The 72089-nt window shown below is 39.2% G+C and overlaps 4 protein-coding genes across 4 annotated transcripts; 3 read left to right on the top strand and 1 right to left on the bottom strand. All coding sequences in view use genetic code 12, as the record gives it.

Moving 5' to 3' along the window:
* Positions 1–640: 640 nt before the first annotated feature.
* On the top strand, positions 641–4138 carry DASC09_042030 (C2HC-type zinc finger protein; the record flags this gene model as incomplete). The annotated part of the gene is made up of 1 exon (XM_064997802.1): positions 641–4138. One exon carries the CDS (start codon positions 641–643, stop codon positions 4136–4138), a length of 3498 nt encoding a protein of 1165 aa, XP_064853874.1.
* A 21027-nt stretch (positions 4139–25165) lies between these two features.
* DASC09_042020 (uncharacterized protein) lies at positions 25166–26667 on the top strand (the record flags this gene model as incomplete). The annotated part of the gene is made up of 2 exons (XM_064997801.1): positions 25166–26606; positions 26654–26667. The coding sequence occupies 2 exons, from the start codon at positions 25166–25168 to the stop codon at positions 26665–26667; spliced, it is 1455 nt and encodes a 484-aa protein (XP_064853873.1).
* DASC09_042010 (uncharacterized protein) lies at positions 26572–59680 on the bottom strand (the record flags this gene model as incomplete). Its single annotated transcript, XM_064997800.1, has 2 exons — positions 26572–26673; positions 57968–59680. The coding sequence occupies 2 exons, from the start codon at positions 59678–59680 to the stop codon at positions 26572–26574; spliced, it is 1815 nt and encodes a 604-aa protein (XP_064853872.1).
* A 7385-nt stretch (positions 59681–67065) lies between these two features.
* On the top strand, positions 67066–68993 carry DASC09_042000 (uncharacterized protein; the record flags this gene model as incomplete). The annotated part of the gene is made up of 2 exons (XM_064997799.1): positions 67066–68932; positions 68980–68993. The coding sequence occupies 2 exons, from the start codon at positions 67066–67068 to the stop codon at positions 68991–68993; spliced, it is 1881 nt and encodes a 626-aa protein (XP_064853871.1).
* Between the last annotated feature and the right edge of the window lie 3096 nt (positions 68994–72089).

Below are 72089 nucleotides of genomic sequence, written 5' to 3'. Positions count from 1 at the left end.
GAGTTTTCCAGGATAGATGGATGTTTTTGTTGAAATGTAGCTCTAAGTACAGTGCAAGCTCCAATAGTTTGATTTTGTCTATCACTTAACTTAAGGGTACTTTATGTGATTTTGTTCACTATGGTGGAGCAATGTTTTTCCGACAAGAAAAACGCCGGACACCTATGTACGATAATTACTGCTTCTGGTGAAAGTGCGCTCTGGTTACACTTTTCCGAGATCCTACAATCAAGGGGTCTGTAGGTCATATACTAGGAACCAGATCATTAGATCTCTACTAATAAATATTATAGTCGTTGCTATCAAGATTATATTTACAACCATTATTAGTTTAAGGTTGCTAGGTGTCGTGCTGTTTGTCCTTACTACTGTCCTTATATTTAACTTTATTATCTAAAGTGTTTGTCATTATACGTGAGTGCGTTTGTTTCGTCTTTATATATTAAAGTACTTTGTAGACCTGTAGAATACTAACAGATTTACAGTCCGAGTGCTTTGATATTCCAACTTACTAACTGCTTACTGTCCTTTATATCTAAAGATAAAGGAGAACAAATAGAGAAATAAATTTGCCTTATTTTGCCTTTGAAATCTATACCGAGTATTTTGGAATATTATAGGTCTTCATAAGTACAATAAAATGTCGGGTGTTACGTTTAGCTTTGGAAGTGCTGCTTGGGATGTTACCGAGTCTAGCATTAAGCTTTTTAACGAGTCCCTTAAGGGAGCGAAAGAAACGAAGGTGCAAGGGGGTTTGGAGTTTCCATTAGTACTTGAGTACATGAAAACTGCGTTTGCGACCTTGAGTTTGGAGAATCCAACTTTTATCGCTGACCAATTCTTTGAGGCCGATAGCTCTAATCAAGCCCCATACTTTTTGGGAGTCTTGATTCAAGCTGCCTTAAGGGTGAAGTTAGATGAAAAGCTCTTCAAACGGGTTATGCACAAGCAACCCAACGGGGTGCTTGCGTGGTATGCTTTCGCCAAGAAGTACAAGCTGATTGATTATGAGTCTCAAGTCCAGGTCTTGCATAACTTTGGTTATGCCCTTACCAAAGGTAATAGCGAATTAATGGAGAGAGCTACTACCGCGTTTGCGTATTACTTTGACGTCCCGAAGAAGTTGATTCCGCTTGCCGCATGTGCCATCATGGATGATGGTACTAGGCAAAAGTTCTTCGATAAAACTGGATACAATGATCCAGAAGCCGGTTTTGAAAACTTATCTTTTGACGAAGTGGCCGGATTTTTCGAAGAAATGAGTCAAAAGTATAGTCGCATTGAAGAAGAGAACCTGATGGAACTCGCCCAAAATGTGGTGCACCAACGTGGGTCCAGTGGGAGAAAGAACTGGACTTGCTGGAACTGTGGTAAGAAGGGACATATCGCTAGGGATTGTCCTAACCACAAGCCAGGGCTCTCTAAGTTTTACGAGAGAAAACCGGATGCTAGAGCGTTCTATCTGCAAACGGTGTTTGATGCTGAAGAGAACCACTCTTCAGAGGAGGCTTGGTTGGTTGAAACCAAGCCTGGTCCTGGAACTGGTATATCCAGTGTTAAACCTAACTATGGTCGCAAGAAAGCGTTTTCTACTGTAGGTGCGTGTAAAACAGATGCCGCAGTGAGATTTACGTTGGATAGTGGGTCCACCTGTCATCTTGCAAATATGAAGATAAAGTTGGCCAATGTCCGTCGCGATGATACCAAGGTGTTAGGTGTCAACGGTTTAAGTACCGTGAAACAACAAGGTGATTTGTTGTCTCAAAAATTGTCCGTTAACGGTATCAAGTTAATGGATGGCTTGCCACGGAATCTACTTTCAATCCCGAAGATTGTGGATAGTGGATTCGACGTGTTGCTTAGCAAGCATAATGGTTCTATTGCCAACCGTAAAAATGGTAATGTTGTTTTGAACTTTCCAAGAGTTGGACCGTTCTGGGAATTGAGCGTTAAAGCTGATTCCGCCGAAGAGATGGCCTTTAATGTCGAAAGTTACGAGGGCTTAAAGGCTATCAAAGAAGTGCATGAAAGTAATAATCATGCGAAGTTGAGAACCATGAAAGAGTTATTGAAAGGCCATGGTGTTTTAGAAGCTGATATTAAGTATGTTTTGACCAGTTGTGAAACGTGTATGTCCAAAGTCACCAAGCCGGGCGGTAAACCAGCTGTGCGAAAGTACAACGTTGGTGAGATGATTCAGGCTGATGTTATAGGTCCGATAAACAAAGCTTATGCCCTTATTGTGTCAGACAGAGCCTCTAAGTTTGTTGCTCACAGGGTGCTTAAATCAAGAGCTGAAGTGTCAGCCAAGACCATTGAGTGTTTAGGAATGTTTCATAATTTCCTTAAACAAGCTGATTCAAACAAAAACATTGTCATGTTCCGTGCAGACAATGAGTTTGATACCAATACAATTAAGAACTGGTTGGATGGTAGCCCATCGAGTGGTAGAAATTTCATTGATTTCGAACCGACAGCCCCACATTCGTCTCATCAGAATGGTGGAGCTGAGCGATTGAATGGCATTTTACAAGAAAAAATGTTTTCTATTCTTAAGGCTTCGGGCGTAGACATTTCGTATTGGAACTTTGCCCTTAGCCATGCGGTGTTTGTCCACAATTATCTACCATTAAATGGCGGGAGGTCCCCCTATGAGTTGCTCAAAGAACAGAAAAAGGAATTCCAAGTCAAAGCTCCTTTTGGATGTCGTGTCTTTATCAAAGATTATCACAGACAAAGCAAGTTTGATCCTATCCAAGAAGAAGCTGGTGTGTTTTTGGGATATAGCAAAACAACTAAAATAGTTTTTGCACTCTTAAAAGATGGTAGAGTGGTTAGATCCAGTGCTTTCCGTTTTATGCCATTAGTCTATCCTTTGAAGAATGGTCAGGCCGCGCTCGGCGGTGCTGGTAGTGGTAGTGGTGGTGGCATGTTTGTTGGCGGAGGAGGTGGCCGCGTTGGCGGTGTTAGTGGTGCTTCAGGAGGTGTACATGTTCCTGATCGTGATATGTCAGTTGACTCTATTGCTGCTTTTGATGAAAACCTTGAAAATGTTACTCAAGATAGTTCATTTTCAGGGGGGGATGAGTCCTCTGTTGAAGAAGAAGACCAAGCTGAGCCTTTTGATGTTGATATGAGTGATGCTACTGCTTCAAAATCCGATGGTCAAACTACTCCTGAACAGGTTGGTGCTAAACAAGCTTCTCCAGATCCAGTCTTCCCAGACCCAATGCCTAGAAGTGAATCATCAGGCGATGATGGTAATGGGCTGTCCAGTGGTAACGATGCTGGTATCTCTTCAAGCTCTAATTATCCTTCCAACTATTATGGAAGTGAGGCAAGTGATACTGATGATAGCCAAGCTAAACGGTTTTCCACGTTTGGACACAAAATGTTCAACAATGCTCAAGATAGTGAAATTGAGAGGTTGTTTCCGTCTGCTACTACTGTAATGTCAATCACTGAGGTGTTGGTCAGACCAAACAATGTAACCCAAGTCATTGTTAAACCCGTCCCTAGTGATCTTCCAGTCAAATCTACTAGAGTTCCTGACGAGAAAACTAGAGGAACTAAACGGGTAGCTCACAGTGAAAGTGAGTCTGATACCACAACTGGTATGTTGTTAGAAAGCAAACCAGTAAAGAAGATGATTGCCGGTCCAGAGGGAAGGCTAGTTGTTAAAAAGCATCAAGCTGTGAAAGATCTTGTCCCATATGGTGGAGCCGGTAAAGGCGTTCAAAGAGTTGCTGATTATACTGTGCCTAGAGATAATCAGACAAACAAGTGGATGGAAAATGATCCAACTATTGTTTATCAAAAGAATCCTTCAGTGATGTTTAATGGCCGAATGTTGGTTGGACCAGAACCACGGCCACTAATAACAGATGGCAAAGATGTTGCTAGCACTTCAGAGGAAGTGGAACAGCCACTGTTACTAACTACAAAGGATGGTGAAATCTCCTTACTAGCTGAAGAAGTGTATCTTGCCGTTGAAAGAACCAAGTATGAAATCCCAAACAATTACAGCCAAGTTTTAGCTAGTGAGCAGAAAGTGAAATGGCTAATTGCTATTTTAAATGAGCTCACTGCCTTAAAAATCAACAAAGTATACGAAGAGGTTGATGTTGAAGTTTTGTAACCCTAGTTACAGTAGTCATTACCAATAACAAATACTATCAAATTATCCTTGTTATTATTCTTATTCTTCTTAACTAACTAACTATTTAAATAACAAAATATAAACTCAAACTATGGGGAGAGGCCCCATATTTATAATAAGACCAATATATATGATTTGTAATCATACATCCATCTAGAACATTCTAGATGATTAATCATATGCACAATGACTAATTATTAGGCTGAGTCATAATCACATGCAGATTATATATTGCTCAGCCATGGTAAATAAACCGTCTTATCCGAGACTCGAACCCAGGATCTATTCAACACATTGATACCCGTGTTAACCGTTGAGCCATCTGTACAAAACCCAATATATGACTTTGGATTGTCAACTCAACAGTTGATTATATCGAAGGCATGAAGACTGTAAATTCCAGATGGGTTTTCAGTGTTAAAGCCAAAGCCAGTGAAGAAGTATTCAAAGCTCGTTTGGTGTGTAAAGGTTTTTCACAAGAAAGGGGAGTGAACTACTTAGATTACTGGGCCCCGGTTGCTAGTTTCGACACTGTTAGATTTGTGTTGTCGATTGCTGCCGCAAAGAATTGGTCCATGGTACAGCTAGATGCAACAACTGCTTTCTTAAATGGTGATATTGACTACTCAATATATGTTAAGCCTCCAGCTGGAACTGAGACCCCAGCTGGTAAAGTGTGGAAACTCAGGAAGAGTTTGTATGGTCTCAAACAAAGTCCAGCCATCTGGTTCGATAAGTTGGCTGGCGTGCTAAAGTCTGCGGACTTGAAGGTGTCCAATATTGATCCATGTCTTTTCTATGACAAAGGGATCATGGTGTTGGTGTATGTTGATGATATGTTGGTGTTTGGTGAAAACGAGAAGAAGGTGAAGGAGATTAAGGAGGTATTGTGTTCAAAGTTCAAGATGAAAGAACTTGACGGAAAGATGTTCTTGGGTGTGACAATCCAGAGAGACGATGCTACTGGTACGATGAAAATCAGTATGAAAGATTTCATTGAGAAGGTTGAAAAGGAGTTGAACATCCAGAAATTAACTCCAATGAGAGCTCCTATGGTTAAAGGGTATAACCCACACGATGTTGCTAGTCCTTTCTTAGATGAGGAAGAACAATCAAAGTATAGAAGTCTCATTGGTACACTCCTCTATATTGTTAACACAGTAAGAGTTGATATTTGCTTTCCTGTTAACATGTTAAGTCAGTTCATGTCTGCCCCAAGAAAGACCCATCTTCACGCTGCTCAAAAGGTTTTCCAATACTTGATGTTCACTAAGGATCAAGGTGTTGTGTATGGGCCTAATGCTCCCCTTAATATTGAGTATCAAGACTTTAGGTTAATAGATAGAACCAAAGAGAATAAACCAGTTATAACCCAAGATTATCCTAAAGAGACGGGTTACCGTATCACTGCCATTAGTGATTCAGATTATGCCACTGATAAAGAGGATAGAAAGTCCCAGTGAGGTCATTGCGTCTTTATCAACAATCAATTGGTGTCCTGGAGCTCTCGCAAACAAAAGAGCGTCGCTTTGAGTACTGCTGAAGCTGAATATGTTGCTCTCTCAGAAGCTGCCAGATCCTCCATCTACTTTAGAAATCTCTTGAATGAAGTTGGTCTAAACTGTGCTTATGTCAATTTGGTTGGTGATAACTCAAGTTCCTTAACCCTCAGTGCCCATAAAGCAATTCACCAGAAGACCAAGCATATCGATATTAGAGCTCACTTTATCAGGTCATTGGTACATGATAAAGTGATTAAGTTGAATTGGATTTCAACAAAGCAGAACATTGCTGATTTCTTGACAAAGGCTGTTGATACCACTACGTTCAAAGCCTTGTCTAGCTATGTTCTTTACTAACCTATTTGAGCTTGAGGAGGTATGTTGAAATGTAGCTCTAAGTACAGTGCAAGCTCCAATAGTTTGATTTTGTCTATCACTTAACTTAAGGGTACTTTATGTGATTTTGTTCACTATGGTGGAGCAATGTTTTTCCGACAAGAAGAACGCCGGACACCTATGTACGATAATTACTGCTTCTGGTGAAAGTGCGCTCTGGTGACACTTTTCCGAGATCCTACAATCAAGGGGTCTGTAGGTCATATACTAGGAACCAGATCATTAGATCTCTACTAATAAATATTATAGTCGTTGCTATCAAGATTATATTTACAGCCATTATTGGTTTAAGGTTGCTAGGTGTCGTGCTGTTTGTCCTTACTACTGTCCTTACTACTGTCCTTATATTTAACTTTATTATCTAAAGTGTTTGTCATTATACGTGAGTGCGTTTGTTTCGTCTTTATATATTAAAGTACTTTGTAGACCTGTAGAATTCTAACAGTTTTGAGAAGGGGGAAGCTGAATGAGGTGAGGTAGTAATAGGGGTAGGAACAGAGGTAGGGACAGAAGCAGGGACAGAAGCAGGGACAGAAGATTTTTTTTTTTTTTTTTTTTAAAGACAAAATTCAATATATTAATTAATTATATAACTATATATCTCATAAACTACCTAATGTAGTTTGAAAATTAAAGTGTTAAGGGAAAACCATTAATGGTGAAAAACCCTATTATTGAGAAAAAATGTTTTTATGCGTTTTTAAGGTTTTTAATTTTTGTTGTTTTTTGTTTTTTTTTGATTTTATTTTCTTGTTTTTCCCCACCTATTTTTTCTTCTCCGCTTAAAAGATATTGCTTTCAAGCAAGAAGATCATTGAATCAACGGCCATGTGACAATTGAAATGCCTTTTGGATTTCAATCTTGATAATTTTCGTTGGAAACCTAGATATCTATCGATCGTTCTGGTTTCGTTCATGTTGGTGGCAGGGGTAATGATTGTTTGCCAGGTTAATGGGATATTCAAGTCAATTTTTTTCCAAAGTTTCTGGGCCAATGGACATTCAATAAGATGGTGCTTCATGATTTCAAATTGGATTTCCTTTGGGGCATATTGGGGTTCATCATATCTGGTTAATTTTTTGCTGCAATAGTCACAATGATTATTTACGTAATTGTGATTTTCAATGCCCAAATGAAAGATGTGAATATTTTGATATTTCCCCGGGAAATGTTGGTTGAATTTTTTGAGGTTATGCCAAAAGTTATCAACTTGTTTCTGATTCACCCCAGTAATATCCAAGAGTGTTTTTGACATCTTGTTCACATCTTGTTTTTCCCGTTGTTTTTTACTTCCTTTAGTATGGTCAAAATCCTTAATTCTAATTGGAATGTGTTGTTGATATTTTTCAGGAATCCCTTTTTCAATTGAATTTTTCAAATCTTCAATTCCAATCTTCATTGGCTTCAACCTGATTGTACGTTTCTTTATACCAAGAACTTTTCTGAAATCCCAGTACGCTGTCCTTTCAGCATCTGAGAATGTGCTGCTATTCATAACTTCTAAGGAAATTGAATCATTGGTATTCTCAATGTCATCCGCTAGTTCAAGTAATACCACCCACCAATAATGAGTTTTGATATAATCTTCCTTTGGTGATTTTGTTGGTGATGTTTTTTGAATGATGTTGTTGATACTTGATTGAATTTTGAAACGTAATATCTGGTTATATTTAGTGTGACTATCCAAAAACAAATCCTGGAAAATTTTGGCTCTTCGGTGTTGGAGTTGAGACTTTAAATCAATCATTGAGAAACCGCCTTTGTTGTTGTGTGTCTTGAGTGTATCCAAAGAAATAGGTGTATCTTGCTTGACCAATAACTTAATCGATGTGTCAATTTGATTCAACTGATTGGGTAACAAAGGTTGGTGTAGTTCTTTTGTAATAGAACTTGGATGCAATATATGTGTTGAATGCTTCTATTTTTGATTGAATCAGCAAGCTGGTCATGTTTGATAACTTGTACTTGATATAGAGGTCACGCTGCAATGTTTCCGGCCAAAATGTCACTGATGGCCCAATAGTTATCCCCAAATATGTCAATTGAAAGTTTTCATCAGCAATCTCAAATGGGAATGGTGTCAAAAATGGATGAGTATCAGTTGGTATGATTAGTTGGGATTTCTTTTCATTGAGTTTGCTGCCACTGAATTTTTCAAATAATCTAATACATTTCATTGTTTTGGAATAATCTCTTTTATCTTTGAGGAAAACTGTGATATCATCAGCAAAAACAAGATAATGTTGACTGCTATATGCTTCAGGTATCAAATCTCCTTGGTAACTATGGCCTCTGGTATTCTGTTTGATAGATCGTAGTAAAGGTTCTACTGCTAATGCAAATAATGAAGGGGAAAACGGATTACCTTGGAGGGTACCATTTTTTAAATTGAATAATGGGCCGGTCATGTTGTTGATGTATAAGGATCCCGTTGTCTGCTTGAGGATGTTGATGATTAACTTGGTTAATTTTTTTCCAAAATTTAAATGGGACAATAGTTGTTCCATATATTCGTGAGATATCCTATCGAACGCTTTCTCCAAATCCACAATTAGTATCAGCTTTTGTGGATTTGGTATTATATGCGTTTTATCTTTTGGATGAATTAGACTATCTAACATTTCTCTGAAAATGGTGATGTTGGAGAACGATGACCGGCCTGGAATAAAACCAGCTTGATCTTCCCCTATGATATCTTTTTTTAAATCAGGACTCAACTCAGCCATGATCCGATAATATAACAACAATGCGTCTCGGTTTCGTGGTCTAGTTGGTTATGGCATCTGCTTAACACGCAGAACGTCCCCAGTTCGATCCTGGGCGAAATCATTTTTTGATTTTTGAATCTCAAGCTGCTGGAAAGGTGTTTCAGTGATTTCATTTTTCATTCATACCAACCACCGGAAAATTTAATACAGTGTTTTCAATTTTTATTCGTACCAACCACCGGAAATGTTCATACCAGTGGCAAAAAATAATTAATACCGACCCCCGGTATTTTCCGTACCACCGCAGCGGGATTTATTCAGACCATCTAAGAAAAATAGTTCATACTATTGCACTTTAATTATTCATACCAACAGAATACAAAATTCATACTAAATGCATAAAATTCTTATGCTTTCATTAATATTTTATCTTTGATATTATTAAACATGTTATAGGGGACCCGCACACCCAATAAAGCCCCTTTGCAATACTCATTTACCATTTCAAAGGCTCATAACCAAATTTTTGAGTGGTTTCGTCCTTCCTTAAAATTTTAAATTTTTCATCAATTTGTTTTTGAGCTTTGTTTTTGTCTTTATGTAATTTTTTTTATAGTTTTTACTTTTTTTTTTTTTTGGTTTGTTTTCTGTATTTTGTTTTCTGTATTTTGTTTTCTGTATTTTGTTTTCTGTATTTTGTTTTCTAATTTTTTTTCTTCATCTTTGGTATTTGTTTTCAAAAGAGCTGCTGTTGTAAACAGAGATCAATATGTCTAGAAGCATGTCTGCAGAATCCCTTGTAATTATCAAGGGAAATATTTTCTGTGGCTTCTTTCACCCTTGGAGTTAATTGCTCCTTCTTGCTCAAGTTTGATCTTTTGACTTTACTCTTACATACTGACCAGAATTCTTCTATAGCATTCAACCCTGGAGAATAAGGAGGTAAAAACACAAGTTCCAAGCCACTCAGTGCCACTAGTAACTGAAGATCACGTCGTTTATGAATGGCAGCATTATCAAGGATCAAATATTTCATACCTTTGAGCTCCTCGTTATTTTCTATTTGCTGGATCACTGACTTTACAAAACTGTAGAAGTGATTAGCTGTAGTACCTTTACTCACTTTGTCAATGGTCGTTTCTGAATCAAGTTTTCTCTTCTTATTGGATGTAGCCACTGGAGTTCTGACCTTTAATTCAATACAACCTTTGACAGAAATTGCCCCAATGAACGAAATATTAAGCCCTCTGGTTACGGGAACAGTAAGAACTGCTTTTTCACCCACAGCAGACCATCCATACTCACGCCGCATACTGATATTGAAACCTGCTTCGTCGATGAAAATACAGTTTTGACTAAAGTCGAGCTTGTCTTTATACTTCTCTGCCCACTCGAGTCTCTGTTTCTTCAATTCCTCCAGACTTCTTCTCAAAGCCCATTTAGAAATACGTTTGAGACTTAGCTTACAGACCTTGGTTACAAAGTTATAGATTGTTGTAGCCTTGGCTCTTACATTGGTGAAGGCTTTCTTGAGTCTCTCCAACATAAAATCGAGAGTCACTGTAGCATCTTCCTTATGTTCACCAGTAAGAAGGGGCTTACGACCTCTTTTCTTTGTTGGCTCCGAGATACCATTTAATTCATTAACAAGTATTTTGTTCCAATTTCTTTTCCATGTGTAAGCAGTTTGCAAAGGTATATCTTCTAATTTTGCAGCCTTGTAAGCTGTCACACCTTCTTCCATGACCAATTGCCAAAATCTTTGTTTGACAGCTTGATTATAATACCGGTACGAACTGTTAGAATTCTACAGGTCTACAAAGTACTTTAATATATAAAGACGAAACAAACGCACTCACGTATAATGACAAACACTTTAGATAATAAAGTTAAATATAAGGACAGTAGTAAGGACAGTAGTAAGGACAGTAGTAAGGACAGTAGTAAGGACAAACAGCACGACACCTAGCAACCTTAAACCAATAATGGCTGTAAATATAATCTTGATAGCAACGACTATAATATTTATTAGTAGAGATCTAATGATCTGGTTCCTAGTATATGACCTACAGACCCCTTGATTGTAGGATCTCGGAAAAGTGTCACCAGAGCGCACTTTCACCAGAAGCGGTAATTATTGTACATAGGTGTCCGGCGTTTTTCTTGTCGGAAAAACATTGCTCCACCATAGTGCACAAAATCACATAAAGTACCCTTAAGTTAAGTGATAGACAAAATCAAACTATTGGAGCTTGCACTGTACTTAGAGCTACATTTCAACACGAACCTCTATATCTTCGTTCTTTCATTTCAATTTCCATCTCGGCATCTTCTTCTTCTTCGAAAATAGGATCAATTTCCATGATATCCATGATACCTGGTTTTTCAAAATGCTTATAGTCACTGTAACTAAAGCAAGCTTCAACTGGTGCTATTTCAGACTCTAAAGTCATTTCACTGGGTTCAGCATAGAATCTATTACCTAGGCCATCAACATACCCATCAGTTAGTAGCTTGGCTTTCAAGTCCATACTTAGTTTTGATGGTAAAATCTTATGCTTTTTTTGTAAGTAATCTGGTGATCATATAAAGACCGAATTGAATGTCAAAAGTGGGAATTCATCATCTTAAATGGAGAACAGCTCCTACCATACATTCGTTCCCATTTCTTGAAAACCGTAATCACGTGATATTATTGATTTAATTTTAGATATCCGGTTTCAAAGAAAGTAGCACAGAATTATGGAAAAAATGAGTATAATTTGATTAAACTGAGTAGCCTAGAGGCTTATAGAGTCATTCACATGAAAAAATAGGAATTAATATGAATTTTATAAACTGTTGGTATGAATAATTAAAGTGCAATAGTATGAACTATTTTTCTTAGACGGTCTGAATAAATCCCGCTGCGATGGTACGAAAAATACCGGGGGTCGGTATGAATTATTTTTTGCCACTGGTATGAACATTTCCGGTGGTTGGTACGAATAAAAAATGAAAACACTGTACTTCTTTAATCTTACCACTGTTGCATCTGATGACGCTCAAAAACGGGCGATTTATAGTACGATCAGCACAACTGGAAAAATGGTGATAAAAAATTCAAAATTTAATAAAGTTGTATTTTTTTTCTTCAAAAAGTAAAGCGTGTACTCAGGTTCGAACTAAGGACCAACAGATTTGCAATCTGCTGCGCTACCACTGCGCCACACACGCAATGCTGTTATTTGTTGTAGTATGGTATGAGCTATTGGTTATAGGCAACGATACACGTGCTCATAACCATAAGCTCATAACCATTAGTATATAATTATAGTCGTCGATTATGAAAAGTTTTCAATATATATGATCTCTGGTTCTTCAGAGAGTAATACTAAATCAATCCTAACCCGTGACTAACTACATCTAGTATAGTCGCATCGTAATATAACAATTGGTAGCACCACTAGGTTTTTAGTTTTACAGACTCCACTGATTATAAACTTCTGTTGTCGTTTAATAGCATAGCTTGGTTATCCTAGTGTATGACTGTATTTGGTTTAAGCCCTAGCTCAGACGAAGAAGATAATTATTCAGGCGAAGAAAACGAGATGAGTATGCCGGGTGGACCGTTGGACGATTCTAATCGTCTGTTGCTCATGGAGCTCGTTGAAATGCTTCACGGTAAAGAGAAGGCCGGTCGCGTGTTAGACCCTATGGAGGTCAAGTTTAACGGAAAGCCGTTTAGTACAGGGATGCTTGCCCGCACTCCCATGGCATTGCATGACTTCTTCCAGTATGCAGAACACCAGATGCCACTTAATTGGAATGACAAGTATAAGATGAGTTTTATCGTGAGAAACGTGGCTCAAGATACTTTTAGAAGTTTTTCTTCTTTTTCTGACTCCTTGCCGTCAGATATCTCTTATAGAGCCTTTAAGGCTTAAGTGCTTGCGCACTTCTCTAGAGTTGATATGGTTGACATTTTGGAAAGAACATTGTGGACAATTGTGCAAAAAGGAAAGGCGCTTCTGTCCCACGTTGCTGAGTTTCAAGCGAATGTTGTGTACATTCCAGATTGGTCAGAATGTTGAGTTGGCAATCCAAAGTTATGTGGTTAGTAATTGTTCATGGAACCTTCTAGAGCTCATGGAACCTTCTAGAACTCATGGAACCTTCTAGAACTTATGGAACCTTCTAGAACTTATGGAGCCTTCTAGAACCCATTGAGATTAATATAAATATGGGCCATGCCCCCCATAGTCTGAGTTTGTCCTTTATATAATTTAGATAGTTAACAAGTAAAACAAGTATAACAAGGGAATAAATATTATTGAATATTATTGTTATCAATGTCTTTTGTAACTAGAGTTACAAAACTACAACACTATCATATTTTTTTCTGTATTCATTAATTTGTAAATTACTTTTTGACCAAATATTAATAATCTGTTATAATCGAATGGTTTCTTCTAGAGATACTTGTATGGTGATGTATTCCTCCCTTTATTATTGTGCATTATATTATGAAGAAAACAAGAATAAAATAATGCAAATGGAATAATCATTCTTTTTATATCTTCTGATCAATTATAGTTTAATAATATTTTTCTTCTCCTATTCAATAATTCACCATTATAGCGTTCAACTATACTATTATCAATTGATTGATAAGAATTTGTGAGAGTATGTGTTGTTCCTTTCAGTTCATAAAAAGTGCTCAATTTTTCACTAACAAATTCAAGAGCTCGATGTTGAGTTGACAATCCAAAGTCATATATTGGGTTTTTGTACAGATGGCTCAACGGTTAACACGGGTATCAATGTGTTGAATAGATCCCCGGTTCGAGTCTCGGATAAGACGGTTTATTTACTATGACTGAGTGATATATAATCTGCATGTGATTATGACTCAGCCTAATAATTAGTCATTGTGCATATGATTAATCATCTAGAATGTTCTAGATGGATGTATGATTACAAATCATACATATTGATCTTATTATAAATATGGGGCCTCTCCCCATAGTTTGAGTTTATATTTTGTTATTTAAATAGTTAGTTAAGAAGAATAAGAATAATAACAAGGATAGTTTGATAGTATTTGTTATTGGTAATGACTACTGTAACTAGGGTTACAAAACTCCAACAGATTCTTGTTCATAAGATCTTTTAACCAAATTCCATATGCTTTGGTAAAATATAATTTCTTCCTAGAATTATATATATTCATCACATAATTTATTTCTATCATCATAAATTGCCTTTTTGGAACTAAGTCTCTCTCCTTCTCATCACCAATGCTTCCTATAATGAGATGTTTCAACTTCAATAGATAGTTCAATCCTACTACAGATTAACCTAGACTATAGGATCATACGATCCTCAAATAATAAACTACCTTCCATGATAAGTGGAAGCTCCATTGATATCCCTGTTAGGCAATATTCTACAAATAGGAGTATCATATCCTGCTAGGATCCATCATACATCTTTCAACATAACGTTGTCTGGTCTAACATATCACGCCATTCGTCAATGGGTAAGTGAGCAATATATTAGTAATCCGTCGCTGACTAAGAGAACCAACATATCACAGGTATGGTTGTGCCAAAAATAACACTCGTGTTTCACAAGGAAGCTTTCAGAAATAATAGTGACCTCTAGAACAAAAATTGATATTATTGGACGAGTTGGGAATTGAACCCAAGACCTCTCCCATGCTAAGGGAGCGCGCTACCAACTGCGCCACACGCCCATTTTTATTCAAAATGCCCTCACTCAGATTTGAACTGAGGATCGCTACATTACTAGTGTAGCGCCTTACCAACTTGGCCATAAGGGCTGACATAAAATGTGTTATATTATTGGATCATGGTTGGGTTGAGTCCTGGTTACCAACTTATTTTGTCTTTAAAAAAAAAAAACGGTATGGTACCATACGAAACCATGATCTGCATTACCTCATCAAGGTATTACCTTATGTCCCACAGCTTATCTCTTATCCTTGTCGTACCTCCTTATGTTTTAGTCTTTTATTCCGAGAACGGGTCCAACACCCCATTATTAGTTTCAATCATTTTATTTATTTAAGGATTCAACATTCCTCTTATTTTCACCTTTATTTAGTTTAGAAAAAGGATCATCTTTGTGATCACCTAATTTGAATCTTCTTGGTCGAGAACAATCATCGACAAGAAAAACTCCTTTTGATTTCGGTGAAACTCCGGGGGGATGCGATGACCTGGTATGCGAAGTTTTTAGCCACGGCTGATGAAAAGTCAACCGATTCCGATCTCAGTGACATGCTCACCAGTTTCAGAGCCTACTTTTTACCTGCAAACTTCCAGCAGATGCTTCTCAATCAACTCGCAGAATTGTCCCAAACCACGTCCGTCAACGCCTACAATCGGAGCTTCGACCGTTTGGTCAATCAATTAGACAGCCCAAACCCCGCCCATCTCTTGGCCACCTACGTACAGGGGCTCAAGAGAGACATGAGAATTCATGTTGTCGCTAAGGAGCCCCGCGGTTTTATGGAGGCTCAACGTTATGCTGATATCCTCGATATGGCTTCGTTCGGCGCGCCCTTGGCGATGAAGGTTTTTGCTGGTACTCGGACCCAACCATCATACCGATCAAGCATGAGGGAGACCCCTCCGAAGAGGACCCGTATCAACGCATTGCCTCAATCCCAAGGACCTAGGGGTCCAAGGGGCCCAAGAAGGGTTTTGCGCTGCTACTTATGTCAGGAGGAAGGACACATGGTCCATCAGTGCTCAAAACTTCGTGATGCTCAAGCCGCTATTAAATCCGCAGACTTAAGGGACGAAGAACCTTTCCAAGATATTGCCATGGTTGAAGGGCCAAAAAATTGGTAAGCCGACACAACCCAGAGCCCGTTGTGTTGGCTAGTATTACCACTACTGCTGACCCTCTCAACCTACCACTCATTACTATGAATGTTAAGGTAGGTTCAATCAATGTAACCGCCCTATTAGACTGTGGTGCAACTGCTAATTACATTAAAAAGAGCACCATGGAAAAGTTGGGACTACAAGAAATTCCGTTAAAAAGAAGTCGTCGAGTGTTTGACGCCTTTGGAAAGCCACATGAACGGTTGGCTTATTGGTCCAATGTTGACATGTGTATATCACGCAATACATGTCAGATCGATTACAACTTCAGAGGGTTCGTCACCCAGAACGTAGACCAGGAAGTCATTTTAGGGCTCCCTTTTTTCATACAATTTTATCAGGAATTGTTACCATTGTTTCAAGAAATTAAAGAGAACAAAAATCAAACCAATAACCTGCTTACTCTAAATCTCCTATCAGCTGAGGAGACTAACCGGCTCTTAAAGAGTAAGTCAACTGATTGTTATTTGGCTTTGGTCAAAATGGTCGCGGATGACCACGTGACTAACGAACAAGAAAGAGTTCGAACTACAAAAGAAGAAGAGATTTTTAAACAATATGCAGATGTTTTTCAATTGAAGTTACCAGAAGGAGGATCTAACTTCACCGGAGTCAAACACGAGATACATGTATTGAGCGACTCCAAGGCACCATTCAAAGCTCCATACCGACTCTCACCTCAAGATCGAGCCGAGCTCAAGACGCAGATTAATGAACTACTCCGGCAAAAGTTAATATTTCCGGTTGCGTCTCCTTATGGCGCCCCAGTGCTTTTTGTTAAGAAGAAGGATGGAACGAAACGGCTCTGCGTGGATTACCGAGGCTTAAATGAGATAACTATCAAGTCAAGATTTCCACTACCAAGAATAGATGACCTACTCGACCTCATCAAGAACGCCAAAATATTTTCCAAGCTTGATTTGGTTTCCGGTTATCATCAAATCGCCATCAGCCCAGCTGATCGGCACAAAACCGCCATGGTCACGCCGTTTGGCCAATACGGTTGGAATTGCATGCCGTTTGGCCTCACGAATGCTCCTGCCACGTTCCAACTGGCTATGAATGAATTACTTTTACCGCTTGAAGAATTTTGCGTCGTCTACCTAGACGACGTATTGATTTTCAGCACAAGTGAGGCCGAGCATCATAAGCATATCGATGCTGTGATATCTACCCTCCAAAAAGCTGGTTTAATTATTAGCAAACGCAAATCAGAATTCTTTTTGGCTAAAGTCTCGTTCCTTGGTTACCAGATCGATGCCGCCGGTGTTCATGTGGAGCCTGGGAAAATTGAAGCTATCCAACGATTTACGGTATCCACCCCGGAAGAAGCTCATTCTTTTATAGGATTAGCCAGTTATTACCGCCGTTTTATTGAGCACTTTGCCGAATTAGCCCGCCCTGTCCATCAATATGTCAACGGGAAGATAGAATACAGTGACGAGGTAAAGAACGCGGTTGGCGAGTTAAAGCGGAAATTGATTTCTGCTCCGGTCCTTATGAATTTCGACAGTACCAAGCCACTCCGAGTCACAACCGACGCCTCTGGTTTTACTTTAGGCGCCGTGTTGGAACATGTGGCCCCGAATGGGAAAACAGAGGGCGTGGTGGCCTACTTTTCAAAGGGCCTTATCGGGGCCCAACTTAGGTACCCAGTCAGGGAGAAGGAACTTCTAGCCATCATTGAGTCATTGAAGAAGTGGCGTCACTACCTCGTCGCTCCATTTGAAGTGGTAACTGACCATCATTCCCTCACCTACCTCAATTCCGCCAAGAATGAAGGCAATCAAAGATTGCTCAGATGGCAAGATTTCATTGCGGACTTTAACTTTACGGTGAAATACCGTCCCGGAGTTACCAATAAAGCTGCTGATGCTTTATCGCGAATGAAAATCAATGCCATGATTATTGACTCGGTTGGTGAAGACGAATATAAGGCTGATGCTTATTTTTCCGAATTGTGGAAGGTCCTTGACGGGGAATTAGAGTGTCCGAAAGAACTAAAATCCATTATTCAACGGTATCAGTTTGCTGAGTTGGCAGGACGCCGACAAATCATTTACCAAATGACTCCGATGGACAAACCCCGGCTTTGTGTGCCTGGAGGGAAAACCAGATACCGGTTATTGCAAGGCGTCCACACGGCCGAGGCTGCGCTTCATATGGGTACGACCAAGATGCTATATCAGTTACAGGAGAGTGGGTTCTACTGGCCTAAGATGCTTAAGACTATTGCCCTGTTTGTCAAGAAGTGTGATATTTGTACGAAGGTAAAACCCACGAATAGACGCCCGGAAGGAATGCTACAAACCCCAACGATTCCTGCCCAGAGATGGTCTAACCTTACTATGGATTTTATAACAGGTTTTACTCCGAGTCGCGGATTCGATTCAATATTCGTGGTGGTGGATAGACTTACCAAAAGAGCAGTGTTCGTGCCTCATAAGAAAACCGATGACACCGAAGCGGTTGCTAATTTATTTATGGATTATGTTGTCCGAGACCATGGCCTTCCAATGTCCATCATTTCTGATCGAGACCCACTCTTTATCAGTCACATGTGGAAGACCCTTACCAAAATGTTAGGTGTTTCTCAGGATCTCTCGACCACTGGCCACCCCGAGACAGATGGCCAGACCGAACGACTCAACAGGGTATTGGTTCAATTGATGAGAACGTTGGCTGCTTCTCACGCGACTGAATGGTCTAAGTACTTGGGCATGGCACAGTTTGCCTACAACTCTCAGTATCAACTGGCTATTAGGACGACGCCGTTTTTTGCTGATTTGGGATATCATCCAAGATATTGGCAAATCATTCATGATATTCCATTGGCCACCGCGATTGGTGATGACTCTATGATTGGGGGGTACGAATTTGTTCATCGGCAAGAAAGGATCTTGGAATCAATTCAAGTACAATTAGCCGATACTCAAAAGGAGACAACAGCGAAGGTGAATAGAAAACGCTCCGATGTGGAGTATAAGGAAGGAGAATATGTGTTATTACACCGCCACGCGTTCAGAACAGCCCGAAGTAGCAAGCAAAAGTTCTTACCGCCATTCCAAGGTCCGTATAAAATCGTCAAGGTACTAAATAACACCGCCTTCCAAATCCAAGTATCAAGCAGGAAGATAATTACTACCAATATACAATGGGTGAGGAAATATCACGCTATCCACATGATACTACCAGAAGTGGAAAGCGACCCGTGGTACAAGGAAAACATATCGGAAATCCAAATGATTGTTGATCTCGAAAAGGACTACGCCCTTGTCATGTACCCAGGGAAGGCAGACCCAGTGCCTGTCCCCGAAACTTGGATCCGTTTAATTCCCCATGAGAAACGGATTACACTCCTCGACGAGCTTGATGACTTTTTGGCTAATAATAATGATCGAGACGACTCATTCTCCGAGGGGGGATAATGTTATATTATTGGATCATGGTTGGGTTGAGTCCTGGTTACCAACGGTATGGTACCATACGAAACCATGATCTGCATTACCTCATCAAGGTATTACCTTATGTCCCACAGCTTATCTCTTATCCTTGTCGTACCTCCTTATGTTTTAGTCTTTTATTCCGAGAACGGGTCCAACACCCCATTATTAGTTTCAATCATTTTATTTATTTAAGGATTCAACATTCCTCTTATTTTCACCTTTATTTAGTTTAGAAAAAGGATCATCTTTGTGATCACCTAATTTGAATCTTCTTGGTCGAGAACAATCATCGACAAGAAGCAGAGTGTAACAAAATGTGTTATATTATGGGATCATGGTTAGGTTGTGTCCTGGTTACCATCCATTTCAAACTACATTAGGTAGTTTATGAGATATATAGTTATATAATTAATTAATATATTGAATTTTGTCTTTAAAAAAAAAAAAATCCATGAACATTATCATGAGAACCACTAGAAATAGTAATAAAGCTACTCCAAACTACTCCACCGACCCTACTAATGATCCCCCAATCATTGAAACCCCGGTTTCTTTGGGCTCTTCATTGGATGTTGGCGCAACATCTGAAACCCCGATCCCGATAGCAAACATAAACAAACAAGCTAAAGATCAAGATTCCGATGAAGAAATTACTGATGCAGCCGACAATACTATTAATAGTACTGTTGAAACCTTTTTAACTGCTTCAGAAGATCCTGAAGCGGACCAAAACATGGATTCCAACGCCATTTCTACCCCAACTACCTCTCCAGCAATTAATGTTTCTTCAGTTGATTGCGATCGCAACTCTCATGCAGCATGTGACACTGACATTGACATGCATAATCCTGTTATTCCAACCCAAGCCGTTATTTCTGTTGAGTTGGCAATCCAAAGTTATGTGGTTAGTCATTGTTCATGGAACCTTCTAGAATTCCATGGAACATTCTAGAGCTTATGGAACCTTCTAGAACTCATTGAGATTAATATAAATATGGGCCATGCCCCCCATAGTCTGAGTTTGTCCTTTATATAATTTAGATAGTTAACAAGTAAAAACAAGTATAACAAGGGAATAAATATTATTGAATATTAGTGTTATCAATGTCTTTTGTAACTAGAGTTACAAAACTACAACAGGTTATGAGTTCAAATGCTCTCACTTCGTTCGCTGCTGATGAGAAGTTGAAGGGTTCCGGGAACTTTTATGATTGGTTTACTTTGATCAGTGTTAAGATGAAGATGAAAGGTCTTGGTTTACATGCTTACTTGATCAATGGGGAAACCGGAACTGACGGGCTGGAAACTGCTAATGAAGTTGCCCAATTGATTGCTACTATGGATGAGATTATTTCAACAGCCATTTTCAACAGCATCTCAGGCGCTGCTTTGACTAAGGCTTCCGAATTTGATGGTACTGGTAGAAACTTGTTTATGTTTCTCAAGGATGCTTATGGTACATTGACTGTTACAAATGCTGTTGGTATTATCTCAGATTTAATTGACGCTAAGTGGTTGAAATCTAGCAACGGAAACGTTGAGAATTTCATTGATGCCTTCAATCATTTCAAGAATACTGTTGGCAAATTAGACGGAAACACTGTGTTGTGTGCGTTGTTTTTTAGCTTGGGTCAGAAAGCCGGGTTTAATGCAACTCTTTCCAGGGAAGTCATGACTGCGTATGAGTCTAGAAATGGCAGGTCTATTGGAAATGTTGATATTGGGCTTGTCCAAGATTTGACAAGAGAAATCATTGGAGATAAATCGGTTGGTTCCACCAGTGTTGAGGGTTTGGAACCTGTGTTTGCTTTTAAGAAACAGTACAAGTGCTTCAATTGTGGAAAACCCGGTCATTTCAAGAAGGATTGCAAGGCTCCTAGAAAGGAGAGAATGGGTGGTGATCTGAAGAATCCATCACCATCTTGGTATGCATTTATGGGAATGCATGGTAGGGCCTCCAGAGTGTACTTTGACTCTGGTGCCTCGCAACATATTTTGAATGACAGAAAGATGTTTAAAACCATTGGTCCTTTTTCTGGTGAGATCTCAGGTATTGATGGCAGTTCTCTCGAGGTTCAAGGTATCGGGTCTGCGGTGTTTAAGTTACGTGATAACACCAGTATCGAAATCAAGGATGCTTATTATGTTCCAGGGTCAAAGGCCAATTTGATTTCTGTTTCCAAGGCTACTCTGAATGGTGCAAGATTATTATTTGAAGGAAACAAGGTGAAAATGTACCCTGAAAAGAAAGTGGTTGCTGTTAAAGATCCAGTTATGAGTGATCTTTATGCTTTGCACACCAGTGTCGATGGTGTGGCATTTAACAGTGTTGATAAGAGCGGGTTGTGGCACCAGAGATTAGGCCATCCCAGTATGAATATTATGAACAAGTTCAATCTGATGTTTCATTTGGTGAAAGGTAAACTTTACAGTGAAGATTCTGTGCAGTTATGTGAAAGCTGCTTGACAAGTAAAGGGGTTACCAGAAGACCAAAGAGCGGCAAGGGTGCTAAACCACAACAGCCTTTACAATTGTTGCATATGGACGTGTGTGGCCCAATCAATTATGGGTCTATTGATTCGAGCAAATATTTTCTCACTATTGTCGACGGGTATTCCAAGTTTGTGGAGGTCAAGTGTTTGAAAAACAAGTCAGAGTGTGCTGACAGGATTATTGAGTTTATTACATACACCGAAACAATGTTCAAGTCTCAGGGAAAAGAGTTTACCGTGGGAACTATCCGCACTGATAATGGTGGTGAATTTGTTACAGGAAAGTTGCATGATTTCATGAGAAGCAAAGGTATTGCCCATGAGTTGACTGTGCCACACCATAGTTATCAAAATGGTGTTGCTGAAAGAATGCATCGGACAATTCAAGACAAAACTAGGTCTTTAATTATTGGGGCTTCTATGCCGGTTCAGTTTTGGTCTGAAGGTGTCCGCACGGCTGTTTATTTGATTAACAGGACGCCATCCCGCGTTATTAATTTCCACACACCATATGGTCGTTGGTATGGATACAAGCCGGGCCTTGACCATCTTCGCTGCTTTGGTTCCCTTGCATATGTGGTTATACCAAACAGTTTGAGAAATGGAAAATTTGATGCTACCGCCAAGGTTGGAGTGATGCTCGGGTATGATAGAGATCACTGTGCGTACAGAATTTTTGATCCTGCTGCCAACAAGATTATTGTGGCGACTCAGGTCAGATTTGATGAGTCAAGATATTACTATCAGGATGTGAAGCGAGTCACTGATGTGGATACCGAGATTGCTAAGGTAAGCAGCTCTGGTGGTATGGGTTTTGCTGGTGGCGTTGCACCAGGCCCTGTTATAAGTGATCCAGACTTAGAGGATGTTGCAAGTGAGATCTCGGTTGATGATGAACGAATGGTTTCCGATTTGGATGATTCAGAAAGAGAGTCCACTGTTTCCTCAGGCAAAGACGTGGAAATGAGAATCATAGACGATGATGAGGATGCCACTGGAGAGTTAATCCCATCAAGGATGGTTTCAGAAGAGTTCAAGTTGGTTACTGCTACAAAAAGGAAAAGATCATCGGGTTCTAGGCCCAAGAAAAGTACAGGTTTGATTAAAAGAAATCCATTTGGGATCTTGGCAGAAGTTGAACAAGAATCTGATACATTCAGTTTAGATTCAGAGAGGGAAATTGCTATTGAGAAACCACAAAGGAAGAAATACAGAAACGACAGTAGCTCAAAAGAGCTTACTTCTTTTGTTCCTAATGGTAGTAGCAATGACAACTTGGTGGTTTCGGAAATTGAGCCACATGTTGAACAGCCAAGTGATTGTGATGAGGAATCAGAACTGAATGATGATGCCGAAGGCAAGTTGTTAGAGTACAAACCTGTGAATTATGTTGCCTCTTGTTTTATGGCTGGTGAAGCTGCTGCTTTGGCTGGTGGAAGTGATGTTCCTGGAAATTATAAGGAAGCCATGAAGAGCAACGAAAGTGCAGAATGGAAGCGCGCTTGTGACGAAGAAATTGCGGCTCACAAGGAGAATTCCACTTATGAATTGGTCGAGTTGCCGAAAGGAAGAAAGCCAATTACATGTCGTTGGGTCTTTGCAAAGAAAGATAACGGAGTCTTCAAGGGAAGACTTGTTGCTCGAGGATTCACACAGGTGAAAGGTATTGACTACAATGAGACATTCTCACCTGTGGTGCGTTATGAATCTATCAGGTTGATGTTGAGTATCGCTGCCAAGAATGGAATGGCAGTTCATCAGATGGATGTTAAGACAGCTTTTCTCAATGGGTTTCTTCAAGAAGAATTATACATGACACAGCCGGAAGGGTATGTGGTTAAAGGAAGGGAAACCAGTGTCTTGAGATTGAAGAAAAGCTTGTATGGTTTGAAACAGGCTCCCTTGGTGTGGAATGAAAGAATCCACAGTGTTTTGTCGTCGCTTGGTTTTGTCAGAAACGGTGCTGAATATTGTCTATATTCAAGGAAATCCGAAAAGTCTTTTGTGATGGTTGCGCTTTACGTTGATGATTTATTGATAACTGGTACCTCAGATTTTGCCATCAGGAAAGTGAAAAGTGAATTGATGAATGTCTTCAAGATGAAGGACTTGGGAATAGTCAGGAAATTTTTGGGTATCAACATCTCGCAAGATAATGGAGGTATTAACATGAGCTTGAAAGACTATATTGGCTCTATGTTAAAGGAATTTGGAATGGAGAATTGCAACCCAGATAAGACGCCTACTATTGCTGGTCAGGAGCTCACCTTGGTGGACAACAGTGCTGAGGATTGTGATGCCACAGCTTACAGATCTTTGGTTGGAAAATTATTGTTTGCTGCTAATACTGTTAGAAGCGATATCAGCTATATCGTCGGTGTTCTATCCAGATACCTCAAGGAACCAAAGGAGGTGCATTATAAGGCAGCAAAGAGAGTTTTAAGATACTTGAAAGGAACCAAAGATTTGGGAATAAGATATGAGGCTGGCAATAATGATAACGGTGAGCTTCTTGGATACTGTGATGCTGACTGGGCTGGAGATAAGTCAGACAGAAAGTCTACTACTGGGTTTGTGTTCAAATATGCCAATGGTGCAATCACATGGAGATCTAAGAAGCAAGCTACTGTTGCTCTTTCTACGGCAGAGGCTGAATACATGTCACTAAGTGAAGGAGTCAAGGAAGCATTATGGCTAATGCAAGTGTTCAAGGAATTTGGGATCAATACTGGTCCAGTGAGGATGTTTGATGATAACCAAGGGTGTATTGAAATGGCAAAGCATCCAGCTTTCCATCATCGCACCAAACACATTGACATCAGGACTCACTTTATCAGGGACCACATTGGATCTGGCTCTATCAATTTGGAGTACTTGAGCACTGGTGTTATGATTGCTGATATGTTTACGAAAGGTCTTGCTGCCCCTCAATTCTTGGAGTTGAGAAGGCTCTGTGGTATGGAGACTTTGAATTGAGAGAGGGTGTTGAGTTGGCAATCCAAAGTTATGTGGTTAGTCATTGTTCATGGAACCTTCTAGAATTCCATGGAACATTCTAGAGCTTATGGAACCTTCTAGAACTCATTGAGATTAATATAAATATGGGCCATGCCCCCCATAGTCTGAGTTTGTCCTTTATATAATTTAGATAGTTAACAAGTAAAAACAAGTATAACAAGGGAATAAATATTATTGAATATTAGTGTTATCAATGTCTTTTGTAACTAGAGTTACAAAACTACAACAATTTCTACTGATTTTATTAATGAAAACTCCGAAAACCAAAAAAAAATCGAAAATTCTCAAAACCCAAAAAAAAATTCTGTTTCTGTTCCTTCTGTTTCTGTTCCTTCTGTTTCTGTTCCTTCTGTTTCTGTTCCTTCTGTTCCTGTTCCCTCTGTCTCATCTTCTACTGTCGCCTCTCCAACTACGGCCTCCAATCCGGTGGCTCCAGCTGTCAATGTGACAAGACCAATCCAAACCTATGCTCAAGCCACCGCTGGAGACAAGCGCACACCTCGAGCCACTACAAACACCAATGATCCATCCTTCCAAAACGTGTTGATGAAATTTGAAAGAACTTTCAAATGGGCAAGTCACATCAAAATCCTTGACTTTAAGCACCGCGACGTTTTGGAATATGCCATAAGCGAGAAACGCAAATCAGGAAAATTGTTCTCCACCTCCAATCCTGCTATTATTAAATCCAAAGAAAAACGCGAGGAACTCGTCAAGATCATGGAAATTGAAGATTTCTTCCAAAACTACACCAGTTTTAATATGACAAACGAATTCAACAGATTGAGAAACTCTAGAATCAGCTTGGAGAACTACTTGGAATTTATCATGAGCCAACAGCATCTTAAGGATATCTTAATCTACTTTAAGATCCCAAAAGATATCTTTACAGAGTTTCCTCTTGAAACACACTTGGAATCCATCAAAAACGGACTCACTAAGTTATCCAAAGAACTTGATACTATTACACAGTCATCCAATGAACCAGATAAAGATTTGATCATAATCAGGGAAAACTTAAAAGGGGCCCTCAACCACTTGGTTATTTTTAATAAGAAGATCTGCCTTAACTCAAACTTCATCCCAAACCCTCAGGATACAGGCTCTGATATCTTCAAGAAGGACAGAAATCTTTTAATTGAATATCTTAACATCCACCTTAAAGTTACAGTTGGAAATTATACCTACACGCCAGGGTCTTTGTTAAACACAATGAATAAGGAATCCCATTTAATTGAGATTGAAATGAATTCCGAGTTTACTGAATTTAATCGGGAAAAACTTCTTGACCATGTCTTCAATGAATCCGGAATTGATCCATCATCCTTCTTTCCAATCAACACCGTTCACTTTACAGAAGAAGCTAGCAAAGCTGCCAGTATTGTCACTTATGGTTATATTGAAATTGACTCAGGAAAATCCCTTCCACTCTTCAATGACAAAGATTTCCGCTCCAGAGTCATCACGAAATGCGTCCACTGCACTGCATGTGGTTCCCGTGAACACACTCGTTTTGACTGCAAGACTTCATCTTGTGCCATTTGCAAGAAATTATCCCATAGGGCAAAAGATTGTTATTTCAAAAAGCAACAAAGAGCACCAATTGTGAATCCGGAAGATCCAGAAAAACACTCTCCGAAACAAAATTCTGGAAAAGCAGACAAACCAAACCACAATTTAAACTATGGTTTTCAGACTGTCGAAAAAAGAAAAATAAAACTGAATAAACCGGCTTCTCCAGAATATTCTAAACCACATTCAAACCCTTTTGACTTATTGGCAAATGAAGAAGAAAATGTTGATGATTCAATTATTGATGAGGACGATACTTTGGAAAAGAACTACCCATCCAATGATGAAGATGCTTTAGAGGAAGGCCTCTCTACTGACGCAGACCAATCCATGGATGAACTCGAAACCTCTACAACCCAACACACTGCTACTCTCAGACATCAAACCAAACCAATAGAATTATTGTCCAAGAAAGGTAAATCAAAGAAGCACGCCAAGTTCGCGGCCATTAGCGCCATCAAGCTGGCCCATATTAGCAAGGTCTCCAAAAAGATCCTCGCCTCACCTTCATCCCACCCTCAGGTCCGTGTTTCTCGCAGACATCAAGAAGTAAACTCACAACATCATACTACTTCTTCTGCTGCCAACATTCCTCCTTCACCTACCCCTGCCCGTGATACTGTCACTTCCTCGGCTCTGGCCACTTCTTCTATCCCTGCTTCTGTCCCTGCTTCTGTCCCTGCTTCTGTCCCTACCTCTGTTCCTACCCCTCTTACTACCTCACCTCATTCTACCTCACCTCATTCAGCTTCCCCCTTCTCAAAACATACATCTATCCTGGAAAACTCAGACAAAATGCCCACGCCACTGGAATCATTTACTCCCCGGCCAATGAAGCTTCTGTCAAAAGAACAATCTTCCCCCCTGGATGATAACAACAACGAAATAAATTCACCTCAATCAGATGGCTCAAATGTCACAAAAAACGCCTCTCATACACAAAATGAGTAAACTATCGATCATTAGTCAAAACATCCAAAAATTGAGATTGGATGACTCCAAAATTCTCCATCTATCAAACCAATATAACATTTCAATGTTTCAAGAACTTAATCTTGGCGAGGACTTCCTCTTCCAACACCAAAACAAAAAAATTTATAAAAATACTCCATCATCCCGCACAGCTATTATAATTGAGGACCACATAAAGGTCGTTGATCATTCATTGCTAACAATTGCAGTACTGAGCCAGCTCCAGGTTTATATCACAGATGCCATTATTGAACAAGATGCCAATAACTGGCTTTGGCTAATCAATATCTACAACCCATCTGCTGATTACCAAAAACAAATCCTCCTTCAAAATCAACTCTCCATCACCCTCCAAACCCAGCTTACCACTCTCAGAGCGAGAAGCAACAATAAGACCATCAACATTATTCTCGGAGGTGATTTTAATAATTTTGTCAATTCAAGAGACTCTGCTAACTTCCGTTCTCGCGAACAAAGATCGTCCGAGTCGCTTAAAAAGCTAATCAAAACTTTCAAGCTAGCAGATATCTATGAACATCCAAAATTGCACCAGATTAAAAAGAATTGGACTAACCAATCCACCACGGAAGAAAGTAGTCGCAGAATAGATCGTTTTTATATCAGTCAGTCCATGATCTCCGACAAAAACAGATTTCATATTCAAATGTCCCAACAAAACTATCTAAAGTCTTCTTCAACTCACGATTCTATTATTCTTGAAATCAACACTCAACCTCATGCAATGACTTACATCCCCCAACATAATATCATTAAAAATCATATTATTCAATGGCTTCTGAAGATCAAGTTTCCACCCACTGTGAACTCTACTTCAGACCTCATTTCCGAGATTCGCTTGAAGCTGAATTTTTTGACGATGGTACACAAGAAAATAACAGAAAATACTGATGAACCAAATTATTATGACCACATAAAAACTAGGTTCCACCAACACTCCAGACCGCGCCCAATCAAAGCCCTCAAAGCTTCAGATGGCGCTTTATTGACATCACAGCAAGACATGCTTCTAGAAGTAACCAATTACTATCAAAAACTCTACGATGGATCTCGTGGTTCAAAAAGCTCGGAAAATATAGAAAGGTTCATAAACGCCTCCTTGGGAGATCAGTTACCACTAACCAACACTGAATCCAACAACTTGAACAAACCAATCACCATGACAGAATTGGAATATGCCGTTACTGAATCCAATACTCAATCCGCCCCCGGGGTAGATGGTATACCATACGGCGTTTATAAGTCTCTCTTTCCTCAGATAAAACACATACTTCTAAAAGAATTTAACCAAATTCTTTCTTCAGGGGAAATTCCATTCAACTATCGAACCATAAAATCCACTCTCATACCAAAACCAAACAAAGATGTTCAAAAAGTGGAGAATTACAGGCCCATAGCATTAATCAACACAAATTTGAAACTCTTTTCCAGCATCATCAACGCCCGTTTGCTCCCGTTCTTGCAAAAAATTATCGGCCCAAATCAAGTTGGTTTCATACCTGAAAGATCCTCCTTCTCTAATATAACAATTTTCGGTGACTTGCTTTCCAGTTTAATATCCCCACAAGACAAGCCACATGTCAATCATTCTACTAACCACCGAATCATGCTTGCTGACTTTGAAAAGGCTTTTGACCAGATTTCCCATCTATACCTTAAAATATTACTTCGAAAACTCAATTTTGGAAAAATGACGGAAACTAATCACGCTATCCTTACCAAAGCCCTCGGAACCATTTGCCTAAATAACATTACAGGCCCTTCTTTCCCATTAAGAAACGGAACCCTTCAGGGCAACCCACTTTCACCAACAATTTTCGCGTTAGCCCTTGAACCTTTTCTAAGAGCCATCCAAAGATTAAATAAAGGATTCAGTTACAACCATAAGATCCAACCAAACATCATCCCCAGAGTCAAATACCTTGCCTATGCAGATGATGTTACCTTATTCTTGAGAGATCATAATGACTTCAAAAACACTATGAAGATAATTCAGGCGTTCGAACAAGTCAGTGGTTCTAAATTAAACAAAAGCAAATCCAGATTAATTGTTCCATGCGATCAAATACCATTCCAGTCCGACTTCCAAATAGATATTGCTGACAATAATTATGAAATCCAATATCTAGGCGTTAAAATTGGGAACTCGTGTCAAACCTGGCCTAATACTCTCCAAAAAGACATCAGCACCAAATATTACATGACCAACATGAGTTCACTACCAATATCAAGTCAAATAGTCGGATATAACACATATATCTTGTCTAAGCTATATTACCACGAGATTCATGCACCTATGCTTCCAGACCAAATAGATTTGCTAGAACAATCCATCAAAAACCAGGTGAACAAAAAACTGAAAATCTCCATGGACACTTTAAAAACAAGCCCATTGAAAGGAGGATATGGCATGGTGGATATCAAAAGCCAATTGAGCTACCGCAAGGCAAAAATCTTTAAACCCATATTGCCAGTTACTCCGATTCAAGCTCCAACTAGCAATAAACATGATCATCAAACAAAATCTATCCGAGGAAGAGCAGTCGATACAAGGATATATAAAAACCCAATACTGGTGGCGGTTAATATTGGGTGACCAGATCAATATCAAGAATAAGAGAGACAGCAGGTCCATACTCAACCAGGTTATAAATCTTCCAATGTTTACCACAGCGGAAAAATGTGCTTTTGTGGCTTGGTATAAATTATTGTCCAAACCAATATCTCAACAACAAACATTGAACCCAATGAATATCAAACACTCAGACCTTGCCAAGTCCATTCAAGACGGTATACCAACTATCTATCAAATGGAGATCCCAAAACTGGTCATGGAGTTTGAACACAAACAGGGAAGCAAGAAAAAAAGAGCCAGAATTGATAAACATAAATTATCCACCACTTTAATCAATATCCAAGAAGTCACCCAAACGAAACAAAACTCTTTCTGGAAGAGACTCCACAAATACCAACATAATAGCCCTGGTTACTTTGAAAACATACACATATTCCACTTAGGTGCTGAACAATTTTTTTACCAACATAGAAAATGTCACTATTGCGGGCTCGAAACCGTCTCTCAAGACCAACAACATGAATCACCAGAACTCCAAGTCAAGATCAAAATGACCCATTTCCTAATTCAATGCCCATTATCAACCGAGTTATGGTCAAGATTGAATATCCCAATTCCATTAGCATGGAATAACTTAATCGCTCCCAATCATTCAGAATCAACAATCAAAAAGATCGACCGCTATCTATGCTATCAACGCAAACTCTCACGCCTAAGATATCATAACCAAATTGATTGGAACACATCAATTAACAACTTGATTTATATCATTACTACTGGGAGCTGAATAGTCGATCAAAACAAAAAAGAAAAAAAAAATTAACAAAAACAATAACAAAAAAAACATTTTATTTAAATACTAATAATTATCACTAAAGGGTTTTTCACCATAGGATATAGTTTTCCCTAACATATATAATGAGCATTAGCTTATAAGATTTTACATAGATATATATAATTATATATTTATTAATATATCGAACTTTGAAGAAAAAAAAAATATCTCTTACATATTTGGTGACAGTAAAATTATACTCTTTTTATCAGGATCGTATTTATGTAGATCTAGATGTTTTATTACTGAAAACTATACAGTGTTTTCATTTTTTATTCGTACCAACCACCGGAAATGTTCATACCAGTGGCAAAAAATAATTCATACCGACCCCCGGTATTTTTCGTACCACCGCAGCGGGATTTATTCAAACCATCTAAGAAAAATAGTTCATACTATTGCACTTCAATTATTCATACCAACAGTATATAAAATTCATATTAATTCCTTTCTTTTTTTTATGTGACTGGCTCTATAAGCCTCTAAGCTACTCAGTTTAAACAAATTATACTCATTTTTTCCATAATTCTGTGCTACTTTCTATAAAACCGGATATCTATAATAATATCAATAATATCACGTGATTACGGTTTTCAAGAAATGGGAACGAATGTATGGTAGGAGCTGTTCTCCATTTAAGATGATGAATTCCCACTTTTGACATTCAATTCGGTCTTTATATGATCACCAGATTACTTACAAAAAAAAGCATAAGATTTTACCATCAAAACTAAGTATGGACTTGAAAGCCAAGCTACTAACTGATGGGTATGTTGATGGCCTAGGTAATAGATTCTATACTGAACCAAGTGAAATGACTTTAGAGTCTGAAATAGCACCAGTTGAAGCTTGCTTTAGTTACAGTGACTATAAGCATTTTGAAAAACCAGGTATCATGGATATCATGGAAATTGATCCTATTTTCGAAGAAGAAGAAAATGCCGAGATGGAAATTGAAATGAAAGAACGAAGATATAGAGGTTCGTACCGGTATTATAATCAAGCTGTCAAACAAAGATTTTGGCACTTGGTCATGGAAGAAGGTGTATCAGCTTACAAGGCTGCAAAATTAGAAGATATACCTTTGCAAACTGCTTACACATGGAAAAGAAAGTGGAACAAAATACTTGTCAATGAATTAAATGGTATCTCGAAGCCAATAAAGAAAAGAGGTCGTAAACCCCTTCTCACTGATGAACATAAGGAATTCCTTCAAAAATTGATAAAGGAAGATGCTACAGTGACTCTCGATTTTATGTTGGAGAGACTCAAGAAAGCCTTCACCAATGTAAGAGCCAAGGCTACAACAATCTATAACTTTGTAACCAAGGTCTGTAAGCTAAGTCTCAAACGTATTTCTAAATGGGCTTTGAGAAGAAGTCTGGAGGAATTGAAGAAACAGAGACTCGAGTGGGCAGAGAAGTATAAAGACAAGCTCGACTTTAGTCAAAACTGTATTTTCATCGACGAAGCAGGGTTCAATATCAGTATGCGGCGTGAGTATGGATGGTCTGCTGTGGGTGAAAAAGCAGTTCTTACTGTTCCCGTAACCAGAGGGCTTAATATTTCGTTCATTGGGGCAATTTCTGTCAAAGGTTGTATTGAATTAAAGGTCAGAACTCCAGTGGCTACATCCAATAAGAAGAGAAAACTTGATTCAGAAACGACCATTGACAAAGTGAGTAAAGGTACTACAGCTAATCACTTCTACAGTTTTGTAAAGTCAGTGATCCAGCAAATAGAAAATAACGAGGAGCTCAAAGGTATGAAATATTTGATCCTTGATAATGCTGCCATTCATAAACGACGTGATCTTCAGTTACTAGTGGCACTGAGTGGCTTGGAACTTGTGTTTTTACCTCCTTATTCTCCAGGGTTGAATGCTATAGAAGAATTCTGGTCAGTGTGTAAGAGTAAAGTCAAAAGATCAAACTTGAGCAAGAAGGAGCAATTAACTCCAAGGGTGAAAGAAGCCACAGAAAATATTTCCCTTGATAGTTACAAGGGATTCTGCAGACATGCTTCTAGACATATTGATCTCTGTTTACAACAGCAGCTCTTTTGAAAACAAATACCAAAGATGAAAAAAAAAAATTAGAAAACAAAATACAGAAAACAAACCAAAAAAAAAAAAAGTAAAAACTATAAAAAAAATTACATAAAGACGCAACAAAGCTCCAAAACAAATTAATGAAAATTTAAAATTTTAAGGAAGGACGAAACCACTCCAAAATTTGGTTATGAGCCTGTGAAATGGTAAATGAGTATTGCAAAGGGGCTTTATTGGGTGTGCGGGTCCCCTATAACATGTTTAATAATATCAAAGATAAAATATTAATGAAAGCTTAAGAATTTTATGCATTTAGTATGAATTTTGTATTCTGTTGGTATGAATAATTAAAGTGCAATAGTATGAACTATTTTTCTTAGATGGTCTGAATAAATCCCGCTGCGGTGGTACGAAAAATACCGGGGGTCGGTATGAATTATTTTTTGCCACTGGTATGAACATTTCCGGTGGTTGGTACGAATAAAAAATGAAAACACTGTATGCATGGCAAATTTTTACACGGTCAGCTTTATATAGACCTATGTAGATGCAAAATATGGTAACCAACCACACGAGTAGGTTGGTAAAAACTAACATCTTCCCTTGATGTAAAAAATGAGTCGGGTAAAAAGAAATACAAAAAACAATTCCGATACCGGGAGTCGAACCCGGGTTTGCTCGGTGAAAGCGAACCGTGCTAGCCGTTACACTATATCGGAATTTATGTTGTTTTTGTAGTATGGTTTGAGCTATTGGTTATAGGCAATGATACACGTATAATCCTGCGCTGGGTGGCGTAGTGGGCAGAACCATAGACTAAGAAAGGGTCGCGTGTTCGAACCCCGCTCGCTGCATTAACCACCAGGTCACGTTCAGTACGCTAGCTGAGTAAGGAGTAATACCACTCTGAAGGTAAGATACAAGGGGGTTTTAGTGAGTAAAAATCTCACACTACCGGTAAGGTTGCGTCGCTGGTGTCTTTCGAAGATTTCCTCCTCCCTGGCTAAAAAAAAAAAATAGTGACAGGTTGCTACAAGTCAAAAACATTGCATTTTCCAACCCAAACTCCCGGGTTACCAAAAATATTGGGAGAAAACGGACACCAAATAAGTCGCCATAGCTGCGCATAATTGATCATAATAACCGTACATAAAAAGTGCGATGACCTATATAGCTCTTAGTAGTTAAATATAGGGACTTTATAAAAAAAAAAAAAATATAAGTCTTTAAAAAAAAAAAGTATAACCAAATTCTTTCTTCAGGGGAAATTCCATTCAACTATCGAACCATAAAATTCACTCTCATACCAAAACCAAACAAAGATGTTCAAAAAGTGGAGAATTACAGGCCCATAGCATTAATCAACACAAATTTGAAACTCTTTTCCAGCATCATCAACGCCCGTTTGATCCCGTTCTTGCAAAAAATTATCGGCCCAAATCAAGTTGGTTTCATACCTGAAAGATCCTCCTTCTCTAATATAACAATTTTCGGTGACTTGCTTTCCAGTTTAATATCCCCACAAGACAAGCCACATGTCAATCATTCTACTAACCACCGAATCATGCTTGCTGACTTTGAAAAGGCTTTTGACCAGATTTCCCATCTATACCTTAAAATATTACTTCGAAAACTCAATTTTGGAAAAATGACGGAAACTAATCACGCTATCCTTACCAAAGCCCTCGGAACCATTTGCCTAAATAACATTACAGGCCCTTCTTTCCCATTAAGAAACGGAACCCTTCAGGGCAACCCACTTTCACCAACAATTTTCGCGTTAGCCCTTGAACCTTTTCTAAGAGCCATCCAAAGATTAAATAAAGGATTCAGTTACAACCATAAGATCCAACCAAACATCATCCCCAGAGTCAAATACCTTGCCTATGCAGATGATGTTACCTTATTCTTGAGAGATCATAATGACTTCAAAAACACTATGAAGATAATTCAGGCGTTCGAACAAGTCAGTGGTTCTAAATTAAACAAAAGCAAATCCAGATTAATTGTTCCATGCGATCAAATACCATTTCAGTCCGACTTCCAAATAGATATTGCTGACAATAATTATGAAATCCAATATCTAGGCGTTAAAATTGGGAACTCGTGTCAAACCTGGCCTAATACTCTCCAAAAAGACATCAGCACCAAATATTACATGACCAACATGAGTTCACTACCAATATCAAGTCAAATAGTCGGATATAACACATATATCTTGTCTAAGCTATATTACCACGAGATTCATGCACCTATGCTTCCAGACCAAATAGATTTGCTAGAACAATCCATCAAAAACCAGGTGAACAAAAAACTGAAAATCTCCATGGACACTTTAAAAACAAGCCCATTGAAAGGAGGATATGGCATGGTGGATATCAAAAGCCAATTGAGCTACCGCAAGGCAAAAATCTTTAAACCCATATTGCCAGTTACTCCGATTCAAGCTCCAACTAGCAATAAACATGATCATCAAACAAAATCTATCCGAGGAAGAGCAGTCGATACAAGGATATATAAAAACCCAATACTGGTGGCGGTTAATATTGGGTGACCAGATCAATATCAAGAATAAGAGAGACAGCAGGTCCATACTCAACCAGGTTATAAATCTTCCAATGTTTACCACAGCGGAAAAATGTGCTTTTGTGGCTTGGTATAAATTATTGTCCAAACCAATATCTCAACAACAAACATTGAACCCAATGAATATCAAACACTCAGACCTTGCCAAGTCCATTCAAGACGGTATACCAACTATCTATCAAATGGAGATCCCAAAACTGGTCATGGAGTTTGAACACAAACAGGGAAGCAAGAAAAAAAGAGCCAGAATTGATAAACATAAATTATCCACCACTTTAACCAATATCCAAGAAGTCACCCAAACGAAACAAAACTCTTTCTGGAAGAGACTCCACAAATACCAACATAATAGCCCTGGTTACTTTGAAAACATACACATATTCCACTTAGGTGCTGAACAATTTTTTACCAACATAGAAAATGTCACTATTGCGGGCTCGAAACCGTCTCTCAAGACCAACAACATGAATCACCAGAACTCCAAGTCAAGATCAAAATGACCCATTTCCTAATTCAATGCCCATTATCAACCGAGTTATGGTCAAGATTGAATATCCCAATTCCATTAGCATGGAATAACTTAATCGCTCCCAATCATTCAGAATCAACAATCAAAAAGATCGACCGCTATCTATGCTATCAACGCAAACTCTCACGCCTAAGATATCATAACCAAATTGATTGGAACACATCAATTAACAACTTGATTTATATCATTACTACTGGGAGCTGAATAGTCGATCAAAACAAAAAAAGAAAAAAAAAAAAATAACAAAAACAATAACAAAAAAAACATTTTATTTAAATACTAATAATTATCACTAAAGGGTTTTTCACCATATGATATGGTTTTCCCTAACATATATAATGAGCATTAGCTTATAAGATTTTACATAGATATATATAATTATATATTTATTAATAAATCGAACTTTGAAGGAAAAAAAAAAATATATAAAAAAGTTCCATTATAATGAGTATTAATAATACCAAAAGAATTCCAAAGCCTTCTAACTACTCCACTGATCCAACAAATGATCCTCCTTCTCAAGAAACCCTGGTTTCTTCTGATATTAACGTTGACTTAGATCATGCAAATCCCAACGCAACCGATCAAAACAATGTAAACAAACACGGAAATAAACCACATTCAGACGAAGAAATCACTGAGGAAGATGACAATACTTTTTTAAGTACTGCTGAAACCTTTGCAACCCCATCTAATACCATAAATGAGGCCTCTAATGCTGATTCTGATGTTGATATTGCCCACCGCCCAGCCCCGGAAATTAATGTTTCTCCAGTTGATTGCGATCGCAATCTTGATAGTGCAGGTGACACTAGCGTCGACATGCATATGTCAAATCAAGCCACCATTGAATCTCAAGGAGATTCACAACCTTCTGTTTCTATTGATTTTGTTACTGAAAACTCTGAAAACCAAAAAAAATTGAAAACAACAAAACCCAAAAAAACTCTGAAAACCAAAAAACCCCAAAAAAAACTAACCCAGCCCCAGTTGCTGCTTTCAGCAGATCCTACGCCCAAATCGCCTCGGGCTCTAAAGGCGCATCCCAACAGGGGACCCTGATTATGAATACCACCTCCACTTTTCAAAATGTTTTAGCCAAATTCGAAAGAGTTTTTAAATGGGCTAAATATCTCAAATCAATCAAGTTCGAACACCAAGATGTCCTTGAATATGCCATTAAGGAAAAGGGCATGAGGGGATCACTTTTCGGATTTGACACACAAAAAGTGGAAAATGTTGAAGAGAAATATCAAGAATTTGTCAAAATCTACACCATTGAAAAGTTTTTCAAATTTTATACAAATTCCCATTTAATTAATGAATTCTCAAGATTGAAACAATCTAATATTGCAGAGGAGGATTACATTAAATTTATTATGAGCCATCAAGATAAACAAAAAATCATGATGTCATTTATTATCCCACCTGAGGTCTACCGGAAGTATGAGCTTGATGATCATTTGAGTACAATAAAGGATGCCTTCCAAAAATTAATCGATGTTAAATTAACCAACATTGAAACTGATTTGAATGATAATGATGATATCAACTTCATCAAGAAAGCTTTAATTGAAGCTCAAAACTACTTGTTTATTTCAAATGAAACTATTTGTCTCAAATCCTCACTTATCCCAATATTGAAAGGTCAATTACAAACTAAGAATGAAAAGTTACGTAATGCATTTATTGATTTTGTCACTAGCCATTTAAGTGTTGACATTGAACAATCCACTTACAAGCCACGCATCAATATCAATAAGAATGATAAAGAAATCCAATTGATTGAGATAACAGCCTTGGAAACAACCCCTGACTATTTTGTCGATGCTACCATCAAGCAAGCGCTTGACCTAGCCCAAATTGAACCAACATCATTCTCAGTGATTAAAAGTGACATGACTAAAAGACCTAACCAGGAGCTTAAAAATCGTTACATTTATGGTTACTTGGAAATGGAACCAGGAAAACAAATCCCGGTTATTCACCAAGACAACATTGTTTCTAAAGTCATTACTAAATGCTTACACTGTATCAATTGTGGTTCAAGAGAACACACCAGATACAATTGCAAGCAAGCATCTTGCGCGATTTGCAAAAAGCCTAGCCATGTAGCTAAAGACTGTTACTTTAAGCGGCCAAAGAAAAATGTTACAGATGATCGTCATGAGAACCCCAAACAGAAGCAAAATCAACCACCAGTGATTGAAGTTCCTTCTACCGAGTTCACCATGGTTCATGGTTCATCTAGATCCAGACAATCAAAACCACCACAAAATGAACTGAGCAATTTATGGAAGAATCCATTCCACCAATTGGGATTAATATCCAAAGAAAGAGATGACGATTATGAAAATATCCAAACTACCACACCAGCTATCAACAGAAAGCATCAAATCACCCCTCCTCCGGTTAATCAAGTTAGAAAGGCCTCCAAAAAGAAGGCATCCGTCAAACCAAAGAAAATCCTTCAAAGGGAGAAACCAGCTGAAACCAAACAAGACTCGGCCAAACCAGGAATTAAGTTGAATGTGTTTAGATCCCATCCAACTATCCCAAAATCTAATCAAACCTTGTCCAACCCAACTTCTACCCCAGCTTCTACCCCAAAATCTACCCCAAAATCTACCCCAATCTCTACCCCAATTTTGACCAAAATTAACACCACCAAGCCTTCAGCACCAAAACCATTTGTACCAAAATCTATTAAGTTAGTCATTAAAGACCCACTCCCATCAGTGACATCAAAACTGGCACAAACTGGCTCTAAAGAGCCAACCCTGTCTGAATCAAGTGCAGAACCTGATAATGATAATGACGAAGAATATGATGAGGAGTATGAAAATGATGGAGAATACATCTATGATGCAAAAGACGAATATGAGGATTCAGAAGAATATGAGGAGGATGAAATGCTACTGGGTGATGAAATTCCAGTACATGAGAAAACAGAATTAACACCAACCAATGATGATTTGTCAACTCTGGAAGCTGATGCAACCAGAAACAAACAGACAAATCAAAATTCCAATGAATAAACATAATGATTATTAAAATCAATACTCAAAATATACAACGGAGTCGTATCAGCGACCAGTTGGTAATAAGTTTCACCCAAAAATCCAATGTGTCTTTGCTCCAAGAACTAAATCTATCAGAAGACTTTTCGTTTCAGTTCGATAACAAAGTCATATACTATAATTCAACCTGTTCCAGAACAGCAATAATTGTTGATGATTCTATTCCAGTGTTAGGATCCAAATTAGCAGGTATTACTGTCCAACATGAACTCCAAAAACACATCACGGATGTCTTAATTGAATTAGAAAATAACCAAGCACTCTGGATTATAAACTTGTATAATCCAAATCAATACCAAAAGCAAAATCAGATCCATGATCAGCTCAAACTCAGTTTACTTGCCCAACATCAGAATCTTCAAACTAGATTCCCAGGAAAGACAATCAACATCATGTTAGCTGGTGATTTTAATAATTTTATTGATCGTTCGGACTCCCTAAATTATAGAAGCCGTGAAGACTCAGTTGCTGAATCCTTAACTAATCTCATTACTTTGTTGAACTTGAAGGACTCATTCAATTCAATCAAACATAACATCAAGAAAACATTCACTAATAAAGCATCAGAATTAGGGAAAAGCCGGAGATTGGATAGGTTCTATATCACTGGGAGCTTCTTAAAAACAAAGAAAACAAATGGAATATGACACAAACAAATCATTTTGGGAAAAGATCCACACATGATTCAGTTACAGTGGAGTTGACTTTAACTTCATCCAAGGCTTACTATAATATGAAGAGATATAGATTGACCGACAGAATCATTAATGTTCTCAGGCACCAATCTATAAATGAAGATATCCAAGGAACCGATGAATTAATAATTGATATTAAATGCAAAGCAGAAAAACTCAAACACATGTTGAAAAAAGTGAAAGTGCCTGAACTTGATAAAATGACGGAATATTATCAACATATTAACCAAGTTTTCCACCAATATCAAGAACAACGCCCAATAAAACAGCTAAAAGATGTACAAGGGACACTAGTTCAATCTCATGAAGAGATAATGAAAATAGCAACTGAATATTATATGGACTTGTTTGATGGAACCAGAGGAACAAAGGACACAAAAAAAATACATAAATATCTTCAGGACGTGATTCCAACCCAAGGAATATCTCCTGAAGAGAAGAGAAAAATGGATTCCTCCATAACAATGGAAGAACTCAAACTGGCAATTGATTCGGCAAATTTGAAGTCCACACCGGGCATAGATGGAATCCCATACAAATTTTATAAGGAATTATTTCCCCAAATCAAACACATCCTTCTTCAAGAATTTAACCACATTCTAACTGAAGGAAATTTACCATTCCACTACCGAACTATACTCTTTAACATCATACCAAAGCCTGGAAAGTCAAAAGAAAACATTGGAAACTATAGGCCGATAGCCCTTATCAACACTAATCTTCGATTATTATCCACAATAATTAATAATAGGTTGTTGAAGCACTTGCCCGATATCATAGGGGAAGATCAAGCTGGTTTTATTCCAGGCCGGTCATCGTTCTCCAACATCACCATTTTCAGAGAAATGTTAGATAGTCTAATTCATCCAAAAGATAAAACGCATATAATACCAAATCCACAAAAGCTGATACTAATTGTGGATTTGGAGAAAGCGTTCGATAGGATATCTCACGAATATATGGAACAACTATTGTCCCATTTAAATTTTGGAAAAAAATTAGCCAAGTTAATCATCAACATCCTCAAGCAGACAACGGGATCCTTATACATCAACAACATGACCGGCCCATTATTCAATTTAAAAAATGGTACCCTCCAAGGTAATCCGTTTTCCCCTTCATTATTTGCATTAGCAGTAGAACCTTTACTACGATCTATCAAACAGAATACCAGAGGCCATAGTTACCAAGGAGATTTGATACCTGAAGCATATAGCAGTCAACATTATCTTGCTTTTGCTGATGATATCACAGTTTTCCTCAAAGATAAAAGAGATTATTCCAAAACAATGAAATGTATTAGACTATTTGAAAAATTCAGTGGCAGCAAACTCAATGAAAAGAAATCCCAACTAATCATACCAACTGATAATTATCCATTTTTGACACCATTCCCATTTGAGATTGCTGATGAAAACTTTCAATTGACATATTTGGGGATAACTATTGGACCATCAGTGACATTTTGGCCGGAAACATTGCAGCGTGACCTCCATATCAAGTACAAGTTATCAAACATGACCAGCTTGCTGATTCAATCAAAAATAGAAGCATTCAACACATATATTGCATCCAAGTTCTATTACAAAGAACTACACCAACCTTTGTTACCCAATCAGTTGAATCAAATTGACACATCGATTAAATTATTGGTCAAGCAAGATACACCTATTTCTTTGGACACACTCAAGACACACAACAACAAAGGCGGTTTCTCAATGATTGATTTAAAGTCTCAACTCCAACACCGAAGAGCTAAAATTTTCCAGGATTTGTTTTTGGATAGTCACACTAAATATAACCAGATATTACGTTTCAAAATTCAATCAAGTATCAACAACATCATTCAAAAAACATCACCAACAAAATCACCAAAGGATGATTATATCAAAACTCATTATTGGTGGGTGGTATTACTTGAACTAGCGGATGACATTGAGAATACCAATGATTCAATTTCCTTGGAAGTTATGAATAGCAGCACATTCTCAGATGCTGAAAGGACAGCGTACTGGGATTTCAGAAAAGTTCTTGGTATAAAGAAACGTACAATCAGGTTGAAGCCAATGAAGATTGGAATTGAAGATTTGAAAAATTCAATTGAAAAAGGGATTCCTGAAAAATATCAACAACACATTCCAATTAGAATTAAGGATTTTGACCATACTAAAGGAAGTAAAAAACAACGGGAAAAACAAGATGTGAACAAGATGTCAAAAACACTCATGGACATTACTGGGGTGAATCAGAAACAAGTTGATAACTTTTGGCATAACCTCAAAAAATTCAACCAACATTTCCCGGGGAAATATCAAAATATTCACATCTTTCATTTGGGCATTGAAAATCACAATTACGTAAATAATCATTGTGACTATTGCAGCAAAAAATTAACCAGATATGATGAACCCCAATATGCCCCAAAGGAAATCCAATTTGAAATCATGAAGCACCATCTTATTGAATGTCCATTGGCCCAGAAACTTTGGAAAAAAATTGACTTGAATATCCCATTAACCTGGCAAACAATCATTACCCCTGCCACCAACATGAACGAAACCAGAACGATCGATAGATATCTAGGTTTCCAACGAAAATTATCAAGATTGAAATCCAAAAGGCATTTCAATTGTCATATGGCCGTTGATTCAATGATCTTCTTGCTTGAAAGCAATATCTTTTAAGCGGAGAAGAAAAAATAGGTGGGGAAAAACAAGAAAATAAAATCAAAAAAAAAAATAAAATCAAAAAAAAAACAACAATTAAAAACCTTAAAAACGCATAAAAACATTTTTTCTCAATAATAGGGTTTTTCACCATTAATGGTTTTCCCTTAACACTTTAATTTTCAAACTACATTAGGTAGTTTATGAGATATATAGTTATATAATTAATTAATATATTGAATTTTGTCTTTAAAAAAAAAAAAAAACAGAATTTTTGATCCTGCTGCCAACAAGATTATTGTGGCGACTCAGGTCAGATTTGATGAGTCAAGATATTACTATCAGGATGTGAAGCGAGTCACTGATGTGGATAGCGAGATTGCTAAGGTAAGCAGCTCTGGTGGTATGGGTTTTGCTGGTGGCGTTGCACCAGGCCCTGTTATAAGTGATCCAGACTTAGAGGATGTTGCAAGTGAGATCTCTGTTGATGATGAACGAATGGTTTCCGATTTGGATGATTCAGAAAGAGAGTCCACTGTTTCCTCAAGCAAAGACGTGGAAATGAGAATCATAGACGATGATGAGGATGCCACTGGAGAGTTAATCCCATCAAGGATGGTTTCAGAAGAGTTCAAGTTGGTTACTGCTACAAAAAGGAAAAGATCATCGGGTTCTAGACCCAAGAAAAGTACAGGTTTGATTAAAAGAAATCCATTTGGGATCTTGGCAGAAGTTGAACAAGAATCTGATACATTCAGTTCAGATTCAGAGAGGGAAATTGCTATTGAGAAACCACAAAGGAAGAAATACAGAAACGATAGTAGCTCAAAAGAGCTTACTTCTTTTGTTCCTAATGGTAGTAGCAATGACAACTTGGTGGTTTCGGAAATTGAGCCACATGTTGAACAGCCAAGTGATTGTGATGAGGAATCAGAACTGAATGATGTTGCCGAAGGCAAGTTGTTAGAGTACAAACCTGTGAATTATGTTGCCTCTTGTTTTATGGCTGGTGAAGCTGCTGCTTTGGCTGGTGGAAGTGATGTTCCTGGAAATTATAAGGAAGCCATGAAGAGCAACGAAAGTGCAGAATGGAAGCGCGCTTGTGACGAAGAAATTGCGGCTCACAAGGAGAATTCCACTTATGAATTGGTCGAGTTGCCGAAAGGAAGAAAGCCAATTACATGTCGTTGGGTCTTTGCAAAGAAAGATAACGGAGTCTTCAAGGGAAGACTTGTTGCTCGAGGATTCACACAGGTGAAGGGTATTGACTACAATGAGACATTCTCACCTGTGGTGCGTTATGAATCTATCAGGTTGATGTTGAGTATCGCTGCCAAGAATGGAATGGCAGTTCATCAGATGGATGTTAAAACTGCGTTCCTCAATGGTTTCCTTCAAGAAGAATTATACATGACTCAGCCAGAAGGGTATGTGGTTAAGGGAAAAGAAACAATGGTTTTGAGATTGAAGAAAAGCTTATATGGATTGAAGCAAGCTCCCTTGGTGTGGAATGAGAGAATCCACAGTGTATTGTCGTCTCTTGGTTTTGTTAGAAACGGTGCTGAGTATTGTTTGTACTCAAGGAAATCGGAAAAATCATTTGTGATGGTTGCTCTCTATGTTGACGACTTATTGATAGCTGGTACCTCAGATTTTGCTATTGGAAAAGTCAAATCTGAATTGATGAATGTTTTCAAGATGAAAGACTTGGGAGTTGTCAAGAAATTTTTAGGCATGAATATTTCTCAAGATGGCGGTGGTATCAACATGAGTTTGAAGGACTACATTGGTTCCATGTTGAAGGAATTTGGAATGGAGAATTGCAACCACGATAAGACGCCTACAATTTCTGGCCAAGAACTTACGTTGGTGGATGCCAATGCTGAACCATGTGATGCTACAGCCTATAGATCTTTAGTTGGAAAATTGTTGTTTGCTGCCAATACTGTTAGGAGCGATATTAGTTATATCGTCGGTGTTTTATCAAGATATCTCAAGGAGCCAAAGGAGGTCCATTACAAGGCAGCTAAAAGAGTGTTGAGATATTTGAAAGGTACAAAAGAATTAGGTATAAGATATGAGGCTGGAGATAAAGGAGATGGTGAACTAGTTGGATATTGTGATGCTGACTGGGCTGGAGATAAGTCAGACAGAAAGTCTACTACTGGGTTTGTGTTCAAATATGCCAATGGTGCAATAACATGGAGGTCCAAGAAACAAGCAACGGTTGCTCTTTCTACAGCTGAAGCAGAATATATGTCTCTTAGCGAAGGTGTGAAAGATGCATTGTGGTTGAAACAGGTCTTTGAACAGTTTGGCCTTAACACTGGTGCAGTGAAGATTTATGATGATAACCAGGGGTGTATTGAAATGGCCAAACATCCAGCTTTCCATCACCGTACCAAACATATTGATATCAGGACTCATTTCATCAGGGATCACATTGGATCTGGGACAATTGATTTGCAATACCTTAATACTGGAATCATGGTTGCTGACATGTTCACTAAAGGTCTTGCTGCTCCTCAATTCATAGAGCTAAGAAAGCTTTGTGGTATGGTGACTTTGAATTGAGAGAGGGTGTTGAGTTGACAATCCAAAGTCATATATTGGGTTTTGTACAGATGGCTCAACGGTTAACACGGGTATCAATGTGTTGAATAGATCCTGGGTTCGAGTCTCGGATAAGACGGTTTATTTACCATGGCTGAGCAATATATAATCTGCATGTGATTATGACTCAGCCTAATAATTAGTCATTGTGCATATGATTAATCATCTAGAATGTTCTAGATGGATGTATGATTACAAATCATATATATTGGTCTTATTATAAATATGGGGCCTCTCCCCATAGTTTAAGTTTATATTTTGTTATTTAAATAGTTAGTTAGTTAAGAAGAATAAGAATAATAACAAGGATAGTTTGATAGTATTTGTTATTGGTAATGACTACTGTAACTAGGGTTACAAAACTTCAACATCCATAAATAAATTAGCAACCGCTTCGGCATCATCGGTTTTCTTATGAGGCACGAACACTGCTCTTTTGGTAAGTCTATCCACCACCACGAATATTGAATCGAATCCGCGACTCGGAGTAAAACCTGTTATAAAATCCATAGTAAGGTTAGACCATCTCTGGGCAGGAATCGTTGGGGTTTGTAGCATTCCTTCCGGGCGTCTATTCGTGGGTTTTACCTTCGTACAAATATCACACTTCTTGACAAACAGGGCAATAGTCTTAAGCATCTTAGGCCAGTAGAACACACTCTCCTGTAACTGATATAGCATCTTGGTCGTACCCATATGAAGCGCAGCCTCGGCCGTGTGGACGCCTTGCAATAACCGGTATCTGGTTTTCCCTCCAGGCACACAAAGCCGGGGTTTGTCCATCGGAGTCATTTAGTAAATGATTTGTCGGCGTCCTGCCAACTCAGCAAACTGATACCGTTGAATAATGGATTTTAGTTCTTTCGGACACTCTAATTCCCCGTCAAGGACCTTCCACAATTCGGAAAAATAAGCATCAGCCTTATATTCGTCTTCACCAACCGAGTCAATAATCATGGCATTGATTTTCATTCGCGATAAAGCATCAGCAGCTTTATTGGTAACTCCGGGACGGTATTTCACCGTAAAGTTAAAGTCCGCAATGAAATCTTGCCATCTGAGCAATCTTTGATTGCCTTCATTCTTGGCGGAATTGAGGTAGGTGAGGGAATGATGGTCAGTTACCACTTCAAATGGAGCGACGAGGTAGTGACGCCACTTCTTCAATGACTCAATGATGGCTAGAAGTTCCTTCTCCCTGACTGGGTACCTAAGTTGGGCCCCGATAAGGCCCTTCGAAAAGTAGGCCACCACGCCCTCTGTTTTCCCATTCGGGGCCACATGTTCCAACACGGCGCCTAGAGTAAAACCAGAGGCGTCGGTTGTGACTCGGAGTGGCTTGGTACTGTCGAAATTCATAAGGACCGGAGCAGAAATCAATTTCCGCTTTAACTCGCCAACCGCGTTCTTTACCTCGTCACTGTATTCTATCTTCCCGTTGACATATTGATGGACAGGGCGGGCTAATTCGGCAAAGTGCTCAATAAAACGGCGGTAATAACTGGCTAATCCTATAAAAGAATGAGCTTCTTCCGGGGTGGATACCGTAAATCGTTGGATAGCTTCAATTTTCCCAGGCTCCACATGAACACCGGCGGCATCGATCTGGTAACCAAGGAACGAGACTTTAGCCAAAAAGAATTCTGATTTGCGTTTGCTAATAATTAAACCAGCTTTTTGGAGGGTAGATATCACAGCATCGATATGCTTACGATGCTCGGCCTCACTTGTGCTGAAAATCAATACGTCGTCTAGGTAGACGACGCAAAATTCTTCAAGCGGTAAAAGTAATTCATTCATAGCCAGTTGGAACGTGGCAGGAGCATTCGTGAGGCCAAACGGCATGCAATTCCAACCGTATTGGCCAAACGGCGTGACCATGGCGGTTTTGTGCCGATCAGCTGGGCTGATGGCGATTTGATGATAACCGGAAACCAAATCAAGCTTGGAAAATATTTTGGCGTTCTTGATGAGGTCGAGTAGGTCATCTATTCTTGGTAGTGGAAATCTTGACTTGATAGTTATCTCATTTAAGCCTCGGTAATCCACACAGAGCCGTTTCGTTCCGTCCTTCTTCTTAACAAAAAGCACTGGGGCGCCATAAGGAGACGCAACCGGAAATATTAACTTTTGCCGGAGTAGTTCATTAATCTGCGTCTTGAGCTCGGCTCGATCTTGAGGTGAGAGTCGGTATGGAGCTTTGAATGGTGCCTTGGAGTCGCTCAATACATGTATCTCGTGTTTGACTCTGGTGAAGTTAGATCCTCCTTCTGGTAACTTCAATTGGAAAACATCTGCATATTGTTTAAAAATTTCTTCTTCTTTTGTAGTTCGAACTTTTTCTTGTTCGGTAGTCACGTGGTCATCCGCGACCATTTTGACCAAAGCCAAATAACATTCAGTTGACTTACTCTTTAAGAGCCGGTTAGTCTCCTCAGCTGATAGGAGATTTAGAGTAAGCAGGTTATTGGTTTGATTTTTGTTCTCTTTAATTTCTTGAAATAATGGTAACAATTCCTGATAAAATTGTATGAAAAAAGGGAGTCCTAAAATGACTTCCTGATCTACGTTCTGGGTGACGAACCCTCTGAAGTTGTAATCGATCTGACATGTATTGCGTGATATACACATGTCAACATTGGACCAATAAGCCAACCGTTCATGTGGCTTCCCAAAGGCGTCAAACACCCGACGACTTCTCTTTAACGGAATTTCTTGTAGTCCTAACTTTTCCATGGTGCTCTTTTTAATGTAATTAGCAGTTGCGCCACAGTCTAATAGGGCGGTTACATTGATTGAACCTACCTTAACATTCATAGTAATGAGGGGTAGGTTGAGAGGGTCAGCAGTAGTGGTAATACTAGCCAACACAACGGGCTCTGGGTTGTGTCGGCTTACCAGTTTTTTGGCCCTTCAACCAAGGCAATATCTTGGAAAGGTTCTTCGTCCCTTAAGTCTGCGGATTTAATAGCGGCTTGAGCATCACGAAGTTTTGAGCACTGATGGACCATGTGTCCTTCCTCCTGACATAAGTAGCAGCGCAAAACCCTTCTTGGGCCTCTTGGACCCCTAGGTCCTTGAGATTGAGGCAATGCGTTGATACGGGTCCTCTTCGGAGGGGTCTCCCTCATGCTTGATCGGTATGATGGTTGGGTCCGAGTACCAGCAAAAACCTTCATTGCCAAGGGCGCGCCGAAAGAAGCCATATCGAGGATGTCAGCATAACGTTGAGCCTCTATAAAACCGCGGGGCTCCTTAGCGACAACATGAATTCTCATGTCTCTCTTGAGCCCCTGTATGTAGGTGGCCAAGAGATGGGCGGGGTTTGGGTTGTCTAATTGATTAACCAAACGGTCGAAGCTCCGATTGTAGGCGTTGACGGACGTGGTTTGGGACAATTCTGCGAGTTGATTGAGAAGCATCTGCTGGAAGTTTGCAGGTAAAAAGTAGGCTCTGAAACTGGTGAGCATGTCACTGAGATCGGAATCGGTTGACTTTTCATCAGCCGTGGCTAAAAACTTCGCATACCAGGTCATCGCATCCCCCCGGAGTTTCACCGAAATCAAAAGGAGTTTTTCCTCTCGGGATCCGGATAGTTTGGGCATAATAATCTTAAAGTGATCCATCCAAGAGAGAATCAATGATAGGTCGTCGGATCCGTCGTAGACCGGCATGTTGTTCAACAACAACTTTTCGCGTTCCGCGTTATTCATTTTAAACCTAGTGGTGCTACCAAATGTTACAATCTGCTTCTTGTCGATGATTGTTCTCGACCAAGAAGATTCAAATTAGGTGATCACAAAGATGATCCTTTTTAAACTAAATAAAGGTGAAAATGAGAGGAATGTTGAATCCTTAAATAAATAAAATGATTGAAACTAATAATGGGGTGTTGGACCCGTTCTGGGAATAAAAGGCTAAACATAAGGCGATACGACAAGGATAAGAGATAAGCGGTGGGACATAAAGTGATACCTCGATGAGGTAATGCAGATCATGGTTTTGTATGGTACCATACCGTTTTTTTTTTTTTCCTTCAAAGTTCGATTTATTAATAAATATATAATTATATATATCTATGTAAAATCTTATAAGCTAATGCTCATTATATATGTTAGGGAAAACCATATCATATGGTGAAAAACCCTTTAGTGATAATTATTAGTATTTAAATAAAATGTTTTTTTTGTTATTGTTTTTGTTAATTTTTTTTTCTTTTTTGTTTTGATCGACTATTCAGCTCCCAGTAGTAATGATATAAATCAAGTTGTTAATTGATGTGTTCCAATCAATTTGGTTATGATATCTTAGGCGTGAGAGTTTGCGTTGATAGCATAGGTAGCGGTCGATCTTTTTGATTGTTGATTCTGAATGATTGGGAGCGATTAAGTTATTCCATGCTAATGGAATTGGGATTTTCAATCTTGACCATAACTCGGTTGATAATGGGCATTGAATTAGGAAATGGGTCATTTTGATCTTGACTTGGAGTTCTGGTGATTCATGTTGTTGGTCTTGAGAGACGGTTTCGAGCCCGCAATAGTGACATTTTCTATGTTGGTAAAAAAATTGTTCAGCACCTAAGTGGAATATGTGTATGTTTTCAAAGTAACCAGGGCTATTATGTTGGTATTTGTGGAGTCTCTTCCAGAAAGAGTTTTGTTTCGTTTGGGTGACTTCTTGGATATTGGTTAAAGTGGTGGATAATTTATGTTTATCAATTCTGGCTCTTTTTTTCTTGCTTCCCTGTTTGTGTTCAAACTCCATGACCAGTTTTGGGATCTCCATTTGATAGATAGTTGGTATACCGTCTTGAATGGACTTGGCAAGGTCTGAGTGTTTGATATTCATTGGGCTCAATGTTTGTTGTTGAGATATTGGTTTGGACAATAATTTATACCAAGCCACAAAAGCACATTTTTCCGCTGTGGTGAACATTGGAAGATTTATAACCTGGTTGAGTATGGACCTGCTGTCTCTCTTATTCTTGATATTGATCTGGTCACCCAATATTAACCGCCACCAGTATTGGGTTTTTATATATCCTTGTATCGACTGCTCTTCCTCGGATAGATTTTGTTTGATGATCATGTTTATTGCTAGTTGGAGCTTGAATCGGAGTAACTGGCAATATGGGTTTAAAGATTTGAGAAAGAGTTGTTGAAAGATTTTTGCCTTGCGGTAGCTCAATTGGCTTTTGATATCCACCATGCCATATCCTCCTTTCAATGGGCTTGTTTTTAAAGTGTCCATGGAGATTTTCAGTTTTTTGTTCACCTGGGTTTTGATGGATTGTTCTAGCAAATCTATTTGGTCTGGAAGCATAGGTGCATGAATCTCGTGGTAATATAGCTTAGACAAGATATATGTGTTATATCCGACTATTTGACTTGATATTGGTAGTGAATTCATGTTGGTCATGTAATATTTGGTGCTGATGTCTTTTTGGAGAGTATTAGGCCAGGTTTGACACGAGTTCCCAATTTTAACGCCTAGATATTGGATTTCATAATTATTGTCAGCAATATCTATTTGGAAGTCGGACTGAAATGGTATTTGATCGCATGGAACAATTAATCTGGATTTGCTTTTGTTTAATTTAGAACCACTGACTTGTTCGAACGCCTGAATTATCTTCATAGTGTTTTTGAAGTCATTATGATCTCTCAAGAATAAGGTAACATCATCTGCATAGGCAAGGTATTTGACTCTGGGGATGATGTTTGGTTGGATCTTATGGTTGTAACTGAATCCTTTATTTAATCTTTGGATGGCTCTTAGAAAAGGTTCAAGGGCTAACGCGAAAATTGTTGGTGAAAGTGGGTTGCCCTGAAGGGTTCCGTTTCTTAATGGGAAAGAAGGGCCTGTAATGTTAATTAGGCAAATGGTTCCGAGGGCTTTGGTAAGGATAGCGTGAATAGTTTCCGTCATTTTTCCAAAATTGAGTTTTCGAAGTAATATTTTAAGGTATAGATGGGAAATCTGGTCAAAAGCCTTTTCAAAGTCAGCAAGCATGATTCGGTGGTTAATAGAATGATTGACATGTGGCTTGTCTTGTGGGGATATTAAACTGGAAAGCAAGTCACCGAAAATTGTTATATTAGAGAAGGAGGATCTTTCAGGTATGAAACCAACTTGATTTGGGCCGATAATTTTTTGCAAGAACGGGAGCAAACGGGCGTTGATGATGCTGGAAAAGAGTTTCAAATTTGTGTTGATTAATGCTATGGGCCTGTAATTCTCCACTTTTTGAACATCTTTGTTTGGTTTTGGTATGAGAGTGAATTTTATGGTTCGATAGTTGAATGGAATTTCCCCTGAAGAAAGAATTTGGTTAAATTCTTTTAGAAGAATGTGTTTTATCTGAGGAAAGAGAGACTTATAAACGCCGTATGGTATACCATCTACCCCGGGGGCGGATTGAGTATTGGATTCAGTAACGGCATATTCCAATTCTGTCATGGTGATTGGTTTGTTCAAGTTGTTGGATTCAGTGTTGGTTAGTGGTAACTGATCTCCCAAGGAGGCGTTTATGAACCTTTCTATATTTTCCGAGCTCTTTGAACCACGAGATCCATCGTAGAGTTTTTGATAGTAATTGGTTACTTCTAGAAGCATGTCTTGCTGTGATGTCAATAAAGCGCCATCTGAAGCTTTGAGGGCTTTGATTGGGCGCGGTCTGGAGTGTTGGTGGAACCTAGTTCTTATGTGGTCATAATAATTTGGTTCATCAGTATTTTCTGTTATTTTCTTGTGTACCATCGTCAAAAAATTCAGCTTCAAGCGAATCTCGGAAATGAGGTCTGATGTAGAGTTCACAGTGGGTGGAAACTTGATCTTCAGAAGCCATTGAATAATATGATTTTTAATGATATTGTGTTGGGGGATGTAAGTCATTGCATGAGGTTGAGTGTTGATTTCAAGAATAATAGAATCGTGAGTTGAAGAAGACTTTAGATAGTTTTGTTGGGACATTTGAATATGAAATCTGTTTTTGTCGGAGATCATGGACTGACTGATATAAAAACGATCTATTCTGCGACTACTTTCTTCCGTGGTGGATTGGTTAGTCCAATTCTTTTTAATCTGGTGCAATTTTGGATGTTCATAGATATCTGCTAGCTTGAAAGTTTTGATTAGCTTTTTAAGCGACTCGGACGATCTTTGTTCGCGAGAACGGAAGTTAGCAGAGTCTCTTGAATTGACAAAATTATTAAAATCACCTCCGAGAATAATGTTGATGGTCTTATTGTTGCTTCTCGCTCTGAGAGTGGTAAGCTGGGTTTGGAGGGTGATGGAGAGTTGATTTTGAAGGAGGATTTGTTTTTGGTAATCAGCAGATGGGTTGTAGATATTGATTAGCCAAAGCCAGTTATTGGCATCTTGTTCAATAATGGCATCTGTGATATAAACCTGGAGCTGGCTCAGTACTGCAATTGTTAGCAATGAATGATCAACGACCTTTATGTGGTCCTCAATTATAATAGCTGTGCGGGATGATGGAGTATTTTTATAAATTTTTTTGTTTTGGTGTTGGAAGAGGAAGTCCTCGCCAAGATTAAGTTCTTGAAACATTGAAATGTTATATTGGTTTGATAGATGGAGAATTTTGGAGTCATCCAATCTCAATCTTTGGATGTTTTGACTAATGATCGATAGTTTACTCATTTTGTGTATGAGAGGCGTTTTTTGTGACATTTGAGCCATCTGATTGAGGTGAATTTATTTCGTTGTTGTTATCCTCCAGGGGAGAAGATTGTTCTTTTGACAGAAGCTTCATTGGCCGGGGAGTAAATGATTCCAGTGGCGTGGGCATTTTGTCTAAGTTTTCCAGGATAGTTGGATGTTTTGAGAAGGGGGAAGCTGAATGAGGTGAGGTAGAATGAGGTGAGGTAGTAATTGTTGAAGTTTTGTAACCCTAGTTACAGTAGTCATTACCAATAACAAATACTATCAAACTATCCTTGTTATTATTCTTATTCTTCTTAACTAACTAACTATTTAAATAACAAAATATAAACTTAAACTATGGGGAGAGGCCCCATATTTATAATAAGACCAATATATATGATTTGTAATCATACATCCATCTAGAACATTCTAGATGATTAATCATATGCACAATGACTAATTATTAGGCTGAGTCATAATCACATGCAGATTATATATTGCTCAGCCATGGTAAATAAACCGTCTTATCCGAGACTCGAACCCAGGATCTATTCAACACATTGATACCCGTGTTAACCGTTGAGCCATCTGTACAAAACCCAATATATGACTTTGGATTGTCAACTCAACACCCTCTCTCAATTCAAAGTCACCATACCACAAAGCTTTCTTAGCTCTATGAATTGAGGAGCAGCAAGACCTTTAGTGAACATGTCAGCAACCATGATTCCAGTATTAAGGTATTGCAAATCAATTGTCCCAGATCCAATGTGATCCCTGATGAAATGAGTCCTGATATCAATATGTTTGGTACGGTGATGGAAAGCTGGATGTTTGGCCATTTCAATACACCCCTGGTTATCATCATAAATCTTCACTGCACCAGTGTTAAGGCCAAACTGTTCAAAGACCTGTTTCAACCACAATGCATCTTTCACACCTTCGCTAAGAGACATATATTCTGCTTCAGCTGTAGAAAGAGCAACCGTTGCTTGTTTCTTGGACCTCCATGTTATTGCACCATTGGCATATTTGAACACAAACCCAGTAGTAGACTTTCTGTCTGACTTATCTCCAGCCCAGTCAGCATCACAATATCCAACTAGTTCACCATCTCCTTTATCTCCAGCCTCATATCTTATACCTAATTCTTTTGTACCTTTCAAATATCTCAACACTCTTTTAGCTGCCTTGTAATGGACCTCCTTTGGCTCCTTGAGATATCTTGATAAAACACCGACGATATAACTAATATCGCTCCTAACAGTATTGGCAGCAAACAACAATTTTCCAACTAAAGATCTATAGGCTGTAGCATCACATGGTTCAGCATTGGCATCCACCAACGTAAGTTCTTGGCCAGAAATTGTAGGCGTCTTATCGTGGTTGCAATTCTCCATTCCAAATTCCTTCAACATGGAACCAATGTAGTCCTTCAAACTCATGTTGATACCACCGCCATCTTGAGAAATATTCATGCCTAAAAATTTCTTGACAACTCCCAAGTCTTTCATCTTGAAAACATTCATCAATTCAGATTTGACTTTTCCAATAGCAAAATCTGAGGTACCAGCTATCAATAAGTCGTCAACATAGAGAGCAACCATCACAAATGATTTTTCCGATTTCCTTGAGTACAAACAATACTCAGCACCGTTTCTAACAAAACCAAGAGACGACAATACACTGTGGATTCTCTCATTCCACACCAAGGGAGCTTGCTTCAATCCATATAAGCTTTTCTTCAATCTCAAAACCATTGTTTCTTTTCCCTTAACCACATACCCTTCCGGCTGTGTCATGTATAATTCTTCTTGAAGAAACCCATTGAGAAAAGCTGTCTTAACATCCATCTGATGAACTGCCATTCCATTCTTGGCAGCGATACTCAACATCAACCTGATAGATTCATAACGCACCACAGGTGAGAATGTCTCATTGTAGTCAATACCCTTCACCTGTGTGAATCCTCGAGCAACAAGTCTTCCCTTGAAGACTCCATTATCTTTCTTTGCAAAGACCCAACGACATGTAATTGGCTTTCTTCCTTTCGGCAACTTGACCAATTCATAAGTGGAGTTCTCCTTGTGAGCAGCTATTTCTTCGTCACAAGCGCGCTTCCATTCCACTCTTTCATCGCTCTTCATAGCTTCCTTGTAGTTTCCAGGAACATCAGTTCCTCCAGATATAGCGTCAGCTTCACCAGCCATGAAGCATGTAGCAACGTAATTCACAGGTTTGTATTCTAACAACTTGCTTTTGGTATCATCATTCAGTTCTGATTCTTCATCACAATCACTTGGCTCTTCAATATGAGGCTCAATTTTCGAAACCACCAAGTCATCATTGCTACTGCCATTTGGAACAAACGAAGTCAACTCTTCTGAATTTCTTGTATTCCTGAACTTCTTTCTTTGTGGTTTCTCAGTAACACTTTCCCTCTCTGAATCTGAGCTGAATGTGTCAGGCTGTTCTTCTATTTCAGCCAAAATACCAAATGGGTTTCTCTTAATTATACCCCTGGTTTCCTTGACTCTAGAACCTGATGATCTTTTTCTTTTCGTAGCAGTAACCAACTGAAAAGCATCATCATAAACTTTTGAGGGAATCAATTCTCCGTCCCCATACTCCTTGGTTTCAACCATAGTCATTTCAACATCCTTGGTAGACCCATCTCTTTCAGCTGGAGCTTCTTCACCAAACTCACTCATATCCGATACCATACTTTCATCATCAACTGAGATCCGAGACGCGGTTTCATCTTCATGGTATCCTGAACTATTCACCCTGCTGATATCAACATGAACCAATTTCTCATCCGTAATAATTGGAGCAGCAGATATTCCACCAACACGACCGCCGCCACCACCGCCTCCGCCAGAAACTCTATTCTCTTCTCCTGGTATAGCAGTGGAAGACACTTTCACATCTTGATAATAATACCTTGACTCATCGAAGTTCACTTGGGCAGCCGTAACAACTCTATTTGCTTCGGGATCAAACATCCTATAAGCACACCGATTTCTATCATACCCAAGCATAACACACATTTTCGAAGTAGCACCAAGTTTCCCATATCTCAATTTATGGGGAACAACAACATATCCAATACAACCAAAACAACGAAGATGATCAAGTCCTGGATTATAACCAAACCAACGACGATACGGAGTCTGAAAACCAATCACTCGGGATGGTGTTCTGTTGGTCAAATAAGCAGCAGTACGAACTGCCTCTGGCCAAAATTGCGCAGGCATGGATGCCCCAATCATCAAAGATCTTGTTTTATCTTGAATGGTCCGATTCATTCTTTCAGCAACACCATTCTGATAACTATGGTGTGGCACCGTCAACTCATGAGCAATTCCTTTTCGTCGCAAGAACGCGTGCAATTGGCCTGTAATGAATTCTCCACCATTATCAGTTCTTATGGTTCCAACTCTAAAGTCTTTTCCTTGTGACTTGAACATTGTCTCAGAGTAGTTTATGAAGTCAATAATCTGAGCCGTGCACTCGGACTTTTGAGTTAAGCATCGAGTTTCCACATACTTGGCATATCCATCTACTATCGTAAGAAAGTAGGCACTCGAATCAATCGAGCCATAGCTAAAAGGACCACAAACATCCATATGCAACAATTCCAATGGTCTCTTAGGTTTAGAACCATGACCCAACTTTGGTTTTTGGACTGTTCCTTTAGCAGCAAGGCAACAGTCGCATCGAATAACAGCATTGTCACCCAAGATTTTCCCTTTAACAAGCTTAAACATTTTGTTAGCTTTCTGTAAAATATTAGCACTTGGGTGTCCGAGTCTTTGGTGCCAGAGACCACCCTTATCAATACTGTTAAAAGCAACACCATTAGCATCAGTAGATAATCTGTAAAGCCCATTCATCAGAGGATCCTTGGTACCAATAACCTTCATTTCCGGATACATTTTCACTTTGTTTCCTTCAAACAATAATTTCGCACCATTCAGAGTAGCCTTGGAAACTGAAATCAAGTTGGCTTTTGAGTCTGGAACATAATAAGCATCTTTGATTTCAATATTGGTATTATCACGTAATTTGAACTCCGCAGACCCAATACCTGCAACAGCAACACCACCGCCATCAATCCCGGAGATCTCTCCTCCAAACGGTCTGATCGTCTTGAACAAGCTCTTATTGTTTAAGATATGTTGCGAGGCACCTGAATCAAAATACACCCTGGAGTTGTTACCATGCATTCCCATAAATGCATACCACGATGGTGATGGGTTTCTACCATCTCCAATCAACTTTTGTGCCTTTGGTGATTTGCAGTCTCTTTTAAAATGACCAGGCTTTCCACAATTGAAACATCTATATTGTTTCTTAACTGCAAACACCGGCTCAGTGTTATCAACATTAGCAGACCCAATAGATTTATCTCCAATAATCTCTCTTGTTAAATCTTGAACAAGACCGAGATCAACATTACCAACTGTTCTGCCGTTTCTAGATTCATACGCAGTCATGACTTCTCTAGAAAGGCTGTTACCAAATCCAGCCTTTTGACCTAAGCCCAAAAATAACGCACAAAGGACCGTGGTTCCGTCCATCTTACCAACCGTGTTTTTAAAATGATTAAAAGCATCAATAAAGTGTTCCACTTTTCCTTCTTTAGTTTTCAACCATTTGTTGTCCATTAAATCACAAATAATTCCCACAGCATTGGTAACAGTCAAAGTACCATAGGCCTCCTTGAGAAACATAAACAAGTTTCTGCCGGTACCATCGAATTCCGAGGCCTTAGTTAACGCAGCGCCTGTGATACTATTGAAAACAACTGTAGAAATAATTTCATCCATAGCAGCAACCAATTGCGCAACTTCGTTGAGGTCTTCCAGACCATCAGTTCCAGTTTCCCCATTGATCAAATAAGCATATAACCCAAGACCTTTCATCTTCATCTTGACACTGATCAATGTAAACCAATCATAGAAGTTTGATGAACCTTTCAACTTTTCATCAGCAGCAAACGAAGTAAGAGCATTTGAACTCATAACCTGTTGAAGTTTTGTAACCCTAGTTACAGTAGTCATTACCAATAACAAATACTATCAAACTATCCTTGTTATTATTCTTATTCTTCTTAACTAACTAACTATTTAAATAACAAAATATAAACTTAAACTATGGGGAGAGGCCCCATATTTATAATAAGACCAATATATATGATTTGTAATCATACATCCATCTAGAACATTCTAGATGATTAATCATATGCACAATGACTAATTATTAGGCTGAGTCATAATCACATGCAGATTATATATTGCTCAGCCATGGTAAATAAACCGTCTTATCCGAGACTCGAACCCAGGATCTATTCAACACATTGATACCCGTGTTAACCGTTGAGCCATCTGTACAAAACCCAATATATGACTTTGGATTGTCAACTCAACAGTAATAGGGGTAGGAACAGAGGTAGGGACAGAAGCAGGGACAGAATCAGGGACAGAAGCAGGGGCAGAAGCAGGGGCAGAAGCAGGGATAGAAGAAGTGGCCAGAGCCGAGGAAGTGACAGTATCACGGGCAGGGGTAGGTGAAGGAGGAATGTTGGCAGCAGAAGAAGTAGTATGATGTTGTGAGTTTACTTCTTGATGTCTGCGAGAAACACGGACCTGAGGGTGGGATGAAGGTGAGGCGAGGATCTTTTTGGAGACCTTGCTAATATGGGCCAGCTTGATGGCGCTAATGGCCGCGAACTTGGCGTGCTTCTTAGATTTACCTTTCTTGGACAATAATTCTATTGGTTTGGTTTGATGTCTGAGAGTAGCAGTGTGTTGGGTTGTAGAGGTTTCGAGTTCGTCCATGGATTGGTCTGCATCAGTAGAGAGGCCTTCCTCTAAAGCATCTTCCTCATTGGATGGGTAGTTCTTTTCCAAAGTATCGTCCTCATCAATAATTGAATCATCAACATTTTCTTCTTCATTTGCCAATAAGTCGAAAGGGTTTGAATGTGGTTTAGAATATTCTGGAGTAGCCGGTTTATTCAGTTTTATTTTTCTTTTTTCGACAGTCTGAAAACCATAGTTTAATTTGTGGTTTGGTTTGACTGCTTTTCCAGAATTTTGTTTCGGAGAGTGTTTTTCTGGATCTTCCGGATTCACAATAGGTGCTCTTTGTTGCTTTTTGAAATAACAATCTTTTGCCCTATGGGATAATTTCTTGCAAATGGCACAAGATGACGTCTTGCAGTCAAAACGAGTGTGTTCACGGGAACCACATGCAGTGCAGTGGACGCATTTCGTGATGACTCTGGAGCGGAAATTTTTGTCATTGAAGAGTGGAAGGGATTTTCCTGAGTCAATTTCAATATAACCATAAGTGACAATACTGGCAGCTTTGCTAGCTTCTTCCGTAAAGTGAACGGTGTTGATTGGAAAGAAGGATGATGGATCAATTCCGGATTCATTGAAGACATGGTCAAGAAGTTTTTCCCGGTTAAATTCAGTAAACTCGGAATTCATTTCAATCTCAATTAAATGGGATTCCTTATTCATTGTGTTTAACAAAGACCCTGGCGTGTAGGTATAATTTCCAACTGTAACTTTAAGGTGGATGTTAAGATATTCAATTAAAAGATTTCTGTCCTTCTTGAAGATATCAGAGCCTGTATCCTGAGGGTTTGGGATGAAGTTTGAGTTAAGGCAGATCTTCTTATTAAAAATAACCAAGTGGTTGGGGGCCCCTTTTAAGTTTTCCCTGATTATGATCAAATCCTTATCTGGTTCATTGGATGACTGTGTAATAGTATCAAGTTCTTTGGATAACTTAGTGAGTCCGTTTTTGATGGATTCCAAGTGCTTTTCAAGAGGAAACTCTGTAAAGATATCTTTTGGGATCTTAAAGTAGATTAAGATATCCTTAAGATGCTGTTGGCTCATGATAAATTCCAAGTAGTTCTCCAAGCTGATTCTAGAGTTTCTCAATCTGTTGAATTCGTTTGTCATATTAAAACTGGTGTAATTTTGGAAGAAATCTTCAATTTCCATGATCTTGACGAGTTCCTCGCGTTTTTCTTTGGATTTAATAATAGCAGGATTGGAGGTGGAGAACAATTTTCCTGATTTGCGTTTCTCGCTTATGGCATATTCCAATACGTCGCGGTGCTTAAAGTCAAGGATTTTGATGTGACTTGCCCATTTGAAAGTTCTTTCAAATTTCATCAACACGTTTTGGAAGGATGGATCATTGGTGTTTGTAGTGACTCGAGGTGTGCGCTTGTCTCCAGCGGTGGCTTGAGCATAGGTTTGGATTGGTCTTGTCACATTGACAGCTGGAGCCACCGGATTGGAGGCCGTAGTTGGAGAGGCGACAGTAGAAGATGAAACAGAGGGAACAGGAACAGAAGGAACAGAAACAGAAGGAACAGAAACAGAATTTTTTTTTGGGTTTTGAGAATTTTCGATTTTTTTTTGGTTTTCGGAGTTTTCATTAATAAAATCAGTAGAAATAACGGCTTGGGTTGGAATAACAGGATTATGCATGTCAATGTCAGTGTCACATGCTGCATGAGAATTGCGATCGCAATCAACTGAAGAAACATTAATTGCTGGAGAGGTAGTTGGGGTAGAAATGGCGTTGGAATCCATGTTTTGGTCCGCTTCAGGATCTTCTGAAGCAGTTAAAAAGGTTTCAACAGTACTATTAATAGTATTGTCGGCTGCATCAGTAATTTCTTCATCGGAATCTTGATCTTTAGCTTGTTTGTTTATGTTTGCTATCGGGATCGGGGTTTCAGATGTTGCGCCAACATCCAATGAAGAGCCCAAAGAAACCGGGGTTTCAATGATTGGGGGATCATTAGTAGGGTCGGTGGAGTAGTTTGGAGTAGCTTTATTACTATTTCTAGTGGTTCTCATGATAAAATCAGTTTTTATTTATTGCTTTTTTTTTTTTCCTTTTGGACCGTTTTTTTTTTTAAAGACAAAATTCAATATATTAATTAATTATATAACTATATATCTCATAAACTACTTAATGTAGTTTGAAAATTAAAGTGTTAAGGGAAAACCATTAATGGTGAAAAACCCTATTATTGAGAAAAAATGTTTTTATGCGTTTTTAAGGTTTTTAATTGTTGTTTTTTTTTTGATTTTATTTTTTTTTTTGATTTTATTTTCTTGTTTTTCCCCACCTATTTTTTCTTCTCCGCTTAAAAGATATTGCTTTCAAGCAAGAAGATCATTGAATCAACCGTTGGTAACCAGGACTCAACCCAGCCATGATCCAATAATATAACATAAACATCACGTTGCGTGGATGGTTTAGTGGTAAAATTCAACTTTGCCATAGTTGAGCCCCGGGTTCGATTCCCGGTCTACGCATTACAACTTTTTAGCACTTATTTTAAAGTTAATTTGCTTATTTTTTTAAGAACCAACAACTGGAAGCTGTTGTTTTTCACTAATAATCAAGCTTGCTTTTTAATTCATGTAAATAGGTTAAGACTCAGGAGAAGCTAGCACCCGAAAATGTTTGCTTATCACCGCTGGAATGTAATTCTATTGTTAGAATTCTACAGGTCTGCAAAGTACTTCAATATATATAAAGACGAAACAAACGCACTCATGTATAATAACAAACACTTTAGATAATAAAGTTAAGTATAAGGACAGTAGTAAGGGCAAACAGCACGACAGCTAGCAACCTTAAACCAATAATGACTGTAAATATAATCTTGATAGCAACGACTATAATATTTATTAGTAGAGATCTAATGATCTGGTTCCTAGTATATGACCTACAGACCCCTTGATTGTAAGATCTCGAACTTGTGACAACAGAGCGCACTTTTATCAGAAGAGGTAATTATTGTACTTAGGTGTCCGGCGTTTTTCTTGTCGGAAAAACATCGCTCCACCATAGTACACAAAATTACATGAAGTACCCTTAAGTTAAGTGATATATAAAAACGAACTATTGGAGGTTGTACTTTACTTAAAGCTACATTGCAACACTAATTTATTTTAAATGCCCCCATTATTGTCAATTGAACAAAAAAGAAGCCAACATTGACTCTACAGCTTTTCGAAAAAAATGCGAATTCTGTGGATCGAACACAGGACCTTTAGATTACAAGACTCAGATAAACCTCGCGGTAAATACTTCAGTCTAACGCTCTCCCAACTGAGCTAAATCCGCCAAAACAAGTTTCCGATACCGGGAGTCGAACCCGGGTTTGCTCGGTGAAAGCGAACCGTGCTAGCCGTTACACTATATCGGAAGAGTACGGTTGTTGTTATATTATTGGATCATGGTTGGGTTGAGTCCTGGTTACCAACGGTATGGTACCATACGAAACCATGATCTGCATTACCTCATCGAGGTATCACTTTATGTCCCACCGCTTATCTCTTATCCTTGTCGTATCGCCTTATGTTTAGCCTTTTATTCCCAGAACGGGTCCAACACCCCATTATTAGTTTCAATCATTTTATTTATTTAAGGATTCAACATTCCTCTTGTTTTCACCTTTATTTAGTTTAAGAGAAGGATCATCTTTGTGATCACCTAATTTGAATCTTCTTGGTCGAGAACAATCATCGACAAGAAGCAGAGTGTAACATTTGGTAGCACCACTAGGTTTAAAATGAATAACGCGGAACGCGAAAAGTTGTTGTTGAACAACATGCCGGTCTACGACGGATCCGACGACCTATCATTGATTCTCTCTTGGATGGATCACTTTAAGATTATTATGCCCAAACTATCCGGATCCCGAGAGGAAAAACTCCTTTTGATTTCGGTGAAACTCCGGGGGGATGCGATGACCTGGTATGCGAAGTTTTTAGCCACGGCTGACGAAAAGTCAACCGACTCCGATCTCAGTGACATGCTCACCAGTTTCAGAGCCTACTTTTTACCTGCAAACTTCCAGCAGATGCTTCTCAATCAACTCGCAGAATTGTCACAAACCACGTCCGTCAACGCCTACAATCGGAGCTTCGACCGTTTGGTTAATCAATTAGACAACCCAAACCCCGCCCATCTCTTGGCCACCTACATACAGGGGCTCAAGAGAGACATGAGAATTCATGTTGTCGCTAAGGAGCCCCGCGGTTTTATAGAGGCTCAACGTTATGCTGACATCCTCGATATGGCTTCTTTCGGCGCGCCCTTGGCGATGAAGGTTTTTGCTGGTACTCGGACCCAACCATCATACCGATCAAGCATGAGGGAGACCCCTCCGAAGAGGACCCGTATCAACGCATTACCTCAATCTCAAGGACCTAGGGGTCCAAGAGGCCCAAGAAGGGTTTTGCGCTGCTACTTATGTCAGGAGGAAGGACACATGGTCCATCAGTGCTCAAAACTTCGTGATGCTCAAGCCGCCATTAAATCTGCAGACTTAAGGGACGAAGAACCTTTCCAAGATATTGCCATGGTTGAAGGGCCAAAAAACTGGTAAGCCGACACAACCCAGAGCCCGTTGTGTTGGCTAGTATTACCACTACTGCTGACCCTCTCAACCTACCCCTCATTACTATGAATGTTAAGGTAGGTTCAATCAATGTAACCGCCCTATTAGACTGTGGCGCAACTGCTAATTACATTAAAAAGAGCACCATGGAAAAGTTAGGACTACAAGAAATTCCGTTAAAGAGAAGTCGTCGGGTGTTTGACGCCTTTGGGAAGCCACATGAACGGTTGGCTTATTGGTCCAATGTTGACATGTGTATATCACGCAATACATGTCAGATCGATTACAACTTCAGAGGGTTCGTCACCCAGAACGTAGATCAGGAAGTCATTTTAGGACTCCCTTTTTTTATACAATTTTATCAGGAATTGTTACCATTATTTCAAGAAATTAAAGAGAACAAAAATCAAACCAATAACCTGCTTACTCTAAATCTCCTATCAGCTGAGGAGACTAACCGGCTCTTAAAGAGTAAGTCAACTGAATGTTATTTGGCTTTGGTCAAAATGGTCGCGGATGACCACGTGACTACAGAACAAGAAAAAGTTCGAACTACAAAAGAAGAAGAAATTTTTAAACAATATGCAGACGTTTTCCAATTGAAGTTACCAGAAGGAGGATCTAACTTCACCAGAGTCAAACACGAGATACATGTGTTGAGCGACTCCAAGGCACCATTCAAAGCTCCATACCGACTCTCACCTCAAGATCGAGCCGAGCTCAAGACGCAGATTAATGAACTACTCCGGCAAAAGTTAATATTTCCGGTTGCGTCTCCTTATGGAGCCCCAGTGCTTTTTGTTAAGAAGAAGGACGGAACGAAACGGCTCTGTGTGGATTACCGAGGCTTAAATGAGATAACTATCAAGTCAAGATTTCCACTACCAAGAATAGATGACCTACTCGACCTCATCAAGAACGCCAAAATATTTTCCAAGCTTGATTTGGTTTCCGGTTATCATCAAATCGCCATCAGCCCAGCTGATCGGCACAAAACCGCCATGGTCACGCCGTTTGGCCAATACGGTTGGAATTGTATGCCGTTTGGCCTCACGAATGCTCCTGCCACGTTCCAACTGGCTATGAATGAATTACTTTTACCGCTTGAAGAATTTTGCGTCGTCTACTTAGACGACGTATTGATTTTCAGCACAAGTGAGGCCGAGCATCGTAAGCATATTGATGTTGTGATATCTACCCTCCAAAAAGCTGGTTTAATTATTAGCAAACGCAAATCAGAATTCTTTTTGGCTAAAGTCTCGTTCCTTGGTTACCAGATCGATGCCGCCGGTGTTCATGTGGAGCCTGGGAAAATTGAAGCTATCCAACGATTTACGGTATCCACCCCGGAAGAAGCTCATTCTTTTATAGGATTAGCCAGTTATTACCGCCGTTTTATTGAGCACTTTGCCGAATTAGCCCGCCCTGTCCATCAATGTGTCAACGGGAAGATAGAATACAGTGACGAGGTAAAGAACGCGGTTGGCGAGTTAAAGCGGAAATTGATTTCTGCTCCGGTCCTTATGAATTTCGACAGTACCAAGCCACTCCGAGTCACAACCGACGCCTCTGGTTTTACTTTAGGCGCCGTGTTGGAACATGTGGCCCCGAATGGAAAAACAGAGGGTGTGGTGGCCTACTTTTCGAAGGGCCTTATCGGGGCTCAACTTAGGTACCCAGTCAGGGAGAAGGAACTTTTAGCCATCATTGAGTCATTGAAGAAGTGGCGTCACTACCTCGTCGCTCCATTTGAAGTGGTAACTGACCATCATTCCCTCACCTACCTCAATTCCGCCAAGAATGAAGGCAATCAAAGATTGCTCAGATGGCAAGATTTCATTGCGGACTTTAACTTTACGGTGAAATACCGTCCCGGAGTTACCAATAAAGCTGCTGATGCTTTATCGCGAATGAAAATCAATGCCATGACTATTGACTCGGTTGGTGAAGACGAATATAAGGCTGATGCTTATTTTTCCGAAGTATGGAAGGTCCTTGACGGGGAATTGGAGTGTCCGAAAGAACTAAAATCCATTATTCAACGGTATCAGTTTGCTGAGTTGGCAGGACGCCGACAAATCATTTACCAAATGACTCCGATTGACAAACCCCGGCTTTGTGTGCCTGGAGGGAAAACCAGATACCGGTTATTGCAAGGCGTCCACACGGCCGAGGCTGCGCTTCATATGGGTACGACCAAGATGCTATATCAGTTACAGGAGAGTGGGTTCTACTGGCCTAAGATGCTTAAGACTATTGCCCTGTTTGTCAAGAAGTGTGATATTTGTACGAAGGTAAAACCCACGAATAGACGCCCGGAGGGAATGCTACAAACCCCAACGATTCCTGCCCAGAGATGGTCTAACCTTACTATGGATTTTATAACAGGTTTTACTCCGAGCCGCGGTTTCGATTCAATATTCGTGGTGGTGGATAGACTTACCAAAAGAGCAGTGTTCGTGCCTCATAAGAAAACCGATGATGCCGAAGCGGTTGCTAATTTATTTATGGATTATGTTGTCCGAGACCATGGCCTTCCAATGTCCATCATTTCTGATCGAGACCCACTCTTCATCAGTCACATGTGGAAGACCCTTACCAAAATGTTAGGTGTTTCCCAGGATCTCTCCACCTCTGGCCACCCCGAGACAGATGGCCAGACCGAACGACTCAACAGGGTATTGGTTCAATTGATGAGAACGTTGGCTGCTTCTCACGCGATTGAATGGGCTAAGTACTTGGGCATGGCACAGTTTGCCTACAACTCTCAGTACCAACTGGCTATTAGAACCACACCGTTTTTTGCTGATTTGGGCTATCATCCAAGATATTGGCAAATCATTCATGATATTCCATTGGCCACCGCGATTGGTGATGACTCTATGATTGGGGGGTACGAATTTGTTCATCGGCAAGAAAGGATCTTGGAATCAATTCAAGTACAATTAGCCGATACTCAAAAGGAGACAACAGCGAAGGTGAATAGAAAACGCTCCGACGTGGAATATAAGGAAGGAGAATATGTGTTATTACACCGCCACGCGTTCAGAACAGCCCGAACTAGCAAGCAAAAGTTCTTACCGCCATTCCAAGGTCCGTATAAAATCGTCAAGGTACTAAATAACACCGCCTTCCAAATCCAAGTCTCAAGCAGGAAGATAATTACTGCCAATATACAATGGGTGAGGAAATATCACGCTATCCACATGATACTACCAGAAGTGGAAAGCGACCCGTGGTACAAGGAAAACATATCGGAAATCCAAATGATTGTTGATCTCGAAAAGGACTACGCCCTTGTCATGTACCCAGGGAAGGCAGACCCAGTGCCTGTCCCCGAAACTTGGATCCGTTTAATTCCTCATGAGAAACGGATTACACTCCTCGACGAGCTTGATGACTTTTTGGCTAACAATAATGATCGAGACGACTCATTCTCCGAGGGGGGATAATGTTATATTATTGGATCATGGTTGGGTTGAGTCCTGGTTACCAACGGTATGGTACCATACGAAACCATGATCTGCATTACCTCATCGAGGTATCACTTTATGTCCCACCGCTTATCTCTTATCCTTGTCGTATCGCCTTATGTTTAGCCTTTTATTCCCAGAACGGGTCCAACACCCCATTATTAGTTTCAATCATTTTATTTATTTAAGGATTCAACATTCCTCTTGTTTTCACCTTTATTTAGTTTAAGAGAAGGATCATCTTTGTGATCACCTAATTTGAATCTTCTTGGTCGAGAACAATCATCGACAAGAAGCAGAGTGTAACAGTTGTTGTAGTATGGTTTGAGCTATTGGTTATAGGCAATGATACACGTGTTATATATAAATAAAAACTGATTTTATCATGAGAACCACTAGAAATAGTAATAAAGCTACTCCAAACTACTCCACCGACCCTACTAATGATCCCCCAATCATTGAAACCCCGGTTTCTTTGGGCTCTTCATTGGATGTTGGCGCAACATCTGAAACCCCGATCCCGATAGCAAACATAAACAAACAAGCTAAAGATCAAGATTCCGATGAAGAAATTACTGATGCAGCCGACAATACTATTAATAGTACTGTTGAAACCTTTTTAACTGCTTCAGAAGATCCTGAAGCGGACCAAAACATGGATTCCAACGCCATTTCTACCCCAACTACCTCTCCAGCAATTAATGTTTCTTCAGTTGATTGCGATCGCAATTCTCATGCAGCATGTGACACTGACATTGACATGCACAATCCTGTTATTCCAACCCAAGCCGTTATTTCTACTGATTTTATTAATGAAAACTCCGAAAACCAAAAAAAAATCGAAAATTCTCAAAACCCAAAAAAAAATTCTGTTTCTGTTCCTTCTGTTTCTGTTCCTTCTGTTCCTGTTCCCTCTGTCTCACCTTCTACTGTCGCCTCTCCAACTACGGCCTCCAATCCGGTGGCTCCAGCTGTCAATGTGACAAGACCAATCCAAACCTATGCTCAAGCCACCGCTGGAGACAAGCGCACACCTCGAGCCACTACAAACACCAATGATCCATCCTTCCAAAACGTGTTGATGAAATTTGAAAGAACTTTCAAATGGGCAAGTCACATCAAAATCCTTGACTTTAAGCACCGCGACGTATTGGAATATGCCATAAGCGAGAAACGCAAATCAGGAAAATTGTTCTCCACCTCCAATCCTGCTATTATTAAATCCAAAGAAAAACGCGAGGAACTCGTCAAGATCATGGAAATTGAAGATTTCTTCCAAAACTACACCAGTTTTAATATGACAAACGAATTCAACAGATTAAGAAACTCTAGAATCAGCTTGGAGAACTACTTGGAATTTATCATGAGCCAACAGCATCTTAAGGATATCTTAATCTACTTTAAGATCCCAAAAGATATCTTTACAGAGTTTCCTCTTGAAAAACACTTGGAATCCATCAAAAACGGACTCACTAAGTTATCCAAAGAACTTGATACTATTACACAGTCATCCAACGAACCAGATAAGGATTTGATCATAATCAGGGAAAACTTAAAAGGGGCCCTCAACCACTTGGTTATTTTTAATAAGAAGATCTGCCTTAACTCAAACTTCATCCCAAACCCTCAGGATACAGGCTCTGATATCTTCAAGAAGGACAGAAATCTTTTAATTGAATATCTTAACATCCACCTTAAAGTTACAGTTGGAAATTATACCTACACGCCAGGGTCTTTGTTAAACACAATGAATAAGGAATCCCATTTAATTGAGATTGAAATGAATTCCGAATTTACTGAATTTAACCGGGAAAAACTTCTTGACCATGTCTTCAATGAATCCGGAATTGATCCATCATCCTTCTTTCCAATCAACACCGTTCACTTTACGGAAGAAGCTAGCAAAGCTGCCAGTATTGTCACTTATGGTTATATTGAAATTGACTCAGGAAAATCCCTTCCACTCTTCAATGACAAAAATTTCCGCTCCAGAGTCATCACGAAATGCGTCCACTGCACTGCATGTGGTTCCCGTGAACACACTCGTTTTGACTGCAAGACGTCATCTTGTGCCATTTGCAAGAAATTATCCCATAGGGCAAAAGATTGTTATTTCAAAAAGCAACAAAGAGCACCTATTGTGAATCCGGAAGATCCAGAAAAACACTCTCCGAAACAAAATTCTGGAAAAGCAGTCAAACCAAACCACAAATCAAACTATGGTTTTCAGACTGTCGAAAAAAGAAAAATAAAACTGAATAAACCGGCTACTCCAGAATATTCTAAACCACATTCAAACCCTTTCGACTTATTGGCAAATGAAGAAGAAAATGTTGATGATTCAATTATTGATGAGGACGATACTTTGGAAAAGAACTACCCATCCAATGAGGAAGATGCTTTAGAGGAAGGCCTCTCTACTGATGCAGACCAATCCATGGATGAACTCGAAACCTCTACAACCCAACACACTGCTACTCTCAGACATCAAACCAAACCAATAGAATTATTGTCCAAGAAAGGTAAATCTAAGAAGCACGCCAAGTTCGCGGCCATTAGCGCCATCAAGCTGGCCCATATTAGCAAGGTCTCCAAAAAGATCCTCGCCTCACCTTCATCCCACCCTCAGGTCCGTGTTTCTCGCAGACATCAAGAAGTAAACTCACAACATCATACTACTTCTTCTGCTGCCAACATTCCTCCTTCACCTACCCCTGCCCGTGATACTGTCACTTCCTCGGCTCTGGCCACTTCTTCTATCCCTGCTTCTGCCCCTGCTTCTGCCCCTGCTTCTGCCCCTGCTTCTGCCCCTGCTTCTACCCCTGATTCTGTCCCTGCTTCTGTCCCTACCTCTGTTCCTACCCCTATTACTACCTCACCTCATTCTACCTCACCTCATTCAGCTTCCCCCTTCTCAAAACATCCAACTATCCTGGAAAACTTAGACAAAATGCCCACGCCACTGGAATCATTTACTCCCCGGCCAATGAAGCTTCTGTCAAAAGAACAATCTTCCCCCCTGGAGGATAACAACAACGAAATAAATTCACCTCAATCAGATGGCTCAAATGTCACAAAAAACGCCTCTCATACACAAAATGAGTAAACTATCGATCATTAGTCAAAACATCCAAAGATTGAGATTGGATGACTCCAAAATTCTCCATCTATCAAACCAATATAACATTTCAATGTTTCAAGAACTTAATCTTGGCGAGGACTTCCTCTTCCAACACCAAAACAAAAAAATTTATAAAAATACTCCATCATCCCGCACAGCTATTATAATTGAGGACCACATAAAGGTCGTTGATCATTCATTGCTAACAATTGCAGTACTGAGCCAGCTCCAGGTTTATATCACAGATGCCATTATTGAACAAGATGCCAATAACTGGCTTTGGCTAATCAATATCTACAACCCATCTGCTGATTACCAAAAACAAATCCTCCTTCAAAATCAACTCTCCATCACCCTCCAAACCCAGCTTACCGCTCTCAGAGCGAGAAGCAACAATAAGACCATCAACATTATTCTCGGAGGTGACTTTAATAATTTTGTCAATTCAAGAGACTCTGCTAACTTCCGTTCTCGCGAACAAAGATCGTCCGAGTCGCTTAAAAAGCTAATCAAAACTTTCAAGCTAGCAGATATCTATGAACATCCAAAATTGCACCAGATTAAAAAGAATTGGACTAACCAATCCACCACGGAAGAAAGTAGTCGCAGAATAGATCGTTTTTATATCAGTCAGTCCATGATCTCCGACAAAAACAGATTTCATATTCAAATGTCCCAACAAAACTATCTAAAGTCTTCTTCAACTCACGATTCTATTATTCTTGAAATCAACACTCAACCTCATGCAATGACTTACATCCCCCAACATAATATTATTAAAAATCATATTATTCAATGGCTTCTGAAGATCAAGTTTCCACCCACTGTGAACTCTACTTCAGACCTCATTTCCGAGATTCGCTTGAAGCTGAATTTTTTGACGATGGTACACAAGAAAATAACAGAAAATACTGATGAACCAAATTATTATGACCACATAAGAACTAGGTTCCACCAACACTCCAGACCTCGCCCAATCAAAGCCCTCAAAGCTTCAGATGGCGCTTTATTGACATCACAGCAAGACATGCTTCTAGAAGTAACCAATTACTATCAAAAACTCTACGATGGATCTCGTGGTTCAAAGAGCTCGGAAAATATAGAAAGGTTCATCAACGCCTCCTTGGGAGATCAGATACCACTAACCAACACTGAATCCAACAACTTGAACAAACCAATCACCATGACAGAATTGGAATATGCAGTTACTGAATCCAATACTCAATCCGCCCCCGGGGTAGATGGTATACCATACGGCGTTTATAAGTCTCTCTTTCCTCAGATAAAACACATACTTCTAAAAGAATTTAACCAAATTCTTTCTTCAGGGGAAATTCCATTCAACTATCGAACCATAAAATTCACTCTCATACCAAAACCAAACAAAGATGTTCAAAAAGTGGAGAATTACAGGCCCATAGCATTAATCAACACAAATTTGAAACTCTTTTCCAGCATCATCAACGCCCGTTTGCTCCCGTTCTTGCAAAAAATTATCGGCCCAAATCAAGTTGGTTTCATACCTGAAAGATCCTCCTTCTCTAATATAACAATTTTCGGTGACTTGCTTTCCAGTTTAATATCCCCACAAGACAAGCCACATGTCAATCATTCTACTAACCACCGAATCATGCTTGCTGACTTTGAAAAGGCTTTTGACCAGATTTCCCATCTATACCTTAAAATATTACTTCGAAAACTCAATTTTGGAAAAATGACGGAAACTATTCACGCTATCCTTACCAAAGCCCTCGGAACCATTTGCCTAAATAACATTACAGGCCCTTCTTTCCCATTAAGAAACGGAACCCTTCAGGGCAACCCACTTTCACCAACAATTTTCGCGTTAGCCCTTGAACCTTTTCTAAGAGCCATCCAAAGATTAAATAAAGGATTCAGTTACAACCATAAGATCCAACCAAACATCATCCCCAGAGTCAAATACCTTGCCTATGCAGATGATGTTACCTTATTCTTGAGAGATCATAATGACTTCAAAAACACTATGAAGATAATTCAGGCGTTCGAACAAGTCAGTGGTTCTAAATTAAACAAAAGCAAATCCAGATTAATTGTTCCATGCGATCAAATACCATTCCAGTCCGACTTCCAAATAGATATTGCTGACAATAATTATGAAACCCAATATCTAGGCGTTAAAATTGGGAACTCGAGTCAAACCTGGCCTAATACTCTCCAAAAAGACATCAGCACCAAATATTACATGACCAACATGAGTTCACTACCAATATCAAGTCAAATAGTCGGATATAACACATATATCTTGTCTAAGCTATATAACACATATATCTTGTCTAAGCTATATTACCACGAGATTCATGCACCTATGCTTCCAGACCAAATAGATTTGCTAGAACAATCCATCAAAAACCAGGTGAACAAAAAACTGAAAATCTCCATGGACACTTTAAAAACAAGCCCATTGAAAGGAGGATATGGCATGGTGGATATCAAAAGCCAATTGAGCTACCGCAAGGCAAAAATCTTTCAACAACTCTTTCTCAAATCTTTAAACCCATATTGCCAGTTACTCCGAT

This window comes from Saccharomycopsis crataegensis, assembly GCF_037102585.1.
Source record: "Saccharomycopsis crataegensis DNA, jcf7180000000084, whole genome shotgun sequence".
NCBI classification, from domain to species: domain Eukaryota; kingdom Fungi; phylum Ascomycota; class Saccharomycetes; order Ascoideales; family Saccharomycopsidaceae; genus Saccharomycopsis; species Saccharomycopsis crataegensis.
This window is presented reverse-complemented; position numbering and strand designations above follow the sequence as displayed.